The 72,089-nt window shown below is 37.7% G+C and overlaps 2 protein-coding genes across 3 annotated transcripts; both read right to left on the bottom strand.

Annotated features, from left to right (window-relative positions):
* Nucleotides 1–35,551: 35,551 nt before the first annotated feature.
* LOC110760041 (disease resistance protein RPV1-like) lies at nucleotides 35,552–59,055 on the bottom strand. Its single transcript, XM_088255632.1, has 5 exons — nucleotides 58,369–59,055; nucleotides 56,892–57,984; nucleotides 56,471–56,752; nucleotides 36,237–36,840; nucleotides 35,552–35,834 (listed from the first exon to the last, which is right to left on the bottom strand). Exons 1-5 carry the CDS (start codon nucleotides 58,872–58,874, stop codon nucleotides 35,818–35,820), a joined length of 2,502 nt encoding a protein of 833 aa, XP_088111758.1. The 5' UTR covers nucleotides 58,875–59,055; the 3' UTR covers nucleotides 35,552–35,817.
* Nucleotides 59,056–61,564: 2,509 nt separating this feature from the next.
* LOC110760043 (disease resistance protein RPV1-like) lies at nucleotides 61,565–66,582 on the bottom strand. 2 transcript variants are annotated; one of them, XM_088255626.1, is made up of 6 exons: nucleotides 65,997–66,582; nucleotides 64,523–65,612; nucleotides 64,102–64,383; nucleotides 62,975–64,000; nucleotides 62,241–62,848; nucleotides 61,565–61,847 (listed from the first exon to the last, which is right to left on the bottom strand). In XM_088255626.1, exons 1-6 carry the CDS (start codon nucleotides 66,500–66,502, stop codon nucleotides 61,754–61,756), a joined length of 3,606 nt encoding a protein of 1,201 aa, XP_088111752.1. In that variant the 5' UTR covers nucleotides 66,503–66,582; the 3' UTR covers nucleotides 61,565–61,753. The 2 variants fall into 2 exon arrangements, with proteins under 2 accessions (XP_088111752.1, XP_088111755.1); XM_088255629.1 differs by lacking the exon at nucleotides 62,975–64,000.
* Between the last annotated feature and the right edge of the window lie 5,507 nt (nucleotides 66,583–72,089).

Raw genomic sequence — 72,089 nt, 5'->3', positions numbered from 1 at the left:
AGGCAGGACGCACTCCTGGCAGACAAGTAAGCCCGAAAGGGACTGGAGTTGCTACCTCACAATAGGAATTAAGGAGCCAAGATCAAGGCTAGGGAATTCGCTCAAAAGACTCCCTTGAAAAGGGTTGGAAGCCTGAGGCTGCTGTTGAGTTAATACCCCTGATCCTGGCCCGTCAGACAAGGAAGCGCTGATCGACTCACTCTTGAACCTAAATCAGAAGGATTGAGACGAAGGAATCCGCCAGGAAGGCTCCCCTAAAGAAGGTTGGAAGAATGATGACGATGTTGAGTTAGTACCCCTCGATCCTGGCCAGCCAAATAGAAAAGCGCGGATCGGCTCAAGCCTAAGCCCAAACGAAAAGGTGGAGCTGACCACCTTCCTCCAGAACAACAAGGACATGTTCGCATGGTCGCCATTTGACATGCCTGGTATCGACTCGAACATCATCTGCCACCGGCTCCACGTCAACCTCGCCAACAAGCTAGTGGCCAGAAGAAACGCAACTTTGCTCCCGAGCGAGTCGCAAGCATTGAAGCCCATATCGATAAGCTCTTAGCTGCTGGCTTCATCGAAGAAGTCTCATACTTAGAGTGGCTAGCCAACGTTGTTCTGGTGCCGAAACAAGAAAAGGGCAAATTGAGAGTTTGCCCTTTGGGCTGAAGAACGCTGAAGTAACCTACCAAAGGCTTGTTAATAAAATTTTCAAGGAGCAAATCGGCAAAACTATGGAAGTCTATGTAGACAACATGCTAGTTAAAGCCCCCAAGCGTGCATACCACATCAAGAACCTCGCCGAGGCATTCGGCCTATTGTATGAAGTTGAATCCAACTAAATGCACGTTTGGTGTATCGTCTGACCGATTCCAGGAATACCTAGTCACTCAATGAGGTATCGAGGCATACCCACACCAACATCCGGTATTCTACTGTTTGTGCCTGATAGATCACGGCCATGAGCTGGCCGAAAGAGCCCTTTCTCTCGGCCCTGGCACTTGTTCGCAGAGGCTGAAACGCAGCGTTTCGCCAGGGCATTTCGCCTTCCTTAAAAATAAAAGAAGAAATGCTAAGGCATGATCATCTCGGCCTCAAGCGTAGGCCGAGGCCGAGGCCGAACAAAATTGCGGCCAAGGCATTAAAGGCAAATCATCACGTGACAGCAGGGTCCTAGGCTTCATTTAATGAAGTAGTGCCTGTTTAATGCAGCGAACACATTGGCCACAAAGTAGCATTTAATGCATGAGGAAAGGTGGGAAGTGACTGAAGTCAGGATTTGGTGATGAAGATCAGAGTGATTAGACGTGGACATTCTCACAAGAATTCTGATAGCTTGAGATGTTGGTTCACCAGCTATCCAGGCCATAAATGCGTCTCCACGGCCAGAGGTTCAGAACCCACTATCGAGAGCGGCGGCCGAGATTCACCGGGATTTCTGGAGTCTCACCACCATACTTCACGATCCCAAATGTCGATTGGATTGCCCACTTGCGCTAATCAGACTCCACTATGCATAAATTCAGCCTCGATTACTCATCCAGGGACTCTTCCTATAAATACAAGACTCGAGCTACATTCAAAGGGTTCAACACCAAAACAAGCCTCCCACGGAGCAACTTATTTTTTCCTGTAATGCACTTTCAATATCTTTACTTGCTTTCCTAGGAGTAGCGTTAGATTGTAAGCAGAATCCATTCATCAATATATCATACGACCCTTGATTTTCAAGGCGCCGGAGCACCATCCTTGTTGTTCGTTCACTCACCCCATATATCACACGACCGTCGCTCCCTGAGCAGCGCGCCGGAGCACTGCCCAAAATCCACCACCAACACCATCACTTGACGGCCTTGTAGTTCAGGCCGTGAACCTAACAGCCGAGACCAGTTCCTCTCTCGGCTACAATCGTTTGACTAGGAAGACAGATCAAACAGGCGCACCATTCATCCATCCAACACTCATCGAAACATCAACGCACGGTAAACCGTGCTGGCACGCCCGCGCACAACTGCACCGCACCCAAAAGCAGGAAACCCCGTGTTAACGCACATCACCTCGGCCCGGAACTCCAGGCCGTGAGATTTGCGCGACAGACATCTACACGTCAAAAGCTCTCCTCGATGCAGAGACTCGCTACCCAAAATTGGATAAACTTATTTTGGCCCTTGTAGTTTCCGCGAGAAAACTGCGACCCTACTACCAAGCTCATCGGATCATCGTCATGATCGACTTTCCTTTGAGATCAATTCTCCATTGCCCTGACGCTTCTCAACGACTCATGACGTGTGCTATAGAGTTAAGCCAATACGACCTCTCCTACCGGCTTTAGCAGACTTTGTCAATAAAAGCCCAGGCTTTAGCAGACTTTGTCGTAAAATTCACCCCATCGGCTGAAAAAGAGAAGTTGGTCAACAAAAAGAAGGAAAGTTCAAGAGCAGACAAGACCTCCACCGAACCTGACCAACCCAGTGACATGTGGCAATTGTGTGTAGACGGAGTGTCAAACCAAAGAGGAGCTGGAGCAAGCATCGTCATTATCATCACCCCAGATAGAACCCTGTTGTAGCAAGCTATCAAGCTTGGCTTCCCGGCCTCAAACAACGAGGTAGAATACGAGACATTGCTCGCTGGCTTGCGCTTGGCAAATGAGATATCAATCAAGAAGCTAGCCATCTACTCAGGAGAATACATGGCGATGCACCCAAGGATGATCTTGTACCTTGACAAAGTCCAAGAGCTAATGAATGCATTTCCTACCTTCACCATCCAACAAGTGCCTTGAGTAGAGAATGCGCACGCAAACACACTGGCAAGCCTAGGATCAGCGCTGGATACCCAGTTTAAACGCTCTATCCCGGTCGAGCACCTTAACCAACCAAGCATAGAAGAGGCAGAGTAGCCGGACTTGATGCAGATCGACGAGGATCCTAGCTGGCAAGACCCCATTATTAACAACCTAGTGAATGAAAACTTGCCTAAGGACAAGTCCGAGGCCAGAAAAATCAAACAAAAAGCTGCGAGATACTACATGAAAGACGACATGCTTGTTCGCAGATCATACTTCGGCCCTCATCTTACCTGCATCAAGTACCTACAAATGCTCGAGGCTCTCTGCAAAATACACGACGGCGAATGTGGGAATCACGCTAGAGGCAGATCACTTGCCTAGAAGGCTCTCAGCATAGTCTATTTTTGGCCTACCATGCGCCAAGACTCCACGGAGTATGCTCGAAGATGTGATCGATGCCAACGCTATAGGCAAAGGAAGTTACGCCCTCAACACTCTAGAAGGGAAGAAAATTTCGACACAATGGAATGCCCACCACCTTCGGAGGTACTATCTATGAAGCTCCTCACTTACCAGTTGGGCTCATAGTAGGCAATGAGCCTCCTTCACTTCCATTGAAGACAAACTGCTTTCGATGTTATCCATGTTGTTCGTTTCTTTTATTCAATAAAGCGATGTAGTCACACCAACATTAATACAAGAGCAAGCTTTTTGATGAAGTATTTTTTGGAGCATTATGTCCCAGAACATACACATGCATGCGACAAGCCTTACCTCCATTGAAGGCAAGCTACTTTCAAGTACAAATTCAATGGAGTCTTTTTCGAGCGCTATGTCCCCGACATACGCACGCAGGCAACAAGCCTTACCTCCATTGAAGGCAAGCTACTTCTAAGTACAAACTCAATGAAGTCTTTTTTGAGCGCTATATCCCCGACATACGCAAGCAGGCAACAAGCCTTACCTCGATTGAAGGCAACCTACTTCCGAGTACAAACTCAATGGAGTTTTTTTAAAGCACTATGTCCCCGACATACGCACACAAGCGACAAGTCTTACCTCTATTGAAGGCAAGCTACTTCCGAGTACAAACTCAATGGAGTCTTTTTCGAGTTCTATGTCCCTGACATACACACGCAAACGACAAGCCTTACCTCCATTGAAGGCAAGCTACTTCCGAGTACAAACTAAATAGAGTCTTTTTCAAGCGCTATGTCCCCAACATACGCACGCAGGCGACAAGCCTTACCTCCATTGAAAGTAAGCTACTCTCGAGTACAAACTCAATGGAGTCTCTTTCGAGCGCTATGTCTCCGAACATACACTTACAAGATACAATACGAATTAAAGTTTGAAAGACAACTGAAAATTCCATAGCAAAACGGCCAACCAGCCAAGTTCATTAAGAAATAAGGTGGTCAACTAAATTCCACTTATTGAAAAAAAAAATTACAAAGTTTAAAATAGCACAAAGGACTACATCTACTAGGGGACTTTGGCAGATGACCCTTAGACGATCACATCCTCAGCTACCTCATGATCAACTGCGCTGACAACAGCCTCATTCTGTTCAACCGGCACCACCTGCTCGGTAACCCTAGTTTCCTGCTCCTCCGTATCTGCCATAACCTCATCAGATGCGCCACCTTTGGCGTTGTCTTCCTCCATTGGCAGCAATCTCACGCTTGGACGCCTCCGTGGCAGCAATCTCATGCTTGGAAGCCTCCGTAGCTTCAACATCGGTGTCTAACTTGACTAGCGGCTTGTCACGATTTTGGACCAGAACAACATACTTATGCTCACCATCTTTTTGACGAAGAGAACCTTCAGCGTAGATATACTCTCCTTCATCTCGGACATCCTCGCATCATGGCGAATCCGCTCGTTCAAGAGCTTATCGGTCAAATCAGCATTCTTCTTTGCTAGCTTGTCGAGCAGAGCAGAAGAGGGGGCAACATCACACAAGTTCCGCATGGCCCCAACTGCAAAAATCATCCCCTTTTGAAGATGATCCATGGCAGCTTCTTCTTGCTCATCCAAGGAAAGGCTCGAGAATGTGCCAAGGTTTCCAGCTTGGTATACGTGGTCAACTAGTTTAGAACAAGTATATGGACTTGACAGAAAGCCCGTTTTGAAAGTCAGACACATGCTCGCCCCCAGCAGAGCTATCGCCAACTCTCAGACCAGCAATTCGCTCAGCTGAAGGACTCTTTAGCTCTCTTGGCCACAACTTGCAACATTGAGTCAACCTCGTGCTTGATTGCTAGGCTTGTACAGTCCTCTTAATTTGATCCTTGGATCGATGCAGACTACCCAAACCTTGCTTCTTAGCGGCCTCCTTACAAGGCAAATCACGGGTTTTGGGCAGTTTGGGTGGAGACTTGAGTAGAATATTTCGTACTTCCTTCATGCCATTGACCTTTTTGTTATTCGTGCTAATGAGGCGCTTGATCCTGGTAGACGAAGAAGGAGCAACTCCCATATGGACCTTCTCAGCAGACGAAACCCCCTTGAGAAAGCCTTGCTCATGGCAGAAGAAGGTCTCGACTGCTTTCGCTGTGGAGACGTATCCCTTGATCGTGAGGTTGTAGCTTCATCTCAGGCGGATCTACTGCTAGCCTTCCTCTTCTCAGGGAGCTCGATCGAGGACTCCTCCTGCTCATCTGGCAAATCATTTAAGTCTGAACCATGCAGCTTCCATCTTTCAACATCTTCGGCAGCGGGCAAACCACTGACTTCCTTCCAATATTCGCTCAGCAAACAATGGCATTCATGAAACTGGACAGGGATGTTCAAAGCTTGCTGAACCTTGGCCATGTTCGAGTCGAGATCGAGCTTCTTGCGTATGGCATTCTCTGCAAGCAGAAGACAAAAGTCAGTCAGATACACAACGAAGAATTCCATAGTAATTATAACATATCAAAGGGGTGCAACTTACCATCACAGTTGGTGAGAGGAACGACCGGACCATCGTCGACCTCCCCTTCCCATCTGCTGCTGACTTTCAACACGTCCGTGCTCCACACATGATCGCCTTGACTCAAACTGTCAAATAGCTTGGGATTGCACACGGGGGATTTGAGCGTACTTCTCGTAGCGTCTCACCTCGAAGAAGTAGAAGAATTCCCGCACGGTCAGATCTAGCTTGAAAAAGCGGCTCAGATTTTCAAAGCAGATGACCGCCCAATAAACGTTCGGAGTACACTAGCTCGAGGCACACCCCATGGCATAGAACACCTCCTTGAAAAACTTTGACAGTGGAAATGTGAAGCCCGGCAAGAAGTAGAAGGGGCAGAACGTGATAATTCGGGTGACTGAATTGTTCGGATCCGCATGAGGTACACCGTCAGATGAGGGCTTCGCCAACTTGACATGCATGTTCTTCGGAATGGCAGAGTCGAAAGTGGCACACCATGTTTTGAACTGGGCCTCATTAGTGACATGGTGCAAATTTGTGACGAACCTCTCTTTGGGTACTTGGAGCCACCCCATAGGTACTAGGGCACTTGCGAGTTTGGTAAACAGCTTCTCCCTTCGAAAGACATGGTAACTGAGCAGCTACAAAAAATAATGAAGAAAATCACAAATTAAAATTCCTAGTTCGTGGCCTAACAAAAAAAAAAAGGAAAAGAAAGGAAGAAAAAAGGGTCCAGCTTGGAGCAACCCAAACTGCAGGAGAAGCCCAGCGCGTCTGCCAGCTCGAGCCCACTTTGCACACATCACACATAGCCCAGCTCACGCCTCAAGCCCAGCGTGCATCCAACTCTAGCCCAGGCCCATGTAGCTTCCTCCAACAACGCCAATGCGCCTGGCCTATTACAGCGTACTCCAGCTCGAGCCCAGATTACAACCCCACTCGAGCGCAAGGCCAGCCCTCACGCACTTGCTCCAGCCTGGCACACCAGCACACACCAGCCCCGCATGTCTCCTTCAGCAGACCTCACTCCTTGCTACGAAAAATCAAGCCAAACAAAGAAAAAAAAATATATTTTTCAAAGCTCGAGTCAATTTACCTAGGAATGCACTCTCCTCCTTGACAAGCAAGCGATCTTCCAAGAACTCTCTCTCTGAAAATATGGGAAGTGTTTCTTGCAATTTGAAAAAGAAAAAAAAAAGTAAGGAGGAGACTCATATTTAAAGCAACTGGAGTTCCTTGACCTGCAAGGCATCTCAAGCCCATTCCAACTAGGAATCCAATTTCAGAAAATTAGTAAGGCAAAGACCTCCTCCACTCAGGAGCCTAAGTCATAGAAGGAAGCCCAGTTACAACCGGACAGCCTAACAATTAATTCGCACCTCCTCCATGCCACCACGCGCCATGTAGAGCTGGGGGGCATTTGTGGAAGCAAAATATCTACGGATCCTAAGTCAAATAATTAAGCCAATCAATTTGGGAATTATTTGACTTAATTGGGAATTATTTGATTCTTACCCTAATTAATTACATCAATCTCTCCAAATTGGGGAAGAATAATTCCTTTATATATGTGGAATTATTCTTCCGAAATCCTAGCCTCTGAGGCTCATATAAATACTGGCTACACCAAGGCTTGAGGTCTAAAATTTTGTCTGAAACTCTGCAAAAATCCTCTCTCATAAATCCTAGCCGCCATACTCTTTCTCTCTCTCACACAAGGCTCCAGCCACCTGGTTCTCACCCTAGAGAAATCTCCATACCCTTTGTTAGCTATTGTTTTCCTACAAACACTCAACCTAACTTAGGCATCGGAGGGCCTTTGGCCAACACCCCCCGGGTGTGGTCTTTTACTCCATATTGCTTTGCAGAGAGAAAGAGAAGAGAAGAGGAAGACGGAATCTTTAGACGAATAGTCTTGGGGACGAAAATCGCTCCCACAAGTAGTTTGATAATTGGAGTGTGGAATGCTTGAAATCACTAACCTCTATGCCCTACCCTGCCCCACCACAACAAACGATGTCATAACCTCCTGATTGCAAACCCAAACGTAATATGATCCAAAGAACAAAATGCGCTCATCCTCACCCAAGTTCTCCACGGCTCTCCTGACCCACCATCCTCTCTAAGAACCAGGGACCACCTATTTGCATGCTGCCTAGCAGTGATCGCTCTTATAGCTTTAGCACTTGTGAGATTTGGGGTGGATCCCACCACCCTTGTCACTTCAACGAACCCTACGTATACATAAAAGAATTATATTTTATAGGAAGAGTGTTCAATTATTGCACTATCATGCAATTTTAGCTAGAGCATCCTCCAATAAAAGAATATATATTACAACTAACATGGAATTCACAATTTATGATAAGCAGTAGCTTGTATATGCACAAATAAAAAGGCTAGAGTAGAAATGTTCAATACCAAATTCAAAATTTGTGGCCATGAACTTTGTATAACCAAGAGTTATACATGTCATCGAAAAACTCTTGGGCAAAATTCAACTAATGATAACCCATACATACAACATAATCAAATGTCACTTCTGGGATGTACAACTAACTGACATTTTTAATTGGGTAGCAATCTTCATGAGCCTTGAAAAAGCATTTGTGATACTCATGTGGAAAATGTGTTTCGTTGGCCATTTTAATTTCAACACGAGACGAAACAGTCCATCAAATGAAGACAACATGAGATGAAAGCCAACTGGAGGAGGATGATATGCTCGTACTACAACTTGAATACAAACCATGTATTGCGATATTGCCACTATAAGTATTCTCATATAAATTTCATTCATAACTTATACCACCTCCTTTTTTTAGAGAAAATGGTATTTCATTCAACGAAAACGGAACATTACATGGTAAAAACAAGCATGTTAATGGTGGCCTTGTTAAAACCTTCCCGGAGAAAATCACATGGGATAAAACTCTGGGGTAGGAAAGAGTACAACCCATGCAATTGACTAAATAGAAGAGTCAAACACCCACTACAAGTAAATCAAACAACTTGAGACCAATCCTCCCTAACACCATCTAGAAGCCAGGGAGGCCCATCACCCAACCAAAAACAAAGCTCTTCCGCACGAAGACTAAAACGTGCAATACAGTGTGCCACGATGTTTGCTAGGGGAACAAAACATACACAGGAAGACATTGCTAGAAGAAGACATTGATACTCTGTCATAAGCACTCCCTTAGGAGCTAAACACTTTTCTTCATTCGAAAGCAATTGCACTGCAGCCAACAAGTCAGATTCAACTACCAAGGGCAAAAGCGATGCATTTAAGGCAAAACATAGACCAACTTTGAAGGCATACAACTATGTTGCCAACATAGACAAGAGATTAGGTGCACGCATAGCAACTGCGCCCATCATATTACCATGTGAATCCTGAACAATCAGACCCACACCCTGAATAACCTTATCCTTGTTCTTGAATTTTTTTTGTGGTTTTTAAAGTTGAATATGCATCTACTAGTTTGAAAACCTTTCAAAGTTCATAATTTAACTGCTAAATAAATTGTTGGAAACATAGACGTTCAGATTTTTAGTGCAAGTTTGCTTTCAAACTATATTTTTATTAAATAACGTTGGTGATTTTTTTTATGACGTTAGATTTTGATTTAGGTAACTACATCAACTAAAATTATTTATTTAATTTAATCTCACTAAGTTATGACTTTTGATATAAATAATAATATTGGTTAACAAAATTTGGTCACTTCATGAGACGCATGCTTTTGCACGAGTTGTAGTATTAAAAAAGAGTTGGGTGTCTTCTTCATCAAAAGAGTTGAGGGCCTTCTAGTGAATGTCTAAGGCCACCAAAAGTTCAAATAAAAATGAAATATTTATTTAAGTCATATAAGCTGAAAACAATGTATTTTAATATTATTTTTTGGGCGTGGTCTAAAATCTAGCTGAAGTCGGGGTCAAGCAACTCCAAGATGGGTTTTGCCTCCAAGTTGCGATTGAACAACTCTAAGACCGGTTTTAACTCCAAGTCAATTAAGTCATATCTATGCTCCTCCAAATAGCTGGATCTTGGCTGATCTTCAGCTCCAACCTTCCTTAGAGCCAAGTAGTGGAATTCCTCCAGTTTTGGTCGAGTTCTCACTTGTGGTTGGAAGTGAAGGAGTTTACCATATAGGTGATTAACTTCTTTGAAAGCTGAGTAGTTGTGGCCTATGTGGGCCCAAAAGCCATAAGACCTTGGCTCGAGCTTCTTCAATATTGATTGTAGTTGACGCTTTTTGAGATTTTACAGATCATTCAATATACCCATTTCAGCCAACGATTTTGGCTTCAATTCGGCTATTCCAGCTAGTTTCTGGTCGTGGTCCAAGAACAAAAGTTGATCCCCTAGGTAGTCTGATTCTGTTGGTCTAGGTATTGTAGGGTGTTCCAAGAACACTCCCCACGTCATCCTAAGCACAACGGTATACTCGGATTTGGAATTGGTTACCGTTTGACTATTGAACGGATATTGGGCCTATTATGCGATGTTTGGGTTCGATAGGTTCGGACAATTTGATTGGTTCCAATGTCAAATATGGTGTTCTCGGTACCTCTAGAATCGTGTAGCAACTTGCGGATAGAAAATCAGAGTCCCGGATACTTCGAACCAATGATTCTAATTTTATGCGAAACGATCGTCGTCCGATCGTGCGATTGGCTTAGATCCAACCGCTTGATCGAGATCAAACTTTCGAGACTTGTTTAGTAGACTTTGTTGAACCTATAGAAACTTTCGGATCGAAAATCAGAGGTCGTGGGCCCCGCGGGCCTAATTGACCTAGATGTTGGGCCTCGCTGGCCCAAATTGGACCATTTGGTTGGGAGGTGTTTGTGGTTTGGTTGTTTGATTTTAAAATATTATTTTCCTATGAGAGTTTTATTAATTGTTTATGAATTATTGTTCTATCGCTTTTACTTTCTAGGCATGATATATCTATGTTTATTTTTATATATGTGTTAAATGGATTAATAATTGGATTGTGTTGCCTTCGGAAATATGGTTGCCTTCGGAGATATTGATGTGTTCGGACATCCTGGTTGCCTTCAGAAATATTGATGTCTTCAGACATACAGTTGCCTTCAGAATGTCTTCAGACATATGGTTGCCTTCGGATTTGTCTACACGCGTATGGCATTGCCCCACGAGTGTCGAGGATGCCCAAACCGTGTGGTGCCAGGATTTGCATTCTCAGGTTGAGTGTATCTCCCTGAGTCATGCGAGGGGAATTGACGAATTATTTGCATCATTAGGTTGAGTGTATTTCCCTAAGTCATGCGAGGGGAATTGACGGATTATTTGCATTCTCAGGTGGAGTATATCTCCTTGAGTTATTCGAGGGGAATTGACGGATTATTTTTGAGGTAGATCTATGTGGAGATTAGTGTAGTACCAATGAGTGGTACAATTAACAAGATATTTTTGGCCACCCTGCTCATATTATCTGCACAGGGTTGGCCAGGATCCCTAACCACCTACCCGACTTGTCTACACAGGTGGTTAGCTAGTTTCCCCTTCACCTATTGCCTTCGGATTTGATGGTATTCCAGGACATAGGCACTATGCGGATGGTTACAGGTATGGCTTTCAGGTAAAAAGGTTTGGCTATGCAAGTATTTGGATGTACAATGATATACTAATTGAACAGTTAGGTACATAATTTCATGGCATGATATTCAATTATATAACGTGTTTAAATCAAGGTAAAGAATGATTCTAGAATTTCATCGTTAGTTTCACTTTGAATATTTCTGTACTATCTTAATTGTGATTCATAGTAGAAAGAACTACGTGTGGCTTGATCCCAAAGTAAGGGTACGTAGGCAACCTAGGCTAACCTAGGTGCAGTCGCAAGTTTATGATTTGTTTGTTATGTTCAATTTTGTAAAGTTGAATTTGCTAATTGGTGTGTAGTTTATACCTTGTGCTTGCTGGACACTTGGGAAACAATTGTGTTTGCAGTGCAGGTAGATTTCTGGGTTTTGAGCCTTTTTCAAAGGAGACTCTACCGATTTTCCAATAGAAGTCAAACCCTAAAGCAGTTTTTGGGATTATGGCAAGAAGGGTATTTTGGTCGTTCGTGCCTGACACCTGCCAAGTGTTGGACATGCACGGATTTCGAAACGAATTCCAAAGTGGAATTTGGGTCGTGTCTTGTCATCATTGCTATGAATGATGACCCGCTCTGATACCACTTAATGCAGCATGGAAGCATGGGTTTACGGATCGACAAACGTCTAAACGCGTAAAGATAATCTGAAATCCATTAGCGATTGGAATCCACCAGAATATAGAGAAAAACTCTCAATTTAATTAATAATATGATAAAACTGCTTAATACAATGTCATGAGTTGGCTTAAATAGAAAACAAAGAAACTCTAAAACCGTAGGAAACCCTAGGTTACAGAATATTCCTAAAACTTAACTGATAATAAAATAATTTAAATCATAATTAAAATCATATCATGAAAATAATATCCTGATTGATAACTGTAACACCTCATCTCAAATAATTAGTTAATTACTTAATTAATTGTGAAATTACGTTTTTGCCTTTGGGAGTGGGGGTACTTTAGTCACTTTTTGTTCGGGGAAGGATTTGAGGAAATGAGTAGCACCGTTGCGTAGAGCACATGAATATGAGTTCGTAGACATGCGGCAGGCACAATTCCGATTTATAACGAAGAAGTTATAATGTACGGAAATGCAGTGGCACAACCGTAAATATCGCGAAGTTCTAATTTAAGTACATACCATATTTTATTTATTTATTTATTTATGGTTTCTCTCTCTCTCTCTCTCTCTCTCTCTCTCTCTCTCTCTCTCTATCTCTCCCCCCGACACTCTCTTTCTCCTCCGCGCAACGCCAGAATTTCAAACGGCGAATTTGTCACCTTCCGGCCACCGTTTTCAACAAAATCACCTCCAAAATCTTCCTCTCCTCCTCCTCCTCTACCTAGCTTTCTCCAATCGATTTCGCACGATTTAGGGACTAGAACAAGGAGAAATATCGCGATTTTTCTGTCCTCTTTTCTAGGCGATTTCGGCAACATTTTTCATCGACCAAGGTATGAATCTTCATCTTCTCAATGCGTTCTAGCTGTTTTGGTAGTTGGTTTGGGTCGACTTGGAGTTTTGGAAGTTCGATTTTTAATCCTAGAATTTCAATTTGGAGTTTTGGTAGTTCGGTTTTAGCCGTGTTTTGAGCTATCTTAGGCCACTTTTTGGCCGAGGTCCAAGACCAAAAGTTACTCTCCTAGCTGCCCTTGACGTTTTGGTATAGGTATTGTAGGGTGTTTCGAGAATTTTCCGTCGCCAAAAATTTCACAAGACACCCACGTGCTGCCGGCGCATGGGCCACTGTGTGGCGGCCCATTATGTTCTAAAATGTTTCCCTTGTCGTTCTGAGCACGATGGTATGCTCAGATTTGGAATTGGTTATCATTTGACAGTCGAATGGATATTGCACCCAATATGCGATATCCGGGTTCGATCGATCCTAATTTCAAATATGTTGTTTCTGGTACCTTTAGGATCGTATAGGAATTTTTGGATCGAAAGTCGGAGGTCGTGGGCCCCACAGGCTCGATTGATCGATATGGGAAGTTTAACTGCTAGGTTGACCGTGAATCTTCCGAGATCATTTTATCCTTCAAGAAATTAAGTTTCAAGTTAAGTTTGATTCGATTCAATTCAAATGTTAATATTATCCTTGTGTTCTTTCCATAGGTACTCAATCTCCCCGTACTTAGTCGGAAGGACCCTCTAAGGGTTGAGTTTGCTTTGGACTAGTTGTGAGTGGACTTTGTTTTCAAATGAATATTATTTTCATATTGGCAAGTGCATGCATAACTATGTTTTGATTGGGTTGAAATGTGTTTTACTGGAATTGGGATGTTGTGAAGTTTTAATGATTTTATGTTGTACTTTGGTTACACATAAAGTGTATTGGGTAATATTATTATTATTATTATTATAAATATATGGTCTGGGATATGGGATTTGTGTGACTACAAACCATGTGTTGTACCTTCCCCCGGTTCGTTATGGAAATGATGATGAAATTTTGGAAATGAATTATAATTGGTCTTTGGGACTCATCAGGGCACACATATACTTTTTGGGAGGTGTGTCAGGATGTTAGTCTATGTGTATGACTAGATCAGCTGCACATGCGATGCAGGTCCCGGCGTGCATGCTAGGGAGCAATAGTCCCCCGGTTGGACTGCTTATCCCTAGCCACTTGTATAATGCAGGATCCCCGCATGTGGTTGAGAATAAACAATCCCCGGGTTGGATTGTTTTCCCTGGTACATATCTTGATGTGGTACATGTGTGTGTGTGTGTGTGTGTGTGTGTGTGTGTGTGTGTGTGTGTGTGTGTGTGTGTGTGTGTGTGTGTGTGTGTGTGTGTGTGTGTGTGTGTGTGTGTGTGTATATATGTCTTGGGAATATAAGGGTTTCAAGTATCGAATGGCATATGGATAAAGATGGATTTTATTGCATGGTTTACATCGTTTTTCTAAAACGGTGGGGTTAGTATGTTCAGATATAATTTATGTTATAAACTTTTTTTTGTCCACTCACAATTTCCTGTTTTGAGCCCCCAGGCTATAGCTCGACGAGATTCACCAGTCCACGTCGAGTATTCTAAACAGCACACGCCACTACTTGTAGGATATCCGTTTATTTCTTTTTCAACTCCTAATACTTCTATAAATTAAAGTTTTGTAGAAAGCTCTGATATTGCCCATGTAGGGTTGAATTTGAGGCCAGAGGCCTATGTTGTAAATTGTGTGCTTTAGCATTGTGTGTGCTATCGTTTAGGATTATTTATTGCTTGTTTGCAAGTGTTTGTAATTTGGGAATGTCCATTTTTCAAGGGAGATTCTGCCGAAATTTCAGTTGAAGTCTCGACCCAATTTCTGTTTAAATCGAGGGCGACAAGGTTATGTTAGTAAGTGGGCCTGGCATCGGTTAAATGCCGGACACGAACAGGGTTAGTCACGGATTCCAAAGGGGGAATCCGGGGCGGGTCTTGTTAATAACTTATTCTAGAAATATAAATATAATATAGATCTTCTCCAGAAATCAAGCAACCCAAAAATCCCAACAATACGCCTTCCTTCTTTTCATAGCACCATAATTGATGCTCAAGCATAATTTTCCATATTTGAAGCCCAATTTTCTGATTTTGAAAATTTCCCCTTTTTCAAATTCCTTCGTAGGAACAAACCCATGATTTGTCCTAAATCAGAAAGCCTTAGAGCAAAATAGGGAAGAGTTGCGGAAGCTCATTGAGAGAAAAGAGACAGTTAAGGTAGCTCACCGATAAGGAAATGTTGCACAAACCATAGAAGTGGAGAGAGAGCTCATGAGAACAAGGAAAGGTGCAACAAAGGTTGAATCTTAAGGGAGACCGGTACAGAGCCGCCAACATAATGGTTGGGCTTGAGTTGAGAGCCAATAGAAGGATAGACAGTGGTTGTGCAAAGGGAAAAGCGGCAGGTAGCATGACATGAGAGAGATAAAGGCAAAAGCCGGCCAGGAGAAGGCTCGGCGAGCAGTGACGAGGCTCGCGGAGGAAAGAAATGGCTCGGTGAGTGTTGACGAGGTTCATGGAGGAAAGAGACAACTCGATAGATAGACTTGTTGTGAAGCTTCAAAGATATTATATTAACACTTTGTCGTAACACTTTTTGTAAGTCACAGCCTATTATGTAAGTCATTATTTTTCATATAAATTTTGGTTAAAGAGTTGAGAGTTCTATTCTAATTCATTTCTAATGCACAAACATGAATTTGTATATATGGTGCAGTTGCGCTCAGAAGGGTCTTCATGGGTGGAATTATCTGTAGGAATTTCTAAACATTTTTCCAAAGTTCATTTGAATATTAAACATGCATTTAATCAAGTTAATCGCAGCAGAAGTCTATGGTGGTTGTTTAAATTCAAAAACAAAACTTCTTCCAAGTATCTTAAGCCATGAACATTGATATGTTTTTCATAAATGAAAATTCAAGAGAAAGGATAAGATCTAATTACCCTTGAAGCAATTATATGAACCAATTTGTGTTTGGTCTTCTCTTGATGATTTCCTCTTTGTTGATCTCCTCTTTGATCTTTGCTCCTTAATCTTTCTCCTCCATGTGAGCCACAAAAGTATATGGCCTCTAAGTCTCCACACCAATGGAACCTTGAGATGAGAAGAAGTATCTTGAGAATACTTGGATGCTAGTGCAAGATTCTCAAGATTGGTTTCAATCTAAACCACTTTGAAAGATGAAAGTACGTATTTCACTCTTGAAAACTCTCTTTTATCTCTCTTTGATCTCCCAAACCTATTTTGTTGAAGTTGGATTGTGTTTGTGTGTAAATCAGCTTATGGAAACAATTCCCATACATACTTACTTAAGCATTTTTGGCCAAAACCCATTGGGCTTCCAAAATTGGGCCTTATGACACTTAAACCATAACATTTAGGTGTCTTAAGCCCTTGGTCTTGATACCCAACCATTTGGGCTTCCCGTTAACTATTACCGAGGCCCAAATACGTTTTTACACGTAGTAAATCATCCACATCAAATCAATCAAATTGATTTCCTCATTCTCATTTGTATTACTCAAAGTTAACCATTTAAGGTGTGCGATCCATTAGGTTCTAATTAGCAAGGCAGTGGGAAAATATTAGAACTCTTTCTAACCAACTGGAATTAAAACCTCTTTTTAATTTTTCCTTTATTTGGATCGATCCCAATCAATCCTAGGACTTCCACAAGCCAAGAGTGACATCTAGCAATATATCAAGGCTACCCAAGCTAACCAGAATAGATAAAGAACATATTCAGTTGGAATTGCAATGCAATACGGTCCTTCTCTTATACAATGTTTCAAATCATATTATTAGGGTACGGATTGATTATGTCAAACCCCTAATATAATTTATAACCTCATGTGATTCAAAAGAACATGATTAAGAACAACTTTCTAAATCAAGCTCAAAATACTTTGGCCAAAGATTTACTGAATCACATCTTGAAACATTCTCCTTCTTTATCGAAAGTAGAGATTCCTTATTGTACATTCACATGCCCCTATGATGAATTAAGAGATCCCAACAACACTTAAGACAAATCTTTTACGGCTTGCCTTTAAGAGCTATCAAAGATCAATAACGCATCACAGGACAACCATGATGCCTCAAGTCTAAGGACTAATTTGCATTATTGCAACTATGAGTTCTCATTTGACATGTAGACAAATACTCCATATGAGAACTACAGTTGATCGCGTTCAGTGTACTCATTCACTAATGAGCACCCACATACTTGTATTAGTGTCAACTACACAAATGGTTTGAGACTAACCATCCTCCCAATTGAGCATACATAATATGCGCTAATCTTGACGATTTATCAATGCCCATTTGATAACCTATGATTAGGAACATTTTGGGATACTAAAGTTAGAGAATAAAGATCTCATGAATCTAATCTTCTTTAGATTACTTTATCTCTTATTTAGCATACCCTGGACATTTGTTTCTTTAGACAATGTAAAAGATAACCAATAAGTTTGCCCTTTATATATCATATACGAAATGTATTCTAAGGAGATTACATCAAATGTATTGGCTCTTAGGGCACATTTCTAACAATCTCCCACTTGCACTAGAGCCACATAGCCATGCATCTCATACACATTATCTCTGTATGTCTATCCAGTTGTGACTGTGACATAGGCTTAGTGCGTGGATCTGTTACGTTGTTTGCAGATGCCCCATCTAATGGTAACATTTTTCTATGTATTTGGATCTCTGATGAGACCTAGGTTCCTTGGCTTGAGCTATCGCCCCATTGTCATCACACAGTAAAGGTACTTGTGACATTATGGTTAGAACCACATTTAGTTCGGTAATGAACTTTTTTATCCTAACAGATTTTACTGTAGCTTCTAAAGAGACAATGTAATCAACTTCAGTTGTTCTCTAACTAACTGCATGTCCATTCAAAATGAATACGTACCCTTAGGTGGATTTGCAATCATTGATAATAGATATATTATCCGAATCAGTAAATGCTTCCACTTGCTACTCTGATGTTCCTCCCAGATGAGGAACATGTCCTTAGTCCTTCTTAAGTATTTAAGAACATACTTGACTACTCCCAATTGATCTAATCATGGGCTTGATTTATATCTTCTAGTTATACTCGTATAACCAATATCATGTCTTGTACATGCTATGACATATATGAGAATCCCTATTGCATATGCATAAGAGATTTTACTCAACTGCTGTATCTCATAATGAGTTTTTGGATACATGCTCTTAAAAAAGTGAAGTCCATGTCGTACTGGAAGTAAACCTTTCTTAGACTGTTCCATATGAAATCTCCTTAGCATCTTATCAGCATACAAGGATTGAGATAATCCAATTATTCTCTTAGATCTATCAGGATAAATCCTTATCTCAAGTATGTAAGATGCTTCTTTAAAATCTTTCATTAAGAATGATTTTAATGAGTCACAGCTTCACTGAAGATATCATTCCTATATCGTTTCCGATAAGTAGTATGTCATCTACATACATCACTAGGAATACTACCAAACTCCCACTGTCCTTTTTGTACACTCATTGGTCATCCATGTTTTGTATGAAGTCAAACGATTTGACAACTTCATCAAATAGGATGTTTCAACTCCAAGAACCTTGCATCAACCCATAAATGGATCTATGTAGCTTGCATACCTTATGCTTATCAACTTTAGAAATGAAGCCTTCAGGTCGATCTATATATAGTTCTTCCTGAAGGTGGCCATTCAGAAAAGCCGCCTTCACATCCATTTTGACAAATCTCATAATCATGGTATGTAGCTATTGCAAGCCAAATCCGAATAGACTTTGTCATAGTGACAGGAGAGAAGGTTTCTTCATAGTCAATCCCTTCTCTTTGCTTGTAGCACTTTGCTACTAGCCTTGCTTTGTAGGTTTCTACTATCCCATCTGAGCCTATCTTCCTCTTAAAGATCCATTTATTCCCTATTGGTACAATACCAGGAGGAGGATCACTAGAGTCCAGACTTAGTTGATATACATAGAATCCATTTCGGATTTCATGGCTCCAAGCCATTTTTATGAGTCAATGTCTGACATTGCCTCATTGTAGTTCGAAGGGTGTTCGATATCCTTACATTCACTTAGGAGATTTAACTCTCCTTTGTTGTCATGAAGGAAACCATAATACCTATTAGGCATTCTGCTAACCCTACTTGAACTACATGGAGTCTGTGTTACAACAGGTTGTGGATCTGGGATTGCATTTAGTTTATTCGCATCTTGCCTCTACATATGCTGGACAACCCCAAATCTTGATCTAATCAAGACTTGGTTTCTTCCCAAAACATATTTCAAATGGAGTTTGTGGAACGGATTTTTGGAAGGCACTCTATTTAGCAAATGAATTGCAGTTTCAAGTGCATATCCCTAAAAGGATATAGGTAAATTAGTACAGCTCATGGAACTCATTTTAGAAACTCCATTATGTTGTGGAATTCCTGGTGGAGTCCATCGTGATAAGATGCCATGTTCCTTAAGGTAATCAAGAAACTCTGTGCTTAAGTATTCACATCCTCGATCGAATCTAAGGATTTTAATACTCTTGCCTGTTTGGTTTTCAACTTCATTTCTGAATTCCTGAAACTTTTTAAAATTCATATTTATGCTTCATTAAGTATAAATACCCTAACTGTGAATGATCATCGGTAAAGGTAATGAAGTATGAATAACCGCCCTTTGTGTTTGTATACAAAAATCCACAAACATCTTAGTGAATTAATCCCAACAGTTCTGTAACTCTTTCTCCTTTACCAGTGAAAGGAGACTTGGTCATTTTGCCATGTAGACAAGATTCACAAGTAAGCATAGGAACATGATCAAGTGATCCAAAAGGTTCCATCGTTTGCCATCCGGTGAATTCTATCTTGGCTAATGCCTCCAAGTTTAAGGTGTCACAATTTAGTTGATGTATCCACATCTCTAGGCCTCTCAGGTCTAGTTGCATCTTTATCCATATACAGTTAATTGTACCATTCATTTCTAAAATGAAAAGAGACCACCAATCAAAATTGCATAAGCAATGATTTGATTGATATGTGAAATAGAACAAAGCATTTCATCAAACAAAACATCAAATCCATCTCTTAAAAATATAGAGACGGATATTAAGTTCTTTACACATCCAGAAATGAAATAACAATTATTTCAAATTCAGGTCTTCTTCGGAGGGTAGTCTGAGATGTTAGGTGCCTATTGCATTGGCAACTACATTAGTGCTATTTCCCACGGTTAGCACCCTTTCTCATTTTCAAAGTCTTCTACTCCCACTAGTCCATGCATACAATTGCATATATGTTGACTAGCTCCCGAATCAACTATTCAGTTTAGAAGCTTTAACTGTAATTACTAATTTTAGAACAAGAGAGTGACCTTCTGAAGGTTTTTCTCTTGAGGCTTGCAAGACATCTCTTACAATTTATCTTCCAATGTCCATCCTTGTCACAGTGAAAACAAGTACCTTACAGTTACTTGTCTTTCTTTTGTATTCTTCCTTCCTTGTGTTTTTAGAAAATCTTTCTTCTTATTCCTTTTATCCTTACCTTTTGTTTGGATTTGGAATAAGAAGAACCCTTCTAAAATTTGCAACTATCCTCTTTAACCCTTTATCTTTTGAGATATTCATTTAAGCTACTATAGCCATGTTGAGTAGCTCAGATAGGGTGTCGTTCATCTTTCCCATATTATAGTTCATAACATACTGGGATTAACTGATGATATGGATGAAAGAAAGAATCTTGTTGAACTTCAACATCAAAGAAAAATCCATATTTTCCAATATCTTAAGTAATTATATTACTTTGAGATCATGTTGATTAACCGGGAACCCACTTACCATTCTTGTCATAACAAGTTCACATATGGTAATGTAAGCTAGGAGTAGCTTCACCTTTTCATGAATGCCAACATGTAACTTTTACCTTAGTTGTCATCTAACACATGCTTCTTATAAGCCTTTGTCTCCTCCTCAATGGCATATGGACCAAGAGGGGTATGTGGTGGGGTTTTTCTTATACACAACTAATCTCATCCAATTATAGGACAAGTTGGTGTTTGTGCAATCAAACCAGATAGTTCGTGTCATCTTGGATGTTTGAGTCAAGTATCTTCGAGATTGGGTTTGTGATGGTTAATTTGAAATTCTGCAAAAAGTAAATAGATTTTAATTTAGATTAATCTTCTACCAAGGACTTAGGGTCTTTAAGTCATGATGGTAGCTCCCACTATTTTTGGCAAATTTCATATCCCTCTTGAAATCCGAGAGTTTCCGTTGAAACTCTTAGTGGGGATGTGAGTCTCACTTTCACATAGTTTTCCTCAACCTAACAGTTTGTTGGATTGCTATGATACTAATGAGAGGATACTCTTATCCAATCACATCATGAATGTGAATACCCATCACTATGGCCTCCAGAGAACTAGACCTCAACCTAACAGTTTGTTGGTTTCGTTTGTCTTAGTTAAGTTATTCCCACCATGCTTGTGGGTATAGGGTTTCAAGTATGACCTCAACCTAACAGTTTGTTGGCCACACTCGTTATCTATCCGCACTACATCAAGTATGTGTAATAGGCTTCCCTTGGATGGTTACAAGTACTGGATGTTGCCTCACTGAGGTCCAACAAGGTGTAAATGTGCCACCCAATAAGAGACTACAACGGTGGAAGGCCACAAAATAGCATTCGAAGTGCCATTTCGCTTATCAACTTAATATTGCTTTGATGGTAGTTAAATTGGTCTCATTTTAATCCAATTTTAATCCTGTTAAAATTACTTATCAAATCTCATTAAATGGTTCCCAGTGCAATATATTAGTAGAACATAATACTCCCACTAAATGTTTTAGAAACCATTTGCTTGAGATAGTGGAAATACATGATACTACTAATTGATTAATTATCATCATTACCAAACATTCCAATTGGATTGGGCTTGTAGGATGATTATGGACTTTCTTGTTGATCCAACACGAGCCACCATGTTGGATCGTGGTCTTGGATGGTGATTCATTTTAATTACGCGCGCATAAAAATAAATTAGGCATGAAAGCCATTTCATTATTACATAGCCAATCAAAATCGAATACATATCCAATAAGCGGCCAATCTCATAGCTCAATTGTTTGGTCTAAGTCCATAACCATCCTTTAATTATTTAAACGCTTTAAACAATTAAACTAGCAATGTAAATACATGCTCTTGGGTTGCATACATATATATGGGTTTAATTCAAGTGGTAACCATATTCAAATAAAATAAATTTACTATGAAGTGAAAACATTTTACTACAATAGTAAATGTAATTGTAGAAACCTTTTAGGCATAGTTACACTTATCATATATTGCAACTAGGTCTAAAACTATTCAACAATTAATAATGGATCCAAAGTTGATCCACTAGGGTGTGGGGTTAAAGCATGCATTTGTATAACACAAAGTGGTGATCATGATTTTTCCAACAAAGTGAATAATCATGAATGTGACTAGGTAGGCCAACCACACTCACCAAAGTAATCAAAATTAATTTTAGTGTGGTAGGTAAATAATTAGTGATATGAATAAATTGATCAACTTTTGCATTTTATATCAAATCACCATCATTTACATCTAGATAGCCCCACACACTCATCAAAGTAATCTTATTAATTTTAGTGTGGTGGGTAAATGTTTATTGAGTGGAAATATTTTTGAAAAACTTTTAATTTTATAATAAAACATCATCATCATCTTTTGACCTATCTTGGTGGAAAAATCCACTAAACACAATCATCAAAATTAGTCACATAACTTATGGATCAAAAAGATCCCATAACAAGAACATCAAGAACACCAAGAACATGCATATGAACTAATATGAATGTTCATGCTATTTCCGGAAAAATTGATATTCCATTTTAACCATCTCATGTTCTTAATATCATATATTTCATGAAGTTAAAATCATGGGGGTTTTAATGCAACTATGCTCTAATATTCATACATACAATTATGAATACAAAGAGAGCATCAATCATCAAAACATAAATCCGGAAATACAAAATCCCAAACAACCCCTTTCACTCCATTTGATTTTTATTCAATCAAATCAAAATAAATAAAGTATAACTATTATACTTTTAAATGAATTCACAACCCATATATGCATCTCTAAACCCCAAAACATATCAAGTTCATGACCTATGGCTCTGATACCAATTGTAGGAATTTCTAAAAAAATTTCCAAAGTTCATTTGAATATTAAACATGCATTTAATCAAATTAATCGCAGCGGAAGTCTATGGTGGTTGTTTAAATTCAAAAACAAAACTTCTTCCAAGTATCTTAAGCCATGAACATTGATATGTTTTTCATAAATGAAAATGCAAGAGAAATGATAAGATCTAATTACCCTTGAAGCAATTATATGAACCAATTTGTGTTTGGTCTTCTCTTGATGATTTCCTCTTTGTTGATCTCCTCTTTGATCTTTGCTCCTTAATCTTTCTCCTCCATGTGAGCCACAAAAGTATATGGCCTCTAAGTCTCCACACCAATGGAACCTTGAGATGAGAAGAAGTATCTTGAGAATACTTGGATGCTAGTGCAAGATTCTCAAGATTGGATTCAATCTAAACCACTTTGAAAGATGAAAGTATTTCACTCTTGAAAACTCTCTTTTATCTCTCTTTGATCTCCCAAACCTATTTTGTTGATGTTGGATTGTGTTTGTGTGTAAATCAGCTTATGGAAACAATTCCCATACATACTTACTAAAGCATTTTCGGCCAAAACCCATTGGGCTTCCAAAATTGGGCCTTATGACACTTAAACCATAACATTTAGGTGTCTTAAGCCCTTGGGCTTGATACCCAACCATTTGGGCTTCCCGTTAACTATTAGCGAGGCCCAAATACGTTTTTACACGTAGTAAATCATCCACATCAAATCAATCAAATTGATTTCCTCATTCTTATTTGTATTACTCAAAGTTAACCATTTAAGGTGTGCGATCCATTAGGTTCTAATTAGCAAGGCAGTAGGAAAATATTAGAACTCTTTCTAACCAACTGGAATTAAAACCTCTTTTTAATTTTTCCTTTATTTGGATCGATCCCATCAATCCTAGGACTTCCACAAGCCAAAAGTGACATCTAGCAATATATCAAGGCTACCCAAGCTAACCAGAATAGATAAAGAACATATTCAGTTGGAATTGCAATGCAATACGGTCCTTCTCTTATACAATGTTTCAAATCATATTATTAGGTTACGGATTGATTTTGTCAAACCCCTAATATAATTTATAACCTCATGTGATTCAAAAGAACATGATTAAGAACAACTTTCTAAATCAAGCTCAAAATACTTTGGCCAAAGATTTACTGAATCACATCTTGAAATATTCTCCTTCTTTATCAAAAGTAGAGATTCCTTATTGTACATTCACATGCCCCTATGATGAATTAAGAGATCCCAACAACACTTAAGACAAATCTTTTACGGCTTGCCTTTAAGAGCTATCAAAGATCAATAACGCATCACAGGACAACCATGATGCCTTAGGTCTAAGGACTAATTTGCATTATTGCAACTATGAGTTCTCATTTGACATGTAGACAAATACTCCATATGAGAACTACAGTTGATCGCGTTCAGTGTACTCATTCACTAATGAGCACCCACATACTTGTATTAGTGTCAACTACACAAACGGTTTGAGACTAACCATCCTCCCAATTGAGCATACATAATATGCGCTAATCTTGACGGTTTATCAATGCCCATTTGATAACCTATGATTAGGAACATTTTGGGATACTACAGTTAGAGAATAAAGATCTCATGAATCTAATCTTCTTTAGATTACTTTATCTCTTATTTAGCATACCCTGGACATTTATTTCTTTAGACGATGTAAAAGATAACAAATAAGTTTGCCCTTTATATATCATATACGAAATGTATTCTAAGGAGATTACATCAAATGTATTGGCTCTTAGGGCACTTTTCTAACATTATCAACTCATTGAAATCTCAAGAACTCACTCTGTCATTTCATTGAACACCTGGAGTACATCTATGCAAGTGTCAAGTTATACCCACAACTGGTCTCAGTGACTAGCGACAAAAAGTTTGAGTTAGAAAAAGGGGTATTTATGTCGCGCAATGCGTGTCGTAAATGGGAATTTACGGTGCACACTCACGTGCCACGAAAGGCCGAGCCGTAAAAAGTCTATTTCATTTACGGTGTGCATCATGCGCCGTAAATGAACTTAAAAATACTTTTCACGGTCGACAATGCACGCCATAAAAGAATAACTTATTCTCATTTAAGGCCTTAGTGCACGCCATAAAAGAATAACTTGTTCTCATTTAAAGGCCTTTAATGCACCCCAGGTTTGAACTTATAATAATTAATTTATTGTCTATTCCTGTCATAAATCAGCGAATTTCATTATTTATCCAATTCCATATAACAATACATTTCTTCATTACAAGCCCTTGCATTTGAGTTCAACAAAGAAATACAATATAGCAAGCAAAAACAATGTAATATACGGAAATTACCCTTAATTAATCAATCAATTCCAAACAAACTCTCAAGTTAGATCATAAACGGAATACATAATAGTGTTGCCAAATGTACCCATAACTTGTTCACAACCTCCAAGCCATTCACTCATGAAGATAACAACTAAAATAAATCTCTAAATACATCAAACCACATGTAAACTATGCAAAAATACCCTATTGGCAAGCTAAAAAAACCAAACTCACACAAATCATGGTACAACACTCATACTCAGCGACAAGAGCACCTGCGCTAGTTCTGTAATTGATGCTCCAATATGGATTGACACTGCCATGGGCTACCAAGATAGGACTTGTAAAGGAACTAAAAAGCCATTCCATTTGTAATTTAAACATGGGCTTGTTCAATATAGGTCCCTACAATTTCTATTTCCTAGACGTATACCCATCATTCTATAAATCTCTGTGTAAAACCCAATTTCAAACTTAAATGACCAGTAGGATATAAGAGGTCATAGTATTCCTATATTTTTACATCTTTGCCATCAGACTTCATATTTTATTTATAATTTATTCCAAGCATTTCATTAACTGCCATAATTGTAATTAAAACTCCCTATTAATAGCATATCAATCACCCATTTCTTTTGGTTGCCATTCCCTCTAACATATCGCCCCCTAAAACTGCAAACCAAAAAAATATATATGTAAATTACATATCCAATAATGTACATATGAAAAATATAAATATAAATATATACGTATAAAAGTATAGGTATATTATTTACCAAAAAAAAATATAATAGGTCAGTTACTTTGTAATTGAAATTTCCATACATTTTTCATAAATTAAAAATAGGTACACAATAATTTATAGAAAATAGGTGCATTGTATAATTGAAATTTATGCACATTTTTTATAAATTAAAAATAGGTACATTATTTAGAAGAAGAAAATAAGCTCATTATACTAGGTAAATTGTTTTACTAGGTATACATTATTAGAGAAAAAAATTAGTACATTATTTAGAGAAAAAAATGCCCAGATGGACAGATAGATATACCCCTCTAATTCCTTCCCATTTATTTATTTATGGAAATTTTCCACTTTCTCTCTCTACAAGTTTGTTTGTCTTGTTTTCTCTCTCTAAAACCATCAAATTTTTCTATTTTTTTATTATTTATTTTTTACCATTTTCGATACATACAATTTACAAATGTCTCTCGTTTTTTTGGACGAATACAAAATGTCTCTCTTGTTCTTTCTTGCTTTTCACAACTCTAAACTATTTCCTTTATTGGAACTATAAGTTTGATCTTATTTTCTCCTTCTAAACAAACATATGTTATGTTATGTTTTTTTTAATCAGTATGTTATGTTATGTTATTATTCTATTTATTGTTTGGAGTATTTTCTTTCTAATAAAGGGAAAGGATTGGTGGTGGGAAGAAGGAGAAGGAAAGTGAGATAATTTGGTGACTTGGTATCAGTTTTTGGGTATTTTATACTTTTCTGAGTCTTGGTCTTATTTTATTTCATTATGTTTCTTTTTTTTATTTATCAAAGATTATCAAAGATAAACTTCAATATTATAATCAAAGACATCAACATGACATCAAAAGTACCAATCCTAAGAGGGTAACAAACTAAAACAAAACAAAACTAAAAGCTTATATCACCACAATTAACCATAAACTCAAACAAAGCCCACATATCCAACATAACCAAACCCTAAAGCAACTTATGAGCCTAAATGAACCCTAGCACCAACACATGAAGAAGCACCATTGTGGCCATACCCACCACTGCATTCGTAACAGATTTGGGGAAAATATAGTTTCCAGCGATCTATATGCGCATAAAAGCAAACAAATAAAAGAAAACAACTGCCTTGACAAATAACAATTGAGTGATTTGCAGCAACCTCCGTCGAAGACGATGTAGACCCAAATTTAGAGAACATAAGCAATGTTAAAGCGCGGTTTTTTCATTATGTTTCACATGTGTTGGTGTAAGAGAAAAACTTAACCAAAATGTATTGTGTGATATTACAAATGTCTCATTTTCTCTCTCTAAAAAATTTACCATTTTTTATACATACAATTTGTGTCTTTCTTGTATTCTTGCTTTTTCAAAACTACGTTTGGTCTTATTTTTTCCACTCCTTTCATGTACATTTTGTTGTTGTAATAAACGAAATAAAAACTGAAATAGAAAATAAAATATAAGTATCCTCCTAAACAAAGTTTCAAAGGGATGAGAGAGAAAAGCGTATAATGGACAATAAGTACCTTTTTTTTTTTTTTTGGCTTTTCACTTTTTAACATTCTAAATAGATTTTTTTTTTTTGGTTATGGGACCATGTTTTTAGGGTAGTCGCGAGTGATTGTTTTGACCCGTAAGTGATGAAATAGTAAGAGCATCTCTAACAACCTCTTTAATAACTTTGGAATGCTAAAATAAGTTAGCCACATCATCACAACTCTCTCCAACAGCCTTGGATTGCTAAAATAAGTGAACCACATCATCAAAACCTACCTTTAAAATGTAAAAAACATACACTTTTTCTTTTCAGATAATAAACACATAGACATTCTTGACATGCTTTTATATTTTTCATTATTTTCCGTAACATTACATTAATTTAATTGAAGATTCTATTGGGGCATAAATTATTAAAGTAGCAAATACGCCTTTCAAATTGCCACATAGATCAACAAAATTTAATTTAAAAAGCGTAACCTACTTGATTGCAACAAAAAGTTTATTGATAAAATTGAAATTACATAGAGCCAACCAAATATAGACAAAGTGTGTCATTTCACCAAAGAAAAGAAAAAGACTAAGGAAAGGAACGATTTCATTCTTTTCTCCCACTCCTATTTCTTTAAAATTTGAAAATCAAAATAATAGTTGTTGATTAATCAAAATAATAGTTCATTTCTTTTCTGGTCCCCTTCCCTTTTACGATCATGAAAAGGTATCATTGGACTTCTTCTTTATTTTTTGTGTGACAAAAGATATATGATCATACATTTAGTGCTATAAATTCTTTAAAATTTGAAAATTGAGTGTATAACAAGCACCCAAATTTCTTAGAGAAAAAGAAAGAATCAAAACATTAAGGGCACTTACAATCCTTTAAAACAATGACATTTTGATTCATAGCCACTATGGTGCACTTCATCTGTTGTATTCCTCTGATGAGATATACAGACCTGGCCAAAGGGGATCTGAAATGAATTAGTCTGAATAGGTTATTGCAGTAGATTTGGATGAAAGAAATTGGCTGCATCATCCTCTCGGGACGATCAAACCAAATTTTGCAGTCCACAATCCCCCCAGTAAAACAGCCTGCAAACTGAAAAGAAATATAAAAAAATTTGCTTCAAAAGAAAAATGCAAATGTATGGTTGATACTAATCGGAGGAACTAACCTTCTCATAGAGAAGTAATTAAGAAGCACACATATTACTTCTCCAGAGCTTGTTTTCTCACTGTGGTCAACCAATGCTGCTCCCTTTAGAGTTTAGACATGCTGCATGAACTACGCGCGGCGGTTGATTGTAGAGACTAGAGAAAAGAAAGAATGGTTTTTGAAGGCACTATGAGCACTTCATTGGATGATTGGTGCAAATGCCAATTACTAAAAGACATTCAGGATTCCACATGCCTGCAGCTGTACTGGTGATAATAAATCTTTATAGCTACTTGATGTTATAGCTACTTTGTGCACTAGAATAATTCCTTTCGTATCTTTCAAAGGAAATAAATCTTTATATATCTAACCAAAAAGATAGTAGTCCACCTGCTGCCAGGCATCAGTTATGAACTTGAGCTGAGACTCGGGTCCGCACTGTATGTCACTAAGCTCCTCCATCTGAGAAAAGAACAGCCAGGATATCAATAAAGTAAATACAGAGTACTAGTCAGATGAGGCTTGTAAGCCACAGCCTATTCTCTATCGATAGGGTAATTACAAGTTTTTAAAAATAAATGAATAAACAAAAGAAACCCACGAGGGTTTGGGGATTAGCATAGAGATTTCAAAAATGATGCCTTGCTAACTTCTTATAAATACCGGTAACGCTATACTTGTTACTAAACAAGATTTTTCGTGAGGGCACTTTTTTAATTAACTCCGTCAAGGCTATCAGTTCACATGAAGGGGTTCCTGTACAACCACAACTACACCTCTAAATTCTGAAATCTGAAGGTGTAAAGTTAAAACACATAAAACCTCATCTCTGTGTTGTTAACACTAAACTTTATTTGTAGCATTGCATCTATGAATAAAATAAGTAGAACCTTCCATAAACTATAATTTTCCAAATCTGCAAAAGTTTTAAATATGGTTCTTGTTCTGCAATATGGTAGAAAGATAAGTACTAAGATCATTTATGTTTTGAACACATTTGTTACCAGCTACTCCATTGAAGAATGAAGATAGCAAACACATGAACCCATGTCTGTATGTATCAATAATATATATGTATGTGCGGATGTAGGAATTTTACAGATACTTACATTCACAGTTCGCATTTGATGCAAATCCGCAAGAGCTTTTTGCCTCGACTCCCAAGGAAGAACAAAAAGATTTTAGTGAATAATTAAAGGAGCATAGGACCTTTATATCGCTCCATGAAAAACAACATTAAGGCTTAGACAATTAAATTCATAAAACAGAAGACCAATGCATAGACAAATCTTGATTACAAGTTCAAGAGTCTTCCAGATGTAAAACTGAAATCACGCACAGATGTATACCTGCCTACTACTGTTTGCACAACATATTCTAGAATAATTGTAATAAAACTCCAGCCAGTATTGAAATCAATTGTCAAGAATTACGCTTTCAGAAAACTAGGATCTTCATTGATCATTGCCCAGATATAAAGACATGATTGAAAAAGAGTTCACTGAAAGAAAAAAAAAAAAAACATAGCCAGGGTGTACTATAACAATATGAAAGAAATGCATGAATTCGAAGCATAGCAGAACAAACAGAGAGGAAAATTTGAAAAGAGAATTGTGAATACCAGCTGATTGCTTGCCCAACATTCAAATCAGAAGAACAAGACGAAAAAGAAAGAAAGCTCTTTTTAATTACACATTTTCTTGTTTTGAAACTCTCTCATTCTCTTTATTAACTAATGAAAAAAAAGAAAGTTGATTTATTAGGTTACCTGGTGCATCAAGATGAAGACAATAGAAATTCCTAAAACAAAGTTCATAGTCAATTTATGACCAAACAGCAAAGCATGCCTGTGAAGATAGTGGCCACTGTGGACGAGTACTTCTTTAGAATCGTATCTGAAAATATTGAATAACATCTTCAATGAAGAGCGGCGAGAAAAATGAAATTTAACAAAAAAGTGATGGTTAATGAAAGCAGAAGCTGAATAAAAGAATCTCGCTCTCATTCCCAGTAGCAATCTCCATATTACAGCAACGTGTCCATACACAAATTGGCATGACACGCCTACACCTGAAGTTGCAATTGCAGAAAACTAACAAGCATATTTCAAGAAAAAAGAGGACAGAATTCCTTGTGCTGCATTGTTAGCTATCAGAAACATTGTAGCTCTTGAATGACCATGAAGAATATCAAAGCTACTTGGACCTGAAACATTCATACAACGCGAGGTTAGACTCGAAACACCCATTTATAATGATAAATTTCCCAAGTTTCCACCATAAAATACTATAGTGCAAAAGCGCCATGAAGAAGTTTATCTGTGAAATGGCCCTCTTATACCATTCAACTATATTAAACAATAATTGTATTCCAAAACTATATTGATCGGGAAAATACAACTAACAATATGACTTCGTTGAATGAGTACAAATGCTACTAGAGTCAATAAATTTGAATCTGACCATTGAATATTGCTTTCAGTTAGTTCTCAGTAGTTGGAGGTAACAGTGATAGCATTTTTTGTTCTTTGTGAGGAATGGAACGTATAGTGAACTGGAGTCTACAAATTATCTTAATGTTCTCTAATTAGGGTTTAAATGCATACTGTCCCCTTGGAAGGAAATTTGTCGAATAAAAACCCCCAAAGTGGTGGCGTTTGTTGAGAAGACTAAGTGGATAATTTTATTCAGAGATGTAAATAGATGATATACGTGTAAGGAAACATACAAAAGCGAAGTTCATTTTTATCTCAGAAAAGCCCTTTAGATTGGAAAAGGTGAGGAGTTGTCTTCTGTGTTTGGGGTTAATTGTTTCTTCCAGGTGCCAAGATCAGTTACTGCTTTGATCTCAGGATGACACAGCAGACTTTTGAAAGCATCTAATAAAGAGATTTCAGGAATAGATCCTTTAGTTTTTCCTTTAGAACTTGTGGTTAAATAGAAAATTAAAACAAACAGCTACCAAAGCCAGTGGACCATCTTAAATAGCTGAAGGATTATGTTTAAAGGTGGCATTCTGAGCTATGAAACTCCTTTTCATTGCTTTTCGATTTTATACTTGCTTTATGCTCTCAAATTGTTGCGTACTACTTCTGTACACGGGACTTTCTTTCATACCATTTTTATTCATCAAAATAAGTAAACAAACTGATTTCTCTGCAAGAACAATTAAACATAGTGTAGTTCATACCTTTGACAATGGCCATTACCAATATTCCTAGAAAGTTTAATATAGCACCATATCCATATAAAAATAAGTTCTGCACAGCCAAAAGAAGACATAAAATGAAGAAGATAAATTGATGACTTATATTTCTCAGTTTTCAATAGCTGTCCAAACATGAATTTAACAAAGTATAAGCAATGGGAAACTTGAGATAAAAGCTGCTAAGATATGTTTATGAAGCTCTAGGTTCACACTGAGGCATTTGATCTTAGATAAGGTCATGCATCCAAACCAAAACGAGTGGAAAAGGGTATGTCCTTCCACCTTATCGCCGACATCTCGGCGATAGTGTCCAGCTTGTCAAAAAGCTTCAACATCAGTGAAATACCAGAACTTCGAGGCAAGAGACCTTATTTTCCTTATAGACTCCCAAAAACCCATAGAAATTTTGCCAATATTCCAACTTTCTTGGTATAACCTAAGCTTCCAAGAGATTATATGGCATACTCATCATTTGCAAATTCCAGCCCAAGCCCGACCATATGCATAAACCACCTATTAAATTTAGAGAAACAGTATAGATAGCTCCACCCAAAATAAAATCATAAAACAGTAACAAGATCCAAATTGGTACTAGATCACTGACTGCAAGAACAGAAGCAAATGGCCATTTCCTACCTTTAGAAAACCAATTCCTCAACATCCTTTAATAATAGGTTCATTGTACTAGGTAAATTGTTTTACTAGGTACATTATTAGAGAAAAAATAGGTACATTGTACTAGGTAAATTATTTTACTAGGTACATTATTAGAGAAAAAAAAATAGGTACATTATTTGGAGAGAAAAAATAGGTTCATTTAAAAAAAAAATTGTTTTCATAAAACAAACAATAAAAAGATGATCAAATTATTTTTCATAAAGCAAGTAATAGGTGCTTTATTTAGAGAAAAAAAATAGGTACATTATTTAGAGAAAAAATATGTTCATTTTAAAAAAAACAATAAATAGATTATCAAATTATTTTTCAGCATAATTAAAATGTACACTATTATTCATAAAACTATAATAAAATAGATTACTAGTTGTATAATTCATAAAAGGAAAACAACATTAATTCCTAAATTTAATATTGAATTTAAATTACTAATACATTAAATAGATTATTAGTCATAATTCATTAAAGGAAAACAACATTAATTCAAAAATAAATTACTAGTCGTAAAACATATTACTAATAAGTGAATGTTGAATTTAATATTTAATTTCAAATAAGTTTCTAAATTAATTCCGACATCCATTACAACCATTTAGAGATCTTTCTAAATTCAACGTGTGTCATTAGTTACACCCCCCTCCCCCTCCCCCTCCAATAACACATTAAGTCATAAATAGGGATAGTTTTGGAATCTAAAAAATACAATAAATTAGATTTTAAGTTATATTAGAAAACTTGCTTAGTTGAATCCTAGTCATCGGGTATTATTTGAAAAAAATTGGGTATTTTAAATAGAAAACTAAAGGAAAGGGTTATAGGTGATTTAAATTGAATTTTATGGGTTTAAGCTCAATTTACTGTTTAAGCTCAATTGATATATCTATGTTTATTTTTATATATGTGTTAAATGGATTAATAATTGGATTGTGTTGCCTTCGGAAATATGGTTGCCTTTGGAAATATGGTAACCAATTTAATAATCTGTTTAACCATGTCACATGTGTGGTAAATAACATCTTAACCCATTTAATAACATGTGTACAAACCAAATTAAATTATTTAAGTACATATCCAACTAGTTTAACATCAGTCACAAATTATTTAAGTACATATCCAACTAATTCAAAGGTGTTCAATTGTGGCTGCCTTTTGCTGCCAACCCATGTGGGTTTTCTTTTGGTTGCTGGAAAAAAACGATTCTTCTGAACCAGGCTTGGTGTAGGAAGGCTTGAGGTTTCAATATGTATCCAATGGGGCTCAAATTTGGATATGTCATAATAGACACCCATTGGAACAACTTGTATAAAGAATGTATTCCCATATGAGCAGTACAAGTGTATGTTTTGGACCTTGCAAGTTGACTGCCGAAAATAGACTGAAATTTACTTTATTTCTTTTCTTTCCTTTCTTTTTGCTTCACATGCATGCACATTCTTTCTCTTTAATAGCTCCAGCATGTACCAACTAATCCCACTAGCAGCCTGGAAAGTGCTTCTTGATTTATCCAAACATGTTTCCCACAATGCCTTGTTTTTGCTCCTTTAGACTTTCATAGCTGGAATGCCTATGTCATGCATGACAATGCATTGCAGTCAGCTTGTAGGCTTGTTTTGGGCTTGATCTTCCCTCCTACAAAATTTGGAAAAATCTGGATCTTCAAACCCTTTGAATTATCTTTCCAAGCATATGCAGCCCAACTCAAGAAAGAATCAAAAAGACCTTCAAATGTAATTTTTGGCCCAGTAACGCAGATGCTGCCGAATTTGACCTTAAACTGCCAAAACTTGCATAACTTCCTCTAGGAGACTCGGAATCATGAACCGTAAAATGATCCAGAAACTAGACTTCTACATCTTTCCAATGATATAGGGCTCAGTATCTGGTTCATCCTGCGCAAGTACAGTCCAATTCGTGAAGTTGACTGATCTGCAGACGCCGTTTTGAGCTAACTTGTCTCCAAAATGCATTTAATGAGTCTCAAGCTTATTACACTGAAACAAACACAAAATTTATTAAAAGCACAAGTTTAACTCAAAAACATAATCAAATGATATATAAATATGCCCCGATCATGTGGGCCCAAAAGCCATAAGACCTTGGCTCGAGCTTCTTCAATATTGATTGTAGTTGACGCTTTTTGAGGTTTTACAGATCGTTCAATATACCCATTTCGGCTTCAATTCGGCTAGGTAGTCTGATTCTGTTGGTATAGGTATTGTAGGGTGTTTCAAGAACACTCCCCACGTCGTCCTAAGCACGGCGGTATACTCGGATTTGGAATTGGTTACCGTTTGACTATTGAATGGATATTGGGCCTATTATGCGATGTTTGGGTTCGATAGGTTCGGACAATTTGATTGGTTCCAATGTCAAATATGGTGTTCTCGGTACCTCTAGAATCGTGTAGCAACTTGTGGATCGAAAATCGAAGTCCCGGATACTCCGAGTCAATGATTCTAAGTTTATGCGAAACGATCGTTGTCCGATCGTGCCATTGGCGTAGATCCAACCGCTCGATTGAGATCAAACTTTCGAGACTTGTTTAATAGACTTTGTTAGACCTATAAGAACTTTTGTATCGGAAATCAGAGGTCGTGGGCCCCCGCGGGCCTAATTGACCTAGATGTTGGGCCTCGCTAGCCCAAATAGGACCATTTGATTGGGAGGTGTTTGTGGTTTGGTTGTTTGATTTTAAAATGGTATTTTCTTAGGAGAGTTTTATTAATTGTTTATGAATTATTGTTCTATCGCTTTTACTTTCCAGACATGATATATCTATATTTATTTTTATATATGTGTTAAATGGATTAATAATTGGATTGTGTTGCCTTCGGAAATATGGTAACCCATTTAATAATCTGTTTAACCATGTCACATGTGTGGTAAATAACATCTTAACCCATTTAATAACATGTGTACAAACCAAATTAAATTATTTAAGTACATATCCAACTAGTTTAACTTTGAAGAACCAGTTTAACATCAGTCACAAATTAATCCAAGTTCTAAAACATTATCACAACATAAAATACAAAAATTAGTCTACCATAGTTCTAAAACATCATTACAACAACACAAAGATCAGGTCTCATCATCATCCAATCATAGTATTAGAGTCTGCAGTAGATTGAGGTGGATTTATGTCCATCAACATCAGCACTACCACCCCCATCATAAAAAAGATCCATCTGTATAATAGCAAGAAGTAGAACTTTTAGCAGGTTTATAGGGTGAAAAGTAAAATTTAGAGAGCAACAACGCCATTAAATACAAACAAACCAAAAATTGGAACATGCAATAGTCAAACTCCAAAAAATATTAAAAATAAAAAGTGGTGCAGTAAAGTGGTGCAGTTATTACCAATGGAATTTGTGGACAGTGTCTTCGCTCCTCCTTAAAATTAATGAAATTTTGACACTTGCCAAATTTAAGCAACATTGACAAAGTTTCAACAAAAAAGAAAAAATAATATTTAAAAATTTTAACAATTGTCAAAACCACATTGATTGTAAGGAGGCAAGCATTTTCCAATTTTGTGCTGAAGGGGAGGTTGATAAAATAAAAATTTTAAAAAAGTGATGCAAACTCACATTGAAATGCAGAGAGTTCATATTCATCTTCATCTTCATTTTCTTCATTTTCATCATTTTTGCCATCATCACCATCCTTTGGCATGCTAATATGAGCCAGGTGGGCCCCTAAGCTTTTGAAGAGCAACCCTTTGCCGCCTATGCAGGAAACAGTAATAATTCGAGAAATAGACGGCTTCAATTGATCATCACTCTTTCCATCATCATCACCCTTCGGCTTCGTGTGAGCAGGTAATGGAACATATTGCAGCCAGACATGACGTGCCCCTGTCTCTCCTGACACTGACCACCAATTTCGACCATAGTCTGTGCATACTCCATCGATAAAAAACGACAATCCAAAATCACACGGCCGAACACATGATTCCGTAATTTCCCAAACAGTACACAAAACCAATTTTGTGTTCTCCAATCCGAAAGTCCAAGGAATTTCAATAGGAATTTCAATTTTGTGTTCGTGATTAGAGTTACTATTCAGAAGAAGCACACCTACGTCCGTACAAAAACTGAACGACACCGAAACATCACTGTCTGGAAAACTGAACTGCTCTGGAACTTTACTGCCTGGCAGTGTAACATTAATAACATTATACCTCTTCACTGGCTGTAACACAACAAAACAGAGGCATATATTAATTAGTCATGCGTGCATAGTATAGTATTAACAATACATGTAATGTAATGTAAGCATATTAATTAGGGCTAACATCATTTTACCCCCTCAAGATTTGGGGTCATTCTTGAAATGAGCCATGCGGTTTTAATTTCGTCAATTTACGCCATAATGTTTCAAAATTCGACCAATTTACACTTTCCGTCTCTGTTAAGTGATGACGTGGCAAACGTGGGGTCCACCTTTTTAGCTTAGATGTTATAAAATATGTAAAAAATAATATTAAAAAATTATTTGCTTTTTAAGTTAATTTAAATCAATTATTTACAACAAAAAAAGGAATATTTAAAAACAAATATCAATTCCACCCGCCCCATCCATCTTCCCCAATTAAAACAAAAAACAAAACAACAAATAAAAAAATAAAAACAAAACAAGAACAATCAAACCAAGCCAAGAAATGTTGAAACTGAACAAGGTTATCGATAAGCTTTGTGAATACAAAGTATGATTGCACTAGTAAACTTGGGAGAGAATTCTTATTGAACTAAAACAACCAACTTGGCTATTAAATAGCCTTACATCAAAACAGGAAATAAGATAGCAGCCCACGATTATACAGGTCCTAGAATCGTGGTAAGTGACTAAATCAAAAACAGAAAGATAACCTTGTCCCTCAAGTATAGGAGGGTTATTAACACGTCTAGGAATAACTCCTAGAACAAAGGAATCCTAACAACTAGAATCTTAACAACTTCAACATCCTCCTTAAACTGAATACGATTGATATTTAGTTTATTCCAGGGTATTTGCAGACACCCATTAAATCTCGCAGCTTCAGAAACACTTCAAGCTTCAACGGCTTTATCATGATGTCTGCAATCTGCTCTTGAGTAGAACATTGCAACAGCTCCATTACCTCATCTTTGACGAGGTCTCGAAGAAAATGAAACCGCACGTCTATGTGCTTGCTACGACCATGCATTACCGGATTCTTTGAAAGCTTAATGGTTGAGACATTATCACAATAAACCACTGTCGGACCAGTTTGCCTCAAGTTTAAACTTCTCAAAATTCTTCTTAACCATACTACTTGACATGCACTCGCAGCTGCAGCAATAAACTCTGCTTCAGTAGTGGAGAGAGTAACCACTGGTTGCTTCTTCAAGGACCATGAAACTGCTCCTGAATTCATCATAAAAACATAACTTGAAGTACTTTTTCTATCATCTTGATCACCAGCATAGTCACTGTCCGTGTAACCAATAAGTTCTTCACATCCTCCCTTCTTGTAGAATATCCCAAAACCAACAGTGCCTTTCACATACCTTAGAATCCTTTTAGCTGCCAATAAATGAGACTCAGTAGGATGCTCCATGTACCTACTAATTAGACTTACAACAAACATAAGATCAGGGCGTGTAGCTGTTAAGTACATGAGACTTCCAACCATTTGCTTATAAAGCGTGCTATCTGTTTGTGCTTGATAAATCACGGCCATGAGCTGGCCGAAAGAGCCCTTTCTCTCGGCCCTGGCACTTATTCGCAGAGGCTGAAACGCAGCGTTTCGCCAAGGCATTTCGCCTTCCTTAAAAATAAAAGAAGAAATGCTAAGGCATGATCATCTCGGCCTCAAGCGTAGGCCGAGGCCGAGGCCGAACAAAATTGCGGCCAAGGCATTAAAAGCAAATCATCACGTGGGAAGTGACTGAAGTCAGGATTTGGTGATGAAGATCAGAGTGATTAGACGTGGACATTCTCACAAGAATTCTGACAGCTTGAGATGTTGGTTCACCAGCTATCCAGGCCATAAATGCGTCTCCACGGCCAGAGGTTCAGAACCCACGATCGAGAGCGGCGGCCGAGATTCACCGGGATTTCTGGAGTCTCACCACCATACTTCACGATCCCAAATGTCGATTGGACTGCCCACTTGCGCTAATCAGACTCCACTATGTGTAAATTCAGCCTCGATTACTCATCCAGGGACTCTTCCTATAAATACAAGACTCGAGCTACATTCAAAGGGTTCAACACCAAAACAAGCCTCCCACGGAGCAACTTATTTTTTCCTGTAATGCACTTTCAATATCTTTACTTGCTTTCCTAGGAGTAGTGTTAGATTGTAAGCAGAATCCATTCATCAATATATCATACGACCCTTGATTTTCAAGGCGCCGGAGCACCATCCTTGTTGTTCGTTCACTCACCCCATATATCACACGACCGTCGCTCCCTGAGCAGCGCGCCGGAGCACTGCCCAAAATCCACCACCAACACCATCACTCGACGGCCTTGTAGTTCAGGCCGTGAACCTAACAGCCGAGAACAGTTCCTCTCTCGGCTACAATCGTTTGACTAGGAAGACAGATCAAACAGGCGCACCATTCATCCATCCAACACTCATCGAAACATCAACGCAAGGTAAACCGTGCTGGCACGCCCGCGCGCAACCGCACCGCACCCAAAAGCAGGAAACCCCGTGTTAACGCACATCCCCTCGGCCCGGAACTCCAAGCCGTGAAATTTGCGCGGCAGACACTATCAACCCCCACTCCTCCTTCATCACGAGTAAGCTTAAATCCGGGAACCACAGGGTTATACACTGAGTTGCATTGATTCATGTTAAACCTGTCCAAAACTTCCTGTGCATACTTCCGTTGACTAATAAATATGCCATCCGTTGTCTGCACCACTTCAATGCCAAGGAAGTACCTCATTGTTCCGAGATCAGTCATATCAAACTCAACCATCATGGACCTTTTGAATTGCTCGAATAACAATCCATCATTCCCAGTGAAAATAAGGTCATCAACATAGAGACATACAATCAAAATTTTACCTTCATTGGCTGTCTTGATGAACAATGTATGTTCGTGGGGACATTTTGAAAAACCCTCCTTGATGAAATACGCCTCTATTCGACTGTACCATGCCCGTGGAGCTTGCTTGAGTCCGTATAATGCCTTTTTGAGACGATATACCTTGGATTCGCTCCCCTTCTGTTCATAACCAAGTGTCTGTGCAACAAAAACTTCCTCATTAATCTCTCCATGCAGAAAAGCTGATTTGACGTCGAGTTGGTAAATCCTCCAATTCCGTTGTGCAGCAAGGGAAATAACCACTCGAATTGTATCCAATCGAGCCACTGGTGCAAACACTTCAGAAAAATTCACTCCATATTTTTTACTATATCCTTTGGCAACAAGTCGAGCTTTGTACTTGTCCACCTCCCCATTTTCATTCAATTTTGTCTTGAAAACCCACTTTACTCCAATAGTCTTTCCCCCTGATGGCAGATCAGTCAATTCCCACGTATCATTCTTCGCTATGGCTTCTATTTCTCGATCCATTGCTTGTTTCCACTTCTCACTCTTCACGGTAGCTTCATAAGTAGTGGGATCACGATTAGTAAACAAGGCTAGATGAGCCAAGTTCACATGTTCTTCATCAGAGAGACCTTCACCGGTGTCATAATCTCTCATCCAAAGTGGTGGCCTTCGAGTTCGTCCCGCTGGAGTTAAACTGCCAGCATCCACTATATCTCCTGCTTCTAAAGAATCACTACCATCAGACTCATTGTGGTCCATATCTTCATTAGCTCCAGATCTGTCTTCATCTCCTTCATCTTCTGTAACTGTTTCTTCATCAGTTTCCCATTCAAGATCAGCTAAAATAATTTGCTCATGACTGTCATCCCAATTCCATTGTTGATCTTCCTCAAAAACCACATCTCGGCTTACAATAATTTTCTGTGAAATAGGATCAAACAATCTATAAGCTTTGGACTCTTCACTTACCCCTAACAGTATGCATTTGAGGCTTTTATCATCAAGTTTGACTCTTTTGCTATCAGGTACATGTACATGAGATAGGCAGCCAAAAACTCTAAAGTGATCCACCGATGGTTTGCACCCACTCCAAGCTTCTTCAGGTGTCTTGTTTTTCACAGCATGGGTTGGACTTCGATTCAATACATGTACTGACCAGTTCACTGCTTCTGGCCAGAAAGTCTTTGGAATTTGCTTCTGTGACAGCATGCACCGTACCATATTCATGATAGTCCGATTCTTCCGTTCAGCAACGCCGTTTTGTTGAGGAGTGTAGGCAGCCGTCAACTGTCTGTGAATGCCATTCGTATTGCAAAAATTTGTGAATTCATGTGATGTGAACTCACCTCCTCGATCTGTCCTCAAACCTCTTATAAATGCTCATATTTCCTTCTCCACTCTAGCTTTATACGTTTTGAACAAAACAAAGGCTTCTGATTTTTCCACCAGAAAATAAACCCAAGTTCTTCTACTGTAATCATCAGTAAAAGTGATGAGATATCGCTTCTTGCTATTTGAGATTGGACTTATTGGGCCACATATGTCAGCATGTATCAACTATAGCATCTTAGAAGCCCTCCACACACTCTCCTTTGGAAAAGAATCACGATGCTGCTTTCCCACAAGACAGTCTTCACATACTTTATGAGAATCTTTGATCTGTGGCAGCCCTTCAACCATATTCTTTTGTTGTAGTACTTTCAGTCCATTCCAACTTAAATGCCCATATCGACAATGCCAATGATGTGCTTGATCTGTGGTTGTCATGGAGAGACAGTTTTGTTCCTTCAATGAGCAGTGAGCAACCAACACAAACATCCTATTGTATGTCATCTCAGTTTCAAGAATTAGACCTTTCTCATAATGAAAAATCTTACACTGTCCATGTTGTATGAGCAACCCGAGTCCCTTCTCTTGCAATTGACCAATACTCAATAAATTATTCTTCAATTCTGGGACAAAAAAGACTCCTGTACTCACAAGCACAATCCCATGTACCTCCATTCGCACCGTGCCTTTGCCTTGTACACTGAGACTGGAATTATTTCCCAGCTTCACTGACTTTCGGAAGTTGTCATCCATCTCGATAAATGCTTCCCTTCTGCCACACATATGATTGCTGCATCCAGAATCAAGAAACCAAATATACTCCATCCCAGCTTCCTTAACATCCACCTGCGCCATGAGCAACATTTTTTCCTTTGTTTCTGCAAAGTTAGCCTTAGAATCACTAGCTTTCTTAGGGCATTCCCACTGAAAATGCCCTAGCTCATGACAGTTGTAGCATTCTAGAGTAGATTTGTCGAACCCAAATCTACCCCTTCCTCTTCCTCTTCCACGATGAGAGCCACGACCACCACCTCTTCCTCCTTGTTGAACTCCAGAAGTTACTTGAAGAGCTTGTTCATCCACAACATGCCGACTTATTCGTTGTTCATGTACAAGAAGACTGCTCTGAAGCTCATCAATGGATAAAGCATCCAAATCATGCGACTCCTCAATTGAGCAGACAACATAATCATATTTTGAAGTCATAGACCTCAAAATTTTCTCAATGATTACCACATCTTCCATTTTTTCTCCATGAAGCCTCATCTTGTTGGCTATAATGAGCGTCCTGCCAAAATAGTCGTTGACAGTTTCCCCAGTCTTCATATGCAATACTTCAAACTCCTTTCGAAGTGCTTGCAATTGAGCACGCTTCACACGTGCTGTTCCTTGGTACTTCTGCTTCAAGGAATCCCATATATCCTTTGCAGTGTCCTTCTTCAAAATCGTTTCCAGGATCGAACGATCAATGGCTTGAAACAGATAGTTCTTGGCCTTCAAGTCTTTTAGCTTCTGCTCCTCCAGTGCCTTCTTCTGCGAATCACTAGAATCAGCTCCTTCTGCTACGGCTGCTACGGCAGCGATCCCTGTCTCCACCAAGTGCCAATATTCCTTGGAACGTAAAAAATTCTCCATAAGCATACTCCAGTGATCATAGTGCCCATCTAATCTTGGAATGGCAGGTTGTACAAAACTATTCTCAGACGTCATGTTCTTGTTCTCTCACACTGGTAATTGTGTCTGCAGGTTTTGAGTCAGGCCCCGTGATGGAGCTCTGATACCAAATGTTGAAACTGAACAAGGTTATCGATAAGCTTTGTGAATACAAAGTATGATTGCACTAGTAAACTTGGGAGAGAATTCTTATTGAACTGAAACAACCAACTTGGCTATTAAATAGCCTTACATCAAAACAGGAAATAAGATAGCAGCCCACGATTATACAGGTCCTAGAATCGTGGTAAGTGACTAAATCAAAAACAGAAAGATAACCTTGTCCCTCAAGTATAGGAGGGTTATTAACACGTCTAGGAATAACTCCTAGAACAAAGGAATCCTAACAACTAGAATCTTAACAACTTCAACAAGAAAACCCCAAGGAAGGATATTAAGCCTTGCCCTCCACCTGTTCAAAGTGCGGAGATTTTGGCAGTTGGTGATGTTGTTGAGGTGTTGAAGGTTTTGGATGAAAATTATTACTTTGACTAGGCTACTTGGATCTTTTGAGGAGTTTAGAGAGCACAAACATAGGATCTGAGTGCGCCAATTTTGGAAAGATGACAAATGGGTTGTGATTGGAAATGTAAACTTCTATCTGGTTCATCTTGATTTTCTGTATTTTACCAAGCCCAGAAAACCCCACCCCCACCCATCTTCCCCAATCCCGATCTCATCTTCCCCAACCCCCATCCCCACCTTCCCATACCTAGACTACTCCTCAACCTAACTGGCCTAGCTGCTGGGCCCCAACACCGCGGAGGCAGCCACCTTCATATGCTCCCAATTCGTCGTCGTCTACTCCATGATCTCTGACATCGCCTATGCCGTCGACTCTTATTCTCAATGTAGCTCCGCTTCGCCATGCTCTGCGTCGGCTTCGTCCGCGATGTTTTCAAATCTGGGGGCAGGGATGTTTTCAGATCTGGGGTGCGATGGGTTGCGGAACGGGAAAAGTGGGTTGTTTGCAGGCAGTGATTGTGAGGTGGTCTGGGTGGTTTGTAGTCAATGGTTGTGAGGTGGTCCGGGTTGTTTGCAGGCGGCGGTTGTGAGGTGATCTGGGTTGAAAGAGGAGAGGGTTTGGTGGTGGGGTTGGTGACGACCTGGGGGGTTTGGAATGTTGATTTTTTTTCTTTTTTTGTTTTAAATAATTTATTTTAATATTTTTAATTAACTTAAAAAGTAAAGGATTTTTTAATATTATTTTTTACATATTTTATTACATCTAAGCTAAAAAGGTGGACCCCACATTTGCCACATCATCACTTAACAGAAGACCAAACGGTCAAATTGACAGAAAGTGTAAATTGGTCGAATTTTGAAACATTAGGGCGTAAATTGACAAAATTAAAACCGCATGGCCCATTTCAAGAAAGACCCCAAATCTTGATGGGGGTAAGATGATGTTAGCCCTATTAATTATATAGAAATAATTAAGAGAAAACATATATACGTCACCTGATTCAGTAAAATATTTGCCATCTTTGCAGCGTCCAACCCTAGATTATTGCACAGCCTATGGCAACACAAGTCCATGCGACTAATGCCTTGCATGTCTCCGTCTTCTAATATCTTTGACAATGTTGAAAATCTTTCTAGTGATACGCAATCACTCACGTCCACAAATTTTATAGACGGTGGAGGTTGTACTTCAATTTCTACAAGCCTCTTGCAACCACGCAAATAAAGTCCCTCCAAGTTGACAAATATCTTTGACAATGTTGAAAATCTTTCCAGTGATACGCAATCACTCACGTCCATAAATTTTATAGACGGTGGCAGTTGTACTTCAATTTCCACAAGCCTCTTGCAACCACGCAAATAAAGTCGCACCAAGTTGACAAATTTGCAAATCCACACAGGAAGACTAACCAAATTGCTGTTGGACAGATCAATTATCCATACTTTGGACGACCAACCAAAATTCTCCAAGGAATCAATGTCTGATACATTGCACTCTTGAAATTGAATCCTGCATCGCCTGTGAACTGCTGATCGGTGCATATTTTCATATCATTTTGTACCCTTCTAGCTTATGATTTGGTTATGTTTTTTTTAGTTAAACTTGTGCTTTTAATCCTTTTTGTGTTTATCTTTCAGTTCATTGAGCTTTAGGTAATAATGATGGCTTTAGAGAGCATAATTCATGCAATTCAAGCATGTTAAGGCTTAATTTGGATGAATGGATGAAGAGCTTAAAGACAAACTCATTTTGGCTACAGCCCCCTGCCAGTCCAGTTCCGTAGGTCATATTGCAAGCTTTGTTTCAACAACCTACATAGCTCGAATGAGGCCACATTCTTCATGAAAGTTGTTCCAATTGGTGTGTCCTATAACATATCCAAAATTCAGCCCCATTGGATAAATCTGGAGTCCGTTACCTAGCAAACACAGAACCATGCTCAGGATGGATCTTATCAGCGCGGAAAATGAGTTAGCAATTTATTTCGGCCTTAACTTCTTCCTCCGACCTTGGATTGGCCCAAATAACATATGGCTGGAAAGAAGACATTCTGAACTTCAAGTTTGAGTGCTTAAAGTCTTAATTTGCTTAAGGGAAGCCCAATTCGTAAGCCCTTGAAGTTGCTGGTCATGCTGACCTCAGGATGAGCTATTATTTCTGGTTGGAAGCTTGGTCATGGTGACATGAAGATGAGCTAGGGCTGCTGGTGGGATTTATTAGTGAAGTGCATCAACCATTTCAGATTTTATAAAACAAGTGTTGTATGCATTAGCCATACTTAATTCAGATTTTCAGCTTCCTTAGGCCTATATATAGTGAGGTTTCCCAAGCTTGTAAACACACCCCAAGGGGGGGAGCTCTCAAACACTTCTCTAGAGCTCCCTTCCCTTCTCTCCCTCAAATTCTCTTAGTTTTCCTTTCTAGTTCTCAATTCTAGCTTTCCTTTTGCTTCTTAGTTGTAATTTATTTTTCATTATGTAAATTCTTTTCTTTAGTTTCAAGTTTGATTAGTTTCCAAGTTTCAATTATGGTTCATGTTCTTATTCATTATGCTTATAAGTTAATATGCTAGTTTGAATGATTGATCACCATTTAGGCTTGCATGTTAGCTATCTTGGTTTGAATTAAGAGTAGACACCATACTTTAATTCGAATTGAACTATGAATAGGAAGAGTATGTATGGACATTCGACAACAGGGATTAGATACATACTTGGTTGTTTAAATTGTTCTTCTATGCTTAATGGGTTCCTAATGCTTAATTTTAGGTTAGACAACAAATGATCAAATTAGGGAATTAGGAACACAAGGTTATGACCACACACCATGGCTTAATCATACTTTAGCTAGAATCAATCCGTTAATCTAGTTGAACTTGGGAACTTATCTACTTGAGTTAGTTATTTTCTTTCTTCCTTGTTTTATTTATTTCCTTTTTTTTTCATTTCTGTTTTGTGTAGGGAAAATGAATTGGATCATTCAATCACCAATCCTCGTGGGATCGACCTCGCACTTACATATGCTATACTACCGAACGGCTCGTGCACTTGCGAGTATCACAAGTTGAGGATGCAACTGAATCCATTTTGGTGCAGCTGTATCTACACAGCTGTATCTACACACCATTTGAAGCTTGGTCATGGTGACATGAAGATGAGCTAGGGCTGCTGGTGGGATTTATTAGTGAAGTGCATCAACCATTTCAGATTTTATAAAACAAGTGTTGTATGCATTAGCCATACTTAATTCAGATTTTCAGCTTCCTTAGGCCTATATATAGTGAGGTTTCCCAAGCTTGTAAACACACCCCAAGGGGGGGAGCTCTCAAACACTTCTCTAGAGCTCCCTTCCCTTCTCTCCCTCAAATTCTCTTAGTTTTCCTTTCTAGTTCTCAATTCTAGCTTTCCTTTTGCTTCTTAGTTGTAATTTATTTTTCATTATGTAAATTCTTTTCTTTAGTTTCAAGTTTGATTAGTTTCCAAGTTTCAATTATGGTTCATGTTCTTATTCATTATGCTTATAAGTTAATATGCTAGTTTGAATGATTGATCACCATTTAGGCTTGCATGTTAGCTATCTTGGTTTGAATTAAGAGTAGACACCATACTTTAATTCGAATTGAACTATGAATAGGAAGAGTATGTATGGACATTCGACAACAGGGATTAGATACATGCTTGGTTGTTTAAATTGTTCTTCTATGCTTAATGGGTTCCTAATGCTTAATTTTAGGTTAGACAACAAATGATCAAATTAGGGAATTAGGAACACAAGGTTATGACCACACACCATGGCTTAATCATACATTAGCTAGAATCAATCCGTTAATCTAATTGAACTTGGGAACTTATCTGCTTGAGTTAGTTATTTTCTTTCTTCCTTGTTTTATTTATTTCCTTTCTTTTTCATTTCTGTTTTGTGTAGGGAAAATGAATTGAATCATTCAATCACCAATCCTCGTGGGATCGACCTCGCACTTACATACGTTATACTACCGAACGGCTCGTGCACTTGCGAGTATCACAAGTTGAGGATGCAACTGAATCCATTTTGGTGCAGCTGTATCTACACAACAAGTTTTTGGCGCCGTTGCCGGGGATTGGCAACATAGTTTGGTTCTATTTCTTTTCCCTACTTGTTTTATTTTTATTTTTCATTTTCATGTTCTTCTAAACAATTTCAAGTTTTAAAGTTAATGATGTTAATGGACCAGTTGTGTTTGTAGTCCAACAGAAAAGGACAATTGCCCAACAAGCAAGAGAACTGGGTTTAAGTCCCAGCTTACACAACCCATTGATGCTTGTTGCTTTGAAGCATGGAATTGGATGTGTGTTGATATTCCTTTTCAATTTAGTTTTTATTTCCTAATCCTTTTAATTCCATTTCAAGTTTGTGTGTTTGTTTTAGAAATTTATGACAGGTTAATAAAGAGGGAGAAAGAAGGCAATTTCAAAGATAGGAAGTGTGGAGTAGTGGGAGAAGTCGCGACCTCCAAATGCATCACGCTCGACCTAATCGCTTCAAGGGGAAGTATTTCGATCCTTTCTCTTTACTTGTTTTGTTTTTATTTTAGTAATTTTAAGTTTATGTTTCTTTTATATAAAAAAAAGAATTAAAAAGATTTTTTATATGAGCTGACTCGTGGTAACTCCAGTGAGCGTCTCCGTCAATACAGTGTCTAGGAGTTCTTTAGGCGACACCTTCGGTGTCTAAGAAGTTTGGGTTTTAAGCGGGACCATTGTGACCCCTCCAACCTTCCCGGATCCCCTGGCTGTGTTTTCTGAGGCCCTTAACTGGTCATCCTTGAGTTACTTGTATATTTGTGCGTTTTAATAAATTAAAAAAAAATATATTCAATTTGCAATTTGAAACCTCTCGTTTTTCTTTTCTGTTTCTTTTCTTTGAGTCATTTTCAGTTTTCCTTCCCACACCAATGATAAATCTTGAGTCTAACTTCTAATATGGCTCTTAGGAATTTGATAAGCATTGTGTTAGGTCTGAATCTTATTCTTTTGCTAGCTAAGTCTCACATAATTATGCTTGAGCTTTCTATGCACTTTAGCCATGATTATACAACTCTTGCATGTCTTACCCAATTGTATGCATTTTTTGCTTGTGTGATTCACTGGAATGTCAAGTTTATAACTAAGATATGATTTAGGCCATCTTTGTTAAGCCTCTTTCTTTTTCCTCCATCAACCCATACAATACATATTCCCTTGTAAACCCTTTTGTGCCCAAACACTTAGCCATTTCTTTCTATCACCTTATCATCCATTAAACATCCTACCATCTAGGGGACATGTAGAGTATGATTGTATTTGAGATTGTAATGTATTCAAGGCAATAAATGAGCTATAAAAAAAAAATCAAAAGAAAAAGAGAAAAGAAGTGTGGCCAATGTAGTCACGACCCTAGGGTGATATAAGGAGAAATCAAGGTGATCTAGGGTAAAGAGCCGCAAAATAGGGCCAAATTTTATACAAAGTGTGTAAATGTCAAAATCAAATTTTGAAGTGATTCAATTGCAAAATCTGGTATTGTGAGCTTTTCAAATTATGTGCCTTACATTTCAAATGTCAATGATCTTGTTTATATGACATGCTCTACTTTGTTCCTTAGACTTTGTATTTCAATATCCATTCCTTTTCTAACCATTACATTACATCCATGAGTAAAGTCCTATTGATTTTGGTTTAGCTTGGCAAACTTGTGTTCATTCTTGCAAGAATTCATATCGTTGTTTGAGAAGCATGAGTTGTATCTTCATGGCTACTTCACACACACACCTTGAGCATGATTTTTGTGAGATTGTGGTAGCACTTGAATAATGTTTAGAACTTCCTTAGTGCTTGTTTTGTTCCTTGTTGAGCCATGTCTACGAAGTTAAAATTTCTGTCTGGTTGGAAGGTTAATGTTTTTGTATTTTGTTTTGTTTTGTTTTGCTTAAGGACTAACAAATCTATTAAGTTTTCTAACCATTTTGTTTTGTAGAGTTAGAAAAACGTTTGTGGGTATCGTATCTGTTAAACCCTCAGGAGACACAACTCCTCCTACTAGGGATGCCTAGAGGTTTAAAGGCTTGTTGCATACGCTCAATGCAATCGAGTTACCTACGAAAGTGGTCTAGTTAACTTCTTATTTTGTTTTATTTTTCTTCGTTTTCCTTTTGTTTTGCTCGAGGACTAGCAAAATCTAGGTTTGGGGGTATTTGATCGGTGCATATTTTCATATCATTTTGTACCCTTCTAGCTTATGATTTGGTTATGTTTTTTTTAGTTAAACTTGTGCTTTTAATCCTTTTTGTGTTTATCTTTCAGTTCATTGAGCTTTAGGTAATAATGATGGCTTTAGAGAGCATAATTCATGCAATTCAAGCATGTTAAGGCTTAATTTGGATGAATGGATGAAGAGCTTAAAGACAAACTCATTTTGGCTACAGCCCCCTGCCAGTCCAGTTCCGTAGGTCATATTGCAAGCTTTGTTTCAACAACCTACATAGCTCGAATGAGGCCACATTCTTCATGAAAGTTGTTCCAATTGGTGTGTCCTATAACATATCCAAAATTCAGCCCCATTGGATAAATCTGGAGTCCGTTACCTAGCAAACACAGAACCATGCTCAGGATGGATCTTATCAGCGCGGAAAATGAGTTAGCAATTTATTTCGGCCTTAACTTCTTCCTCCGACCTTGGATTGGCCCAAATAACATATGGCTGGAAAGAAGACATTCTGAACTTCAAGTTTGAGTGCTTAAAGTCTTAATTTGCTTAAGGGAAGCCCAATTCGTAAGCCCTTGAAGTTGCTGGTCATGCTGACCTCAGGATGAGCTATTATTTCTGGTTGGAAGCTTGGTCATGGTGACATGAAGATGAGCTAGGGCTGCTGGTGGGATTTATTAGTGAAGTGCATCAACCATTTCAGATTTTATAAAACAAGTGTTGTATGCATTAGCCATACTTAATTCAGATTTTCAGCTTCCTTAGGCCTATATATAGTGAGGTTTCCCAAGCTTGTAAACACACCCCAAGGGGGGGAGCTCTCAAACACTTCTCTAGAGCTCCCTTCCCTTCTCTCCCTCAAATTCTCTTAGTTTTCCTTTCTAGTTCTCAATTCTAGCTTTCCTTTTGCTTCTTAGTTGTAATTTATTTTTCATTATGTAAATTCTTTTCTTTAGTTTCAAGTTTGATTAGTTTCCAAGTTTCAATTATGGTTCATGTTCTTATTCATTATGCTTATAAGTTAATATGCTAGTTTGAATGATTGATCACCATTTAGGCTTGCATGTTAGCTATCTTGGTTTGAATTAAGAGTAGACACCATACTTTAATTCGAATTGAACTATGAATAGGAAGAGTATGTATGGACATTCGACAACAGGGATTAGATACATACTTGGTTGTTTAAATTGTTCTTCTATGCTTAATGGGTTCCTAATGCTTAATTTTAGGTTAGACAACAAATGATCAAATTAGGGAATTAGGAACACAAGGTTATGACCACACACCATGGCTTAATCATACTTTAGCTAGAATCAATCCGTTAATCTAGTTGAACTTGGGAACTTATCTACTTGAGTTAGTTATTTTCTTTCTTCCTTGTTTTATTTATTTCCTTTTTTTTTCATTTCTGTTTTGTGTAGGGAAAATGAATTGGATCATTCAATCACCAATCCTCGTGGGATCGACCTCGCACTTACATATGCTATACTACCGAACGGCTCGTGCACTTGCGAGTATCACAAGTTGAGGATGCAACTGAATCCATTTTGGTGCAGCTGTATCTACACAGCTGTATCTACACACCATTTGAAGCTTGGTCATGGTGACATGAAGATGAGCTAGGGCTGCTGGTGGGATTTATTAGTGAAGTGCATCAACCATTTCAGATTTTATAAAACAAGTGTTGTATGCATTAGCCATACTTAATTCAGATTTTCAGCTTCCTTAGGCCTATATATAGTGAGGTTTCCCAAGCTTGTAAACACACCCCAAGGGGGGGAGCTCTCAAACACTTCTCTAGAGCTCCCTTCCCTTCTCTCCCTCAAATTCTCTTAGTTTTCCTTTCTAGTTCTCAATTCTAGCTTTCCTTTTGCTTCTTAGTTGTAATTTATTTTTCATTATGTAAATTCTTTTCTTTAGTTTCAAGTTTGATTAGTTTCCAAGTTTCAATTATGGTTCATGTTCTTATTCATTATGCTTATAAGTTAATATGCTAGTTTGAATGATTGATCACCATTTAGGCTTGCATGTTAGCTATCTTGGTTTGAATTAAGAGTAGACACCATACTTTAATTCGAATTGAACTATGAATAGGAAGAGTATGTATGGACATTCGACAACAGGGATTAGATACATGCTTGGTTGTTTAAATTGTTCTTCTATGCTTAATGGGTTCCTAATGCTTAATTTTAGGTTAGACAACAAATGATCAAATTAGGGAATTAGGAACACAAGGTTATGACCACACACCATGGCTTAATCATACATTAGCTAGAATCAATCCGTTAATCTAATTGAACTTGGGAACTTATCTGCTTGAGTTAGTTATTTTCTTTCTTCCTTGTTTTATTTATTTCCTTTCTTTTTCATTTCTGTTTTGTGTAGGGAAAATGAATTGAATCATTCAATCACCAATCCTCGTGGGATCGACCTCGCACTTACATACGTTATACTACCGAACGGCTCGTGCACTTGCGAGTATCACAAGTTGAGGATGCAACTGAATCCATTTTGGTGCAGCTGTATCTACACAACAAGTTTTTGGCGCCGTTGCCGGGGATTGGCAACATAGTTTGGTTCTATTTCTTTTCCCTACTTGTTTTATTTTTATTTTTCATTTTCATGTTCTTCTAAACAATTTCAAGTTTTAAAGTTAATGATGTTAATGGACCAGTTGTGTTTGTAGTCCAACAGAAAAGGACAATTGCCCAACAAGCAAGAGAACTGGGTTTAAGTCCCAGCTTACACAACCCATTGATGCTTGTTGCTTTGAAGCATGGAATTGGATGTGTGTTGATATTCCTTTTCAATTTAGTTTTTATTTCCTAATCCTTTTAATTCCATTTCAAGTTTGTGTGTTTGTTTTAGAAATTTATGACAGGTTAATAAAGAGGGAGAAAGAAGGCAATTTCAAAGATAGGAAGTGTGGAGTAGTGGGAGAAGTCGCGACCTCCAAATGCATCACGCTCGACCTAATCGCTTCAAGGGGAAGTATTTCGATCCTTTCTCTTTACTTGTTTTGTTTTTATTTTAGTAATTTTAAGTTTATGTTTCTTTTATATAAAAAAAAGAATTAAAAAGATTTTTTATATGAGCTGACTCGTGGTAACTCCAGTGAGCGTCTCCGTCAATACAGTGTCTAGGAGTTCTTTAGGCGACACCTTCGGTGTCTAAGAAGTTTGGGTTTTAAGCGGGACCATTGTGACCCCTCCAACCTTCCCGGATCCCCTGGCTGTGTTTTCTGAGGCCCTTAACTGGTCATCCTTGAGTTACTTGTATATTTGTGCGTTTTAATAAATTAAAAAAAAATATATTCAATTTGCAATTTGAAACCTCTCGTTTTTCTTTTCTGTTTCTTTTCTTTGAGTCATTTTCAGTTTTCCTTCCCACACCAATGATAAATCTTGAGTCTAACTTCTAATATGGCTCTTAGGAATTTGATAAGCATTGTGTTAGGTCTGAATCTTATTCTTTTGCTAGCTAAGTCTCACATAATTATGCTTGAGCTTTCTATGCACTTTAGCCATGATTATACAACTCTTGCATGTCTTACCCAATTGTATGCATTTTTTGCTTGTGTGATTCACTGGAATGTCAAGTTTATAACTAAGATATGATTTAGGCCATCTTTGTTAAGCCTCTTTCTTTTTCCTCCATCAACCCATACAATACATATTCCCTTGTAAACCCTTTTGTGCCCAAACACTTAGCCATTTCTTTCTATCACCTTATCATCCATTAAACATCCTACCATCTAGGGGACATGTAGAGTATGATTGTATTTGAGATTGTAATGTATTCAAGGCAATAAATGAGCTATAAAAAAAAAATCAAAAGAAAAAGAGAAAAGAAGTGTGGCCAATGTAGTCACGACCCTAGGGTGATATAAGGAGAAATCAAGGTGATCTAGGGTAAAGAGCCGCAAAATAGGGCCAAATTTTATACAAAGTGTGTAAATGTCAAAATCAAATTTTGAAGTGATTCAATTGCAAAATCTGGTATTGTGAGCTTTTCAAATTATGTGCCTTACATTTCAAATGTCAATGATCTTGTTTATATGACATGCTCTACTTTGTTCCTTAGACTTTGTATTTCAATATCCATTCCTTTTCTAACCATTACATTACATCCATGAGTAAAGTCCTATTGATTTTGGTTTAGCTTGGCAAACTTGTGTTCATTCTTGCAAGAATTCATATCGTTGTTTGAGAAGCATGAGTTGTATCTTCATGGCTACTTCACACACACACCTTGAGCATGATTTTTGTGAGATTGTGGTAGCACTTGAATAATGTTTAGAACTTCCTTAGTGCTTGTTTTGTTCCTTGTTGAGCCATGTCTACGAAGTTAAAATTTCTGTCTGGTTGGAAGGTTAATGTTTTTGTATTTTGTTTTGTTTTGTTTTGCTTAAGGACTAACAAATCTATTAAGTTTTCTAACCATTTTGTTTTGTAGAGTTAGAAAAACGTTTGTGGGTATCGTATCTGTTAAACCCTCAGGAGACACAACTCCTCCTACTAGGGATGCCTAGAGGTTTAAAGGCTTGTTGCATACGCTCAATGCAATCGAGTTACCTACGAAAGTGGTCTAGTTAACTTCTTATTTTGTTTTATTTTTCTTCGTTTTCCTTTTGTTTTGCTCGAGGACTAGCAAAATCTAGGTTTGGGGGTATTTGATCGGTGCATATTTTCATATCATTTTGTACCCTTCTAGCTTATGATTTGGTTATGTTTTTTTTAGTTAAACTTGTGCTTTTAATCCTTTTTGTGTTTATCTTTCAGTTCATTGAGCTTTAGGTAATAATGATGGCTTTAGAGAGCATAATTCATGCAATTCAAGCATGTTAAGGCTTAATTTGGATGAATGGATGAAGAGCTTAAAGACAAACTCATTTTGGCTACAGCCCCCTGCCAGTCCAGTTCCGTAGGTCATATTGCAAGCTTTGTTTCAACAACCTACATAGCTCGAATGAGGCCACATTCTTCATGAAAGTTGTTCCAATTGGTGTGTCCTATAACATATCCAAAATTCAGCCCCATTGGATAAATCTGGAGTCCGTTACCTAGCAAACACAGAACCATGCTCAGGATGGATCTTATCAGCGCGGAAAATGAGTTAGCAATTTATTTCGGCCTTAACTTCTTCCTCCGACCTTGGATTGGCCCAAATAACATATGGCTGGAAAGAAGACATTCTGAACTTCAAGTTTGAGTGCTTAAAGTCTTAATTTGCTTAAGGGAAGCCCAATTCGTAAGCCCTTGAAGTTGCTGGTCATGCTGACCTCAGGATGAGCTATTATTTCTGGTTGGAAGCTTGGTCATGGTGACATGAAGATGAGCTAGGGCTGCTGGTGGGATTTATTAGTGAAGTGCATCAACCATTTCAGATTTTATAAAACAAGTGTTGTATGCATTAGCCATACTTAATTCAGATTTTCAGCTTCCTTAGGCCTATATATAGTGAGGTTTCCCAAGCTTGTAAACACACCCCAAGGGGGGGAGCTCTCAAACACTTCTCTAGAGCTCCCTTCCCTTCTCTCCCTCAAATTCTCTTAGTTTTCCTTTCTAGTTCTCAATTCTAGCTTTCCTTTTGCTTCTTAGTTGTAATTTATTTTTCATTATGTAAATTCTTTTCTTTAGTTTCAAGTTTGATTAGTTTCCAAGTTTCAATTATGGTTCATGTTCTTATTCATTATGCTTATAAGTTAATATGCTAGTTTGAATGATTGATCACCATTTAGGCTTGCATGTTAGCTATCTTGGTTTGAATTAAGAGTAGACACCATACTTTAATTCGAATTGAACTATGAATAGGAAGAGTATGTATGGACATTCGACAACAGGGATTAGATACATGCTTGGTTGTTTAAATTGTTCTTCTATGCTTAATGGGTTCCTAATGCTTAATTTTAGGTTAGACAACAAATGATCAAATTAGGGAATTAGGAACACAAGGTTATGACCACACACCATGGCTTAATCATACATTAGCTAGAATCAATCCGTTAATCTAATTGAACTTGGGAACTTATCTGCTTGAGTTAGTTATTTTCTTTCTTCCTTGTTTTATTTATTTCCTTTCTTTTTCATTTCTGTTTTGTGTAGGGAAAATGAATTGAATCATTCAATCACCAATCCTCGTGGGATCGACCTCGCACTTACATACGTTATACTACCGAACGGCTCGTGCACTTGCGAGTATCACAAGTTGAGGATGCAACTGAATCCATTTTGGTGCAGCTGTATCTACACAACAACTGCTAATGAGCTAAAGTTGTCACGTGGAATGTTTGAGTTAGTTAAAACCTCCAAAGGAAGTGATTCTTCAGAGATCAAGTTATTTGGAAGTGTGACTAGTTTTGGGCATCGATTGAGATTAAGAGTGTGGAGATTCTGAAACCCATAAATACTTGGTGGCAGATTTGTAAGGTTTTCACATTCAGCTAAGTCTAAATATTCAAGCGCAGTGAGATGTCCAACTGATGAAGGCAACTCTTTTATAGCTGTTCCACTCAAATCCAATTCTTCAAGTTTATGAAGATATCCAATTGATGAAGGCAACTCTTTTATAGCTGTTCCACTCAAATACAATTGTTCAAGTTTCTGAAGATATCCAATTGATGAAGGCAACTCTTTTATAGCTGTTCCACTCAAATACAATTTTTCAAGTTTATGAAGATATCCAATTGATGAAAGCAACTCTTTTATAGCTGTTCCACTCAAATCCAATTTTTCAAGTTTATGAAGATATCCAATTGATGAAGGCAACTCTTTTATAGCTGTTCCACTCAAATCCAAAATTTCAAGTTTATGAAGATAACCAACTGATGCATCAACCTTAACTAAACTTCTACAACCATATGCATCCAAGGACCTTAGGTTTGGGCTGCCGGATAAGTCGGGAATTTCAGTTAGGAATTCAGAGCCCGTCAAATTCAAAAATGTCAACATTGTGAAATGCTGTGAAACCAAAGAAGAATTGTATATAAAAAATAAAAATAAAAACAAATCATAAAAGTGACCTCTTAAAATAATAAGGGATGAAAAATAATGTAAAGTACCTGCAATCTCTTCCTTATTTGTTTGATGCGGCTGTAAGGCAGATTGAGCACAACTAGTGCCTTTGGACAAAATTTGGCTGGAAAAGATTGGAATGGACATCTATACCAATCAAGCACTCTCAAATTGCTTGGGATAGAACTAGCGTATCCAGAAAGGCATACATTATAGTTTATGAAAATTTTAAGATTTTTCATCTTCGAGAAGCTTCTGCCAACATCCAAGAATACCTCCTCATCTTGTTTGGGGAAATCTAACATGATGCCTGTGATTTTATTTGTTCCCTAATAGAAAAAAGAAAAATGTACTAAGTGTTACAAAGTATTATAATAATAAAAAATATATTATACTTAACACACAACGTGTGTTAGTTATTGAATTTAATAAAACTTTACACTCACATATATAATTTAATTTACTTACTGTATTTTTAGTCAGAACATGCTCAACATCTTCATGAAACCACAATCTGCTACGTCCTCCAGGTTCAGTGGGCGACTCCTGCTCAATTATGTCCTTACCCATCTTTTCTAGTAAGTCATGCATATGAATATAATCTCCATGTTCAACACTTATGAGGGACTTTTCTATGAGTACTTCAATGCCATATCTAGCGTTTAGCTCACAAACTTCTGTCACATAGTTTCTACTTTTACCCTTAAAGAAACATGCGATGTCAAGGAAAACCTTCTTTACTCTATCATCCAAGGCATTGTAACTTATTTTGAGAACTTCTTGAATTTCCATGCCTTGGAAACCATCCAATGCAGCTTGCCATTTATGTTTACTTCCACCATATAGATGAGAACCTAGAACTTTCAAAGCCAAAGGAAGGCCTTGAGCATAGCGCATTGCACGTTCTGCAAGTTTCACATAATCACCCAAAGGAGGCTCACTTCTTTTGAAGGCATACCAACTCAAGAGCTCAAGAGCTGCAGGATCACGTAAAATCTTGACCTCATGTATTAAATTAACATCATGAGCAGTTAACAGTTGCTTATCCCTTGTTGTTATGATAATTCTACTGCCTGCACCAAACCATTCACATGCCCCAGCTAAGTTTCGTAACTGGTCCATGTCATTCAAATCATCAAGAACCAAGAGAACCTTTCTACAACTCAACCTTTCCTGTATCACAATGGCTCCTTTATCAACATTAGTCACCTTCAAATTTTTTACCTTTAGAATGTCAGAAAGAAGATTCTCTTGTAATCCGACTGAACCTTCATGCGACGTTGACCTTTCTCTAACGTTTGCCAAAAAGGAACAACCTTCAAATTTGTGGGCAATTGAATTATAAACAGCTTTAGCAATTGTGGTCTTACCTATTCCACCAGTTCCCCATACCCCTACCATACGAACATCGTTTTCCCCCAAATCTAAAAGCTCATTCATAACTTGTACTTGAGCTTGCATTCCAACTGGATGCTCTGCCACTTTCATACACTCATGCTTTAATAATTGTTCTGAAATCTTTTCAATGATATTTTGGATAAATTTAGATTCAGATTCATGCCTGCCAATTGAAAAGAATATGAAACATTTAGTGACTTGACATGGCATTTCTATATATAAACTATAAAATAATATAGTTTAACTCTTATAAAACTGATTCCAATTAGAATAGCTTGTCAAGAATTGGAATCAAAACACCATTTAGAATAGCTTCTATTTTTCAACTACTTAGTAGTATAATTTTTGAAAAGGAGAAAATTACTTTATTAATAATAATTATAACCTTAATGTTTTGGATAAAATATTTTTCACACTATTAATTAATTATTGACATCAAAAAATTATTTTCATTGATTTCTTTTAACAAAAAAATTGTAATTACTTTTTTGTTTTTGGATCAACAAAACAAAATAAAAAGCATTATATAAGAGGGTTAGAAATTTACTCGTCCAAAGGGAACCCTGACAAAGCTGCTGCTTGTGAAAGTGCTGCCCTCCATTTCTTGACCTTGTCCTTTTTATCTTTGTATTTGCGCTCCATGTTAGCCAGTGCATCCCCAAAGCTACCTCTCTGATTTCGTACATCTGATGGATTCACCTTATAAAAAACTGGCAGGACCAGTTGTTGATTTGATTCTTTGCAGTCAAGAATCTTAACAAGTTCATCCAAACAACACTTTGAAGAGGCATAATTTTTAGAGAACACAACGACAGAAATCTTTGATTCTTCAATTGCTGTGAGAAGCGCGCTTGATATTTCTTCTCCTCTTCTGAGCTCATCATCATCCCTGAAGGTGTTAATGCCTTGTTGACATAAAGCGCTATACAAATGGTCTGTGAAGTTGTGGCGCGTGTCTTCCCCTCTGAAGCTCAGAAAGACCTGGTTTTTCCATGAATTGGTGAAGGAAGCCGAGGAAGAAGAGGCTCGTTGGTTGGCCATGGAAGCCAACATAATTGTTTCAGTGTTTGACTGTCGTCAGAAAACAGATGAGTCTTACTTGAAGAGTTTGGGAGTGAGCAAATGTAAAAGGCTTTATCTTTGCTTTGAATCCAAAGCGGATTCATGAAATGGTAGGAAGTGTCGCTGAAACTTCCCAGTCTTCAATTATTGGGGCTTTTCACGTCATGAGGAGCCCACAACAGGGGGAAAAAACTTTCAACTTTCCTGACACGATCTGTCAATAGGGATGGCATAAATTTCCGGGTTTCAACTTTCCCTAATACGAGTTGTCAATGGGGATGGCATAAATTGGCCGGGTCCCAAATTTTAAAAAATTTCGATTAGGACGAGCCGGGGATAATATTGTTATTCCATCTCCGAACCTAACCTGATAAGCTATATATTTATTTTTAAGTAGTAAATAATATAATATAACAATGTATAATTATATAATATAATTTGTATATGTGGTGCAGTTGCGCTCAGAAGTAGAGGTGTCAAACGGGCCGTGCCGGGCTGGCTCGTCCCATTTAAATTCGTGCTTTTAACATTTTCGTGCCGTGCCGGGCCGGCCCATTTAATTTATCGGGCCGTGCCGTGCCGGCCCATTTAATAAAATCATTGATCCCGGCCCGGCCCAAAGCCCATGTCCATATTTAAACGGGCCGGGCCGGGCTCGTGCCGTGCCCGTGCTCGTGCTCGTGCCATACTCGGGCCCAAGAACTAACCCATTTAATTTGAATTTTTTTCGCTTGATTTTTTTTTTCCACTAGATAATTCAAATTATAAACATTAAAAATATAATTAGACGCAAGAAATTATAAACTATTTGAAAACATTAATCAATCAAACATCCAAACAATATGAAGGGCGGAGGGCAAAAAATGTCCAACTCCACAAAGTCCACTTGAACTTTTCATCTTTAAACAACTTATTATGTTATATGTGAAGAAATGTTTTGCTTTGATTATAAGATAAGCGTATATGTCATATGTATTGATTAGATATCAAGTCCAATGTTGTTTTATTAATTTGTAGTTGATATGTTTAATTAACTAAGGACCCAAGTAATTTCCCTAAAATGAAAGACATCAAATATATGGTTATGATTTTTTTTTTTTTTTTAAAACATATAAACAATGACATTATATGTCAAATTATTGCATTTTGACTTTTTGAGAAGAAAAAAAATGCTAAATGGGCCGTGCTTGGGCTCGTGCCTGGGCTCGTGCCGTGCTTGAAGCGGGCTCGGGCCAAGCCCGGTCCATGTCGGGCCATGGGCCGGCCCGATCCATTGAACCTATTTTTTGATCCCGGCCCGGCCCGGCCCAAGTTTTCGTGCCGTGCCGAGCACGGCCCATTAGTATTTGTGCTCGTGCCGTGCCGTGCCTCATTTAAACGGGCTGGGCTCGTGCCGTGCTGGGCCGGCCCATCCCGTTTGACACCTCTACTCAGAAGGGTCTTCGTGGGTGGAATTATCAACTTATTGAAATCTCAAGAACTCACTCTGTCATTTCATTGAACATCTGGAGTACATCTATGCAAGTGTCAAGTTATACCCACAACTGGTCTCAATGACTAGCGACAAAAAGTTTGAGTTAGAAAAAGGGGTATTTATGTCGCGCAATACGTGTCGTAAATGGGAATTTACAGCGCACACTCACGTGCCATGAAAGGCCGAGCCGTAAAAAGTCTATTTCATTTACAGCATGCATCATGCGTCGTAAATGAACTTAAAAATACTTTTCACGGCCGGCAATGCACGCCATAAAAGAATAACTTATTCTCATTTAAGGCGTTAGTGCACGCCATAAAAGAGTAACTTGTTCTTATTTAAGGCCTTTAATGCACGCCATGTTTGAACTTAATTTTTTTTAAAAGATAATAATTAATTTATTGTCTATTTCTGTTGTAAATCAGCGAATTTCATTATTGATCCAATTCCATATAACAATACATTTCTTCATTACAAGCCCTTGCATTTGAGTTCAACAAAGAAATACAATATAGCAAGCAAAAACAATGTAATATAAGGAAATTACCCTTAATTAATCAATCAATTCCAAACAAATTCTCAAGTTAGATCACAAACGGAATACATAATAGTGCTGCCAAATGTACCCATAACTTGTTCACAACCTCCAAGCCATTCATTCATGAAGATAACAACTAAAATAAATCTCTAAATACATCAAACAACATGTAAACTTCGCAAAAATACCCTATTGGCAAGCTAAAAAAACCAAACTCACACAAATCCTGGTACACCACTCCTGTAATTGATGCTCCAATATGGATTGACACTGCCATGGGCCACCAAGATAGGACTTGTAAAGGAACTGAAAAGCCATTCCATTTGTAATTTAAACATTTGCGACATATTGAAGGCGACGCTATAATCATATTTGTGACAGGAGCTCGCGTCATAAATACTGTTGCAAATGCCAAATTATTTACGACGCAACATAAAATTAGCAATTCCGTCGATTTTCCTCCTTGTTACGATGGATTTTAGCTGTCACTTAAAGCCTCTTTTTTTTTGGTAGTGTTCTTGTTGTTTAGGTATCTGGTCTTTCTATGTTCTTTATATTTCGGGACCCGTGTAATCCATTTACTAAACATGTAGGATCCTAAATAGGTAACCCATTTAATAATCTGTTTAACCATGTCACATGTGTGGTAAATAACATCTTAACCCATTTAATAACATGTGTACAAACCAAATTAAATTATTTAAGTACATATCCAACTAGTTTAACTTTGAAGAACCAGTTTAACATCAGTCACAAATTAATCCAAGTTCTAAAACATTATCACAACATAAAATACAAAAATTAGTCTACCATAGTTCTAAAACATCATTACAACAACACAAAGATCAGGTCTCATCATCATCCAATCATAGTATTAGAGTCTGCAGTAGATTGAGGTGGATTTATGTCCATCAACATCAGCACTACCACCCCCATCATAAAAAAGATCCATCTGTATAATAGCAAGAAGCAGAACTTTTAGCAGGTTTATAGGGTGAAAAGAAAAATTTAGAGAGCAACAACGCCATTAAATACAAACAAACCAAAAATTGGAATATGGAATAGTCAAACTTCAAAAAATATTAAAAATAAAAAGTGGTGCAGTTATTACCAATGGAATTTGTGGACAGTGTCTTCGCTCCTCCTTAAACTTGATGGAATTTTGACATTTGCCAAATTTAAGAAACATTGCCAAAGTTTCAACAAAAAAGAAAAAATAATATTTAAAAAATTTAACAAGTGTCAAAACCACATTGATTGTAAGGAGGCAAGCATTTTCCAATTTTGTGCTGAGGGGGAGGCTGATAAAAATTTTTAAAATAAAAAAAGAGTGATGCGAACTCACGTTGAAATGCAGAGAGAGGTCATCTTTTTTATCTTTCTGGGTCGAACTTCATCACCTACATCATTATCAGATTCATATTCATATTCATCTTCATCTTCATTTTCTTCATTTTCATCATTTTTGCCATCATCACCATCCTTTGGAATGCTAATATGAGCCAGGTGGGCCCCAAAACTTTTGAAGAGCAACCCTTTGCCGCCTGTGCAGGAGACAGTAATAATTAGGGAAATAGACGGCTTCAATTGATCATCACTCTTCGGCTTCGTGTGAGCAGGTAATGGAACATATTGCAGCCAGACATGACGTGCCCCTGTCTCTCCTTCTGACACTGACCACAAACTTAGACCATAACCTATGCATACTCCATCGATAAAAAACGACAATTCAACATCACAGGGCCCTTTAAATGATTCCGTAATTTCCCAAACAGTACACAAAACCAATTTTGTGTTCTCCAATCCGAAAGTCCAAGGAATTTCAATTTTGTGTTCGTGAATATAGTTACTATTCAGAAGAAGCACACCTACGTCACTGTCTGGAAAACTGAACCACTCTGGAACTTTACTGCCTGGCAGTGTAACAGTAATAACATTATGCCTCTTCAGTGGCTGTAACACAACAAAACAAAGGCATATATTAATTATCATGCGTGCATAGTATAGTATTAACAATACATGTAATGTATGCATATTAATTATATAGAAATAATTAAGAGAAAAACATATATACGCCACCTGATTCAGTAAAATATTTGCCATCTTTGCAGCGTCCAACCCTAGATTATCGCACAGCCTATGGCAACACAAGTACATGCTACTAATGCCTTGCATGTCTCCGTCTTCTAATATCTTTGACAATGTTGAAAATCTTTCCAGTGATACGCAATCACTCACGTCCACAAATTTTATAGACGGTGGAAGTTGTACTTCAATTTCTACAAGCCTCTTGCAACCATGCAAATAAAGTCCCTCCAAGTTGACAAATTTGCTAATCCACACAGGAAGACTAACAAAATTGCTGTCGGACAGATCAATTATATTTACTTTGGATGACCAACCAAAATTCTCCAAGGAATCAATGTCTGATACATTGCACTCTTTAAATTGAATCCAGCATTGCTTGGGAACTGCTAATGAGCTAAAGGTGTCACGTGGAATGTTTGAGTTAGTTAAAACCTCCAAAGGAAGTGATTCTTCAGAGATCAAGTTATTTGGAAGTGTGACTAGTTTTGGGCATCGATTGAGATTAAGAATGTGGAGATTCTGAAACCCATAAATACTTGGTGGCAGATTTGTAAGGTTTTCACATTCTTCTAAGTTTAAATATTTAAGCGCAGTGAGATGTCCAATTGATGAAGGCAACTCTTTTATAGCAGTTCCACTCAAATACAATAATTCAAGTTTATGAAGATATCCAATTGATGAAGGCAACTCTTTTATAGCTGTTTCCATCAAATACAATTGTTTAAGTTTATGAAGATATCCAATTGATGAAGGCAACTCTTTTATAGCTGTTCCATTCAAATACAATTCTTCAAGTTTATGAAGATATCCAATTGATGAAGGCAACTCTTTTATAGCTGTTCCCCTCAAATACAATTGTTCAAGTTTATGAAGATATCCAACTGATGCATCAACCTTAACTAAACTTCTACAACCACTTGCATTCAAGGACCTTAGGTTTGGGCTGCCGGATAAGTCGGGAATTTCAGTTAGGAATTCAGAGCCCGTTAAATTCAAAAATGTCAACATTGTGAAATGCTGTGAAACCAAAAAAGAATTGTATATAAAAAATAAAAATAAAAACAAATCATAAAAGTGACCTCTTAAAATAATAAGGGATGAAAAATAATGTAAAGTACCTGCAATCTCTTCCCTATTTGTTTGATGCGGCTGTAAGGCAGATTGAGCACAACTAGTGCCTTTGGACGAAAGTTGGCTGGAAAAGATTGGAATGGACATCCATACCATTCAAGCACTCTCAAATTGCTTGGGATAGAACTAGCGTATCCAGAAAGGCATACATTATAGTTTATGAAAATTTTAAGATTTTTCATCTTCGAGAAGCTTCTGCCAACATCCAAGAATATCTCATCATCTTGTTTGGGGAAATCTAACATGATGCCTGTGATTTTATTTGTTCCCTAATAGAAAAAAGAAAAATGTACTAAGTGTTACAAAGTATTATAATAATAAAAAAAATATTATACTTAACACACAACGTGTGTTAGTTATTGAATTTAATAAAACTTTACACTCATATATATAATTTAATTTACTTACTGTATTTTTAGTCAGAACATACTTGACATCTTCATGAAACCACAATCTGCTACGTCCTCCAGGTTCAGTGGGCGACTCCTGCTCAATTATGTCCTTACCCATCTTTTCTAGTAAGTCATGCATCTGAATATAACTTCCTTCAACACTTATGAGGGCCTTTTCTATGAGTACTTCAATGCCATATCTAGCGTTTAGCTCACAAGCTTCTATCACATAGTTTCTACTTTTACCCTTAAAGAAACATGCGATGTCAAGGAAAACCTTCTTTACTCTATCATCCAAGGCATTGTAACTTATTTTGAGAACTTCTTGAATTTCCGTGCCTTGGAAACCATCCAATGCAGCTTGCCATTTATGTTTACTTCCACCATATAGATGAGAACCTAGAACTTTCAAAGCCAAAGGAAGGCCTTGAGCATAGCGCATTGCACGTTCTGCAAGTTTCACATAATCACCCAAAGGAGGCTCACTTCTTTTGAAGGCATACCAACTCAAGAGCTCAAGAGCTTCAGGTTCATTTAAAATCTTGACCGCATGTATTAAATTAACATCATGAGCTTTTAACAGTTGTTTATCCCTTGTTGTTATGATAATTCTACTGCCTGCACCAAACCATTCACATGCCCCAGCTAAGTTTTGTAACTGGTCCATGTCATTCACATCATCAAGAACCAAGAGAACCTTTCTACAACTCAACCTTTCCTGTATCACAACGGCTCCTTTATCAACATTGGTCACCTTCAAATTTTTTACCCTTAGAATGTCAGAAAGAAGATTCTCTTGTAATCCGATTGAACCTTCATGCGACTTTGACCTTTCTCTAAGGTTTGCCAAAAAGGAACAACCTTCAAATTTGTGGGCAATTGAATTATAAACAGCTTTAGCAATTGTGGTCTTACCTACTCCACCAGTTCCCCATACCCCTACCATACGAACATCGTTTTCCCCCAAATCTAAAAGCACATTCATAACTTGTACTTGAGCTTGCATTCCAACTGGATGCTCTGCCACTTTCATACACACATGCTTTAATAATTGTTCTGAAATCTTTTCAATGATATTTTGGATAAATTTAGATTCAGATTCATGCCTGCCAATTGAAAAGAATATGAAACATTTAGTGACTTGACATGGCATTTCTATATATAAACTATAAAATAATATAGTTTAACTCTTATAAAACTGATTCCAATTAGAATAGCTTGTCAAGAATTGGAATCAAAACACCATTTAGAATAGCTTCTATTTTTCAACTACTTAGTAGTATAATTTTTGAAAAGGAGAAAATTACTTTATTAATAATAATTATAACCTTAATGTTTTGGATAAAATATTTTTCACACTATTAATTAATTATTGACATCAAAAAATTATTTTCATTGATTTCTTTTAACAAAAAAATTGTAATTACTTTTTTGTTTTTGGATCAACAAAACAAAATAAAAGGCATTATATAAGAGGGTTAGAAATTTACTCGTCCAAAGGGAACCCTGACAAAGCTGCTGCTTGTGAAAGTGCTGCCCTCCATTTCTTGACCTTGTCCTTTTTATCTTTGTATTTGCGCTCCATGTTAGCCAGTGCATCCCCAAAGCTACCTCTCTGATTTCGTACATCTGATGGATTCACCTTATAAAAAACTGGCAGGACCAGTTGTTGATTTGATTCTTTGCAGTCAAGAATCTTAACAAGTTCATCCAAACAACACTTTGAAGAGGCATAATTTTTAGAGAACACAACGACAGAAATCTTTGATTCTTCAATTGCTGTGAGAAGCGCGCTTGATATTTCTTCCCCACTTCTGAGCTCATCATCATCCCTGAAGGTGTTAATGCCTTGTTGACATAAAGCGCTATACAAATGGTCTGTGAAGTTGTGGCGCGTATCTTCCCCTCTGAAGCTCAGAAAGACCTGGTTTTTCCATGAATTGGTGAAGGAAGCCGAGGAAGAAGAGGCTCGTTGGTTGGCCATGGAAGCCAACATAATTGTTTCAGTGTTTGACTGTCGTCAGAAAACAGATGAGTCTTACTTGAAGAGTTTGGGTGTGAGCAAATGTAAAAGGCTTTATCTTTGCTGTGAATCCAAAGCGGATTCACGAAATGTTAGGAAGTGTCGCTTAAACTTCCCAGTCTTCAATTATTGGCGCTTTTCACGTCATGAGGAGCCCACAACAGGGGAAAATAACTTTCAACTTTCCCTGACACGATCTGTTAATAGGGATGGCATAAATTTTCGGGTTTCAACTTTCCCTGATACGACCTGTCAATGGGGATGGCATAAATTCCAGGCAAGCCGGGTCCCAAATTTTAAAAATTTCTGATTAGGACGAGCCGGGGATGATATTGTTAGGCTATCCCCGATGGTTGGGGCTCTAAAAAGGATTTATAGAGCCTTATTTAGAACTCTGATGGAATCTGTGGGGTTCTAAAGGAATATCTCCCACAATGGGATGTTCTATATTCGGGGATCCATTTATGATGTAATTTGATTTATGTGCTATTTTTTATTTTTGTTAACTTATTATGTTTTAATGAATGTTTATGTTATGTTAGTTTTTTTTTTTTGTGAACATTTCAACCCAAAAAAATCAAAATTTGGACAAGATTTTACAAAAAAGTTATTAGAGTTAAGAAAAAAAAAACTAGCCATTTATTTCTATATAAAAAAATGAGGACATTCATTTGAAAAGAAAAAGAGACGGTAGAAAAAGAGGACAGTACAAAAATAAGTTTTTTTTATGTGCTAGCAGGCCCCATGCATGTGGTTTGGTAGGAGAGTATGAGGGCAGTTGCGCATCTTGGATTAAATAATAATTTATGGTGAAAGATAAGTGTTATAATGTAGGATGAATATTTTTTTTAAATAAAAAAAAGAGGATTTGGTGCGTGTTTGGGAGGGGGATTCCCCAAGAATTCTTATATGGGATGAGGGCGGAGATGGGAAGCAGGGACGGGGATGGTATTGCCATCTCTAACTGTCAATGATTGAGTTCTCTTCTCCCTTTCCTTCTGTTATCTCTCGCCTGCAATCTCATATTGTTTTTCCCTTCTTTTTTTTGGTCTCAACTCAGCAATAGTTATCCCACTCTACTACTCCAAATACTATCTCACAAATCTTAGATATTGTAAGAGAAATTGTTTTTTGGTGAAACTATGGAATACATTGGGTTATAAAAACCCAAGATTTTCTTTAACGGGAAAAGCTTGGCTCCTTAAAATTGAGAAGGAGTTCCTCTTTAATTAAAACCAATGTAGTTTTGACACCAGGGTTTTCTTGAGTTCTTTTTAGTCGATGAAGGAATAGGAGGCTAGATAATTTACTCAGTAAAAGTTGTGGCACGATTTGCAGAGTTAGATCCTATTAATGGTTAATATTGACGGCATGATAATGGTAATTTTATTTCCAAGAAAAAAAATAAAGAAAGTTAAAAGAATTTGATACATGCCAAAATTACATTGGTTTTAAGGAGGAACTCCTCCTCAATCTTAAGGAGCCAAGCTTTTCCCTTCTTTAACCCCAAAAACAAAACCAAGCTTTTAAGGAAAAAAAAAACTGTCAAACCATGAAATTCATGTGCCCTCACCTGAAATCATAGTTCTCATCTTTAGATTTCTTAACTCTAATTTCTTGTACATTTTGACGGGTTATTCACTTTTGGGCTAGGTTTTATTTTCGTGGCTTTCTTCCCATTCTCAATTACTTGAAGGCCAGTTCATGAAAAGAATTTGATGGGAAATAACTTCTCATGTTTTTTTCCATATTTGGTTATGCTAAAAAAGTAACCAAGAAATACCACTTTATTTCATTTCCCATGTTTGGTTTCCATAAGAATATAAACAAATTGTTTAATTTTTCAATTATAACTATATTAGATAAAATAAAATAAAATGCATTTAAAGCTATATTGTAATTCTTAATTATTAATGGGGACAAAATGATCATAAAAAAATGTGCATTTATTGGTGCCTTAGTTGCCTGTGGTAAGGGAAAATGAAACCAAGGGGGTCGAGGGCTTCATTTTTCCTTCAATTTTCTCATATGCCAGGTAACCATTTCTTATTCCTGGACTTACCAAACATGGAATTCCCCATTCTCAAGCCCCATTTCCCATGAACGAAGCGCCTCCGAAAATCTACTAGCCACTTAAATTACATAAAGTGTGTATAAACTTTGTAATTCAGAAGAGAGACTTAAAAAGGACAAAACATTCATACTATAGAAAAAAGAAAAATGAGGGTTGCAAGCGAGAGAGAACTAAGGGTCCTGTTGTTAATATTATGTTAACTCGCAATTGTACGGGGCAATTAGTAGTATAGCAAGACAAGTACGAGGTCGTACCCACGAAGACTGAGAAGTTAAAACTAGTTATGTACTTAGATTCCCAAATTCAAGAAAGTAAGAGGTTATGTCTAAAACAGAATTTAAAACAAGAGTGGTTGTGATTGTTGAACAAAAAGAAGCAAAATGAAATTTCAAACAAAAACAAGTAAACAAATGTAACAAAGAGTGGTTTTAAGAGTTGGAAAACAGATTTTGAGACTAGGGCATTCGAATCACCATAACAATTCAATTCTGGGTTATAAAGATTCAAGTAACAAGTCTAATTCAGATTCAAAGATTGATTCTAGCTAAAGTATGATTAGGCCATGGTGTTTGGTCCTAACCTTGTGTTCCTAATTCCCTAATTTGATCATTTGTTGTCTAATCTAAAATTAAGCATTAGGAACCCATTAAGCATAGAAGAACATTTTAAACAACCAAGTATGTATCTAATCCCTGTTGTCGAATGTCCATACATACTCTTCCTATTCATAGTTCAATTCGAATTAAAGCATGGTGTATACTCTTAATTCAAACCAAGATAGTTAACAAACAAGTTCTAATGGTGATCAATCATTCAAACAAGCATGTTAACTTATAAGCATAATGAATAAGAACATGAATCATGAATCAAACTTGAAACTCCAAACTTATAAACCCAGAATATTCATGTTAGGTTACATCGAAGCCCTAGTTATGGATTTAGCTACTCATAATGGAAAAGAGACTTGAACAGAAATGAGAAAACATAATGAATGCAATAAGAGTAGAAAAACCCTTTTTCTGAAGTTATTGTGGTGTCCAAGGCTTCTCCAAGTGCTTCTTCACTTCTAATGCTTCTCCAAGAGCTTCCCCACTTCTAGAAAGATGTATGAAGGATATGGAGGTGATTTGGGATGAGTTTGAGTGAGTGGTGATGGCTAAGGAAGATGAAATTCATAGGGAAATGGAAGAGAGGTTTGCTGGAGTTGTTTTGGTGATTGTTGGAGTGTTTGGGATTTTGAGAGTGTTTGAGGATGGTTGGAGTGAATTGTGGGGTTGTGAATCCCAAGATTTGTTGTCTTGAATGTGGAATGGATGTGGTATTTATAGGGAGAGGGGAGTGATAAATCTGAATTCAATATGGCTAATGCATACAACACTTGCATTATAAAAGATGAATTGGTTGATGCACTTCACTAATGCATACAACACTTGCATTATAAAATCTGAATTGGTTGATGCACTTCACCAATAAATCCCACCAGCAGCCCTAGCTCATCTTCATGTCACCATGACCAAGCTTCCAACCAGCTCAATAGCTCATGCCTAGCTCACCATGACCAAGCTTCCAACCAGAAACAATAGCTCATCCTGAGGTCAGCATGACCAGCAACTTCAAGGGCTTACGAATTGGGCTTCCCTTAAGTAAATTAAGACTTTAAGCACTCAAACTTGAAGTTCAGAATGTCTTCTTTCCAGCCATATATCATTTGGGCCAATCCAAGGTCGGAGGAGGAAGTTAAGGCCAAAACAAATTGCTAACTCATTTTGCGCGCTGATAAAATCCATCCTGAGCATGGCTCTGTGTTTGCTAGGTAACAGACTCCATATTTATCCAATGGGGCTGAATTTTGGATATGTAATAGTACACACCCATTGGAACAACTTTCATGAAGAATGCTGCCTCATCCGAGCTGTGTAGTTTGCTGAAACAAAGCTTGCAATATGACCTACAGAACTGGACTGGCAAGGGGCTGTAGCCAAAATGAGTTTGTCCTTTAAGCTCTTCATCCCTTTATCCAAATCAGGCTTTAACATACATGGATTACATCATTTCATATCCAAAGCCATCATTGTTACCTAAAGCTGAAAGATAAACACAAAAAGGATTAAAAGCACAAGTTTAACTCAAAAACATAACCAAATCATAAGCTAGAAGGGTACAAAATGATATACAATTATGAACCGATCAAATACCCCCAAACCTAGATTTTGCTAGTCCTCGAGCAAAACAACACAAAACAAAGTTAAAAATAAAACTAACTAGACCACTTTCGTAGGTAACTCGATTGCATTGAGCGTATGCAACAAGCCTTTAAACCTCTAGGCATCCCTAGTAGGAGGAGTTGTGTCTCCTGAGGGTTTAACAGATACGATACCCACAAACGTTTTTCTAACTCTACAAAACAAAATGGTTAGAAAAACAACTTTGAAATCAACTAATGAAAATGAAAGAAAACTTTAGTCATACCTCCAACACCATAGAGTTGCCAAGATAGGTCATCAATCAGTGTGTACAAGTGGAAGCTATAGCTCAAAGGCACACAGTTTCAAAGCAAGCATACTCAAACCTTGAATAGAGAACATGCTTCGACTCTAATTCTCACAGATAACACTCAATCACTCAGAACCTATGTTTTAATTCTCTCAAGAAAGCATAAGTGAGTGTATGAAATAGAAGCACAACTTTGGTTAGATCTCATGAAAGGAATTAAATACTAAGAATAGAGATACACACATACTTACCAGCACCCATGAATACATCCTCAAAGATCAGCTAGGTCTTTCACAATGTTGTAATGAAAGGCTAAGGTTTAGGGGAAATGGAAGAATTGGAAGGAAAAACAAATAACTTAAGAACATACCAAGGTTGCATGCTTCATTAATCTGCAAGGCATCATTGATTTAGATTGGCATGGCAGCAAACTTCATGGTATCACCTGGCATAGACTTTATTTTTCACACTTAGATCATATTGAAACACTTTCATCTTTGCTGATTTGATTTGCAACTTCTTTAACTTTATTGCACAGACTCACACCAAATTTCATTTAGGTACACGGCAGCAACTTCCTTGCATCAAACTTTATCTTGGCACACCTTGGTATATTTCTAAGTTATAGGGTATGGCTACAAGAGGTTAAGTATCTCAGATTGAGATACAAAGGTAGGGAAAATGATGAGGGTGATAAAAGAAAAGGCTTTGAGTGTTTGGCTTCAAGAGGGCTAATGGAACACACATATGGGTAGGGTGAAAAGAAAGCATATAGAATGGTTATACACACATAGCCTAGCATCACTTCAATGAGTTCATTCATGAATGAGAGCAAGCATATGATATCTGCAAAAGAGAATCATCCTTAGTATTCGATCAAAATGAAATGATGAGATCAATTAGAGTGAATTGAAGAAAATAAGTATGGATGAGAAATTGAACACTTTAAACCCTCTCAAGAAAGCAATTAGGCTCGATATAGCTCACTAGGGT

This window comes from Prunus avium, chromosome 1, assembly GCF_965620075.1.
Source record: "Prunus avium chromosome 1, drPruAviu1.hap1.1, whole genome shotgun sequence".
Taxonomy (NCBI): domain Eukaryota; kingdom Viridiplantae; phylum Streptophyta; class Magnoliopsida; order Rosales; family Rosaceae; genus Prunus; species Prunus avium.
Note: the sequence above shows the minus strand (reverse complement) of the source record. Positions and strands in the feature narration are given on the sequence as shown.

Coding starts and splice junctions, on each gene's coding strand:
- LOC110760043 (XM_088255626.1), bottom strand. CDS start 66,502: ATGTTGGCTTCCATGGCCAACCAACGAGCCTCTTCTTCCTCGGCTTCC. Junction 64,384..64,522: donor ATGTTCTGACTAAAAATACA/GTAAGTAAATTA, acceptor TTTTTCTATTAG/GGAACAAATAAAATCACAGG. Junction 62,849..62,974: donor CAAATATTTTACTGAATCAG/GTGGCGTATATA, acceptor GTTGTGTTACAG/CCACTGAAGAGGCATAATGT.
- LOC110760041 (XM_088255632.1), bottom strand. CDS start 58,874: ATGTTGGCTTCCATGGCCAACCAACGAGCCTCTTCTTCCTCGGCTTCC. Junction 57,985..58,368: donor TCAGGGTTCCCTTTGGACGA/GTAAATTTCTAA, acceptor TTCAATTGGCAG/GCATGAATCTGAATCTAAAT. Junction 36,841..56,470: donor AAATAAGGAAGAGATTGCAG/GTACTTTACATT, acceptor GTTGTGTTACAG/CCAGTGAAGAGGTATAATGT.